Source organism: Rousettus aegyptiacus, unplaced genomic scaffold (genome assembly GCF_014176215.1).
Source record: "Rousettus aegyptiacus isolate mRouAeg1 unplaced genomic scaffold, mRouAeg1.p scaffold_m13_p_8, whole genome shotgun sequence".
Classification (NCBI taxonomy): domain Eukaryota; kingdom Metazoa; phylum Chordata; class Mammalia; order Chiroptera; family Pteropodidae; genus Rousettus; species Rousettus aegyptiacus.
In genome coordinates, this window is record NW_023416311.1 from 30,849,916 (window position 1) to 30,922,004 (window position 72,089).

General features: G+C 35.2%; 1 protein-coding gene, 1 long non-coding RNA gene and 1 pseudogene across 2 annotated transcripts; 2 read left to right on the forward strand and 1 right to left on the reverse strand.

Moving 5' to 3' along the window:
• Positions 1-903: 903 nt before the first annotated feature.
• SLC27A6 (solute carrier family 27 member 6) lies at positions 904-43,199 on the reverse strand. Its single transcript, XM_036225953.1, is given in 15 exon segments — positions 904-4,504; positions 5,646-5,735; positions 6,756-6,954; position 10,526; positions 11,037-11,126; positions 16,803-16,992; positions 27,448-27,452; positions 28,204-28,328; positions 28,399-28,408; positions 28,967-29,055; positions 29,058-29,114; positions 33,431-33,631; positions 42,356-42,506; positions 42,509-42,807; positions 42,810-43,199. Coding segments are annotated over 15 exon segments (1,680 nt in total). The 5' UTR covers positions 42,829-43,199; the 3' UTR covers positions 904-4,350.
• On the forward strand, positions 5,779-25,881 carry LOC118606722. Its single transcript, XR_004952581.1, has 5 exons — positions 5,779-5,894; positions 23,095-23,184; positions 23,419-23,456; positions 23,930-23,984; positions 25,024-25,881. It is a non-coding gene; the product is annotated as an uncharacterized LOC118606722 (long non-coding RNA).
• Positions 43,200-47,499: 4,300 nt separating the features above from the next.
• LOC107517850 lies at positions 47,500-48,198 on the forward strand (annotated as a pseudogene).
• The last annotated feature ends 23,891 nt before the right edge of the window (positions 48,199-72,089 follow it).

The window sequence follows — 72,089 nt, forward strand, 5'->3', positions numbered from 1 at the left end:
TCTCATTTACGGGAATTTATTCAACAGATGCACCTAGATGTTTACAAGAAGAAATATTTACAAGGTCACTAATTTGTGCATTGTCTGTTGTAGCACAATACTGAAAACCATCCAAGAGTGCATTAATCAAGGTCTGCTTATAAAGTGTGATATATGCATGAAAAACTACTACGAAAATGGAAAAGCTCTCTGTATACTAATTTGGGAAGGTCTTCCATGTACATTATTAAATGGAAAACTTCAAGTACAGGATAGTATTTTATATGCTTAAAATGGACACAGAAATAAGACTATGTATTAATATTCACTATATCTTCATAAAGAAACACTGAAAGTTATCACAAGAAGTGAATAAAATAAAAAGTGTTTATCAAGGGTGGGAGACAAAGTTAGAATGGAACCAAGACTTACCAATGTGTATTTTTGTCTTATTTAAGTCAGGATGGTCTAGTTAAAACAAAATATAAATATTTAAATTCTCTCTTGACTCTACATACCCTTCAAAAGTCTTTATTTCTCTGTCCCTGTTTAATGTAAAATTTCATAAAAGAATTATCTCCACTTCTTCATCTACTATTCGCTCTTAAAACTGTCTGAAACTCTTTTGCTGCCTCCCCCACAGTCAAAAATTACTTTTGGCTTATGTCATTAATGACACCAATTTTGATAAACATACAGAACACTTTTTTTTCTAGCCTTATCTTCCTAGAGCAACCAGTATCATTCTATACTATTGACTATTCCTTTGATAGGTCTATGACACTACAGCACTCATTTACCTCCTCCTTTCGCTCATCACTCCTGTTTCCAACTTTACCTGAGCTATAATTATAATTATATGCATGTTTATATATGTGTGTGTATAACTTATCTATGTATATCCATTATCTATATTTATTATTTATTATCTATCTATCATCTATCTATCTATCTATCTATCTATCTATCTATCTATCTATCTATCTATCATCTGTATCTATCTATCCAGAGTTAAAGCAATTTGGCTCAGATGACTGTAAGGGCTAACAAGTCCAAAATCTTTAGGGCAACCTTTTTAGAATAGCTATAATCAACAGGACAAGTAATAACAAATGTTGGAGAGGATGAGGAGAATAAAGAGCCCTCATACACTGCTGGTGGGACTGCTTCTAATTTTCTTTTTAAAAAGGGGGAAATATATGTGTTTTTACAGTCACATCAAATTCTGCAATGAGAGTATTGGGTAGGAGAGGAGAGAAAGGGATGAGAGCAGAGAAGGAGGTTCAACGAGAAATTGAGTCTATGGCCATGCCACCCGGAACATGCCCAATCTTGGCTGATCTCAGAAGCTAAGCAAGGTCAGACCTGGTAGTATTTGGATGGGAAACCATCTCGGCGTACCAGGTACTGTAGGTGTTTAAAAGAGAGAGAGAGAGAGAGAGAGAGAGAGAGAGAGAGAGAGAGAGAGAGAGAGAGAGAGAGAGAGAGAGAGAGAGAGAGAGAGAGAGAAAGAGAAATTGCTTCTTGAATTAGTCCAGAAGGATGAATACAAATGACCATTTACTCATAGAACTTTACATGAATCTATTCATGTCATTTAATATAAAACAAGATTGCTTCTCCAGAATTCGATGTGACTGTAAAAACATATATTTCCCCCTTTTTAAAAAGAAAATTAGAAGCTCCCTATATTTATATGATTTGATGTTCTGCCTTTAAAAAAATATTATACCAGATATATTTTCCCAGGTTAGGTAATTTTTCAAAACAGCATTTTTAATGGTTTCAGGAGATCTCATCTAATTATAATATTTTAATTAACCCCACTCTTATTCTTGAACCTAGGAAAGAACATCAAATATTTTACTACTATAAATAATACTTTGAAGAACATCTTTCTACATAACATTTGTATATCTTCGATTACTTACTAAAGATAAATTTCTGGGAATAAAATTACTAAGTCAAAATATATGTGAATTCTAAGAATCTAATCATCTATTTACCAAATTGTTTTCTAGAGAGGCTATAACAACTCGTGTTTCCATAAGCAGAATGAAAGGACCAAATTAATTTCTTCCCAGCCATACTAAGTAATATCGCACTTAAATTTTTTTTAATTTATTGTTAAGAGAATTCTTTTAAAATTTGTGCTCAACAGAGTTTTTAATAACATAATTGTTTTATTCATTTTGTCAAAAGTAACTTATTCTTTTGCTTATACCAGACCATTAATTCATTTATTAAATAAGTATTTTGACTGCCAACTAAGTGCATTTGCTGACTATAGTGAATATTGTAATAAACATAATGGTCATGGCTCAAGTGCTTTTAGGTGTTTAACAATGCTAAAATATTTTCTAAATTTGTATAAGACTGATTTAGTCTTCTGCGGTAGTCCTATGGCAAAATATTTCTTCTACTTGATAAAAATGAATTGTAAGTTGTCTTAGGGAAAAAATGTTTAAAATATTATTTAATTTGTCAGTTTTCTACTCATTAAAATACATTATTTCTGGAATGAGGTAAGGAGGGGCAGAAAGGAGTTGGGTGTGGGTATCAAATGGCAACATGAAAGATCCTTTTGGTGCTGAAATTGTTCACATGTTGATTGTGGTCATTGATGCATAAAGCTGATAAAAAATGAACAGGACTTAATACCAAAGGGGTTCAGAACAGGCCTTCCCAGAATGTGCCACCTTGGCATGTGAATTATTGTGAGCTGAAGGCAACTGAGAGCCTCTGGGCTCATGAGAAACTTTTACCACTCCCTTAAATAATTTAAATTAGGGGCCTTGCCCATGATGGGTTATCACCAGAAATAACTTTTATGACTTATCTATATGGCAGGGCACATTTCTAATTATTAAACATCACTCTTCTTATTTTCCTGCAAATGACTTTCCTCCTCTCTGAATCCCCAAGGTACCTTATTCATCCTTAGCTCAGAATGCCATATATATACATTACATTTTAACTTTCTGTCTCTGAACCTCTCATGTATGTGGATTCTCAAACCTTATTGGATTTGTGGGGTTTCTTTAAGTAGGCATGTAATTAAATTTAGTTATTTTCTCTTGTTGATCTGTCTCATCTCACTTTAATTATTAGATTACCTGGAAGAACATAGGATAGAGGAAAATTTCTCCCTCCTCCACGATACACACACATGTACACACATACAGACACACATGCGTGCACATACACACACGGAAATGAATACAAGTAAAACAGAAAAGTTTAATAAGATGGGTAGATTGGATCGATGTCAATATCTTGGTTGTAATAGTTTTGAAAAATATCACCATTGGAGAAAACCAAGTAAAGGGTACACAGGATCTCTTTGTACTACTTCTTACAACTGCACGTGAATCCACAATTCTCTAAAAAAAAAAATTCCATTAAAAATGTGTTACTTCTGCTTCATATTTACTTACCTTCAGTATTTCAAAATGATTGCTATGAAAATAATCTGAAACAATGTATGTAAAAGCTCTTAAAAATAAAAAATTGATGTAAATGAAATACACATTTATGACAATTCAGATCATGTGTCCCATTGGCCAAACAGTGATTTGGCCATGAGGATTGGTCAGCAAATTCTTTAAAAAATGAATATGATGCTGTCTATTGCTCTATTAGAAAACTAATAGCAATGTGACAAATGTATCTGGGAAAATTCTATGTGATTGGATGTTAAGAGGTGATGAGTACTAGCTTTGGGAAATTCTATTTGAAGCACAATATAAAATAAATGAATGGCTGAAAAAATGAGCAGGCAAAGTTACCCAGCAGCTGAATAAATTTGTTTACTTTTTTTATGCTTTATCCTAGTAACCTAACAAGAGAGAGGGCTCCTCTCAAAACAAATAAATTCAGAATTCTTCCAAAATATAAAATTTCAGAGGAAGATTGGACAGGATCGGGGCAAAAATTAAAAGCAGAACTGCTTAAAGCCAATTGCCTTTAGGTTCTGCACACATCCTGCAGACATCTTGATGTCGATTTGATGGAACCTAATTTTAGGCACAAAGCACCAAATGTTTTCACAAGACATGTGTAAGATGTGGTTTTGGCTAGCCATTATCTCTAGGACCATTGTTTTTACTCTGAGGTCTTGATTAAAAAGGAAGAGAACAATTCTATAATTAGGACAAAGGTAAAGACATCCTAGCATTTCATCATGCTCCTCTTCTATCATTAGGCTTCAAATGTGACATAAATTGGCATCCCAAAGCTTTTCATTGCTCTTAAAATTTTCTAATATAAATAAAATGCATATATTATCTAAAGGATAAAATATTTTGTAATTAAACCATATCCTGAATTCCTGGTTTTAAATCTGATGGCCAAGTAAAATTACCCAAATTTTTAAAATCCAGACAGTAAAATTACCTGAATTCTTAAAAATAGAGGTCAGGCATAAGCTGGCAGAAATGTTACAACTTGTTCATAGACTTTTTTCAAGCCTGAAGACTTATTTGGTTTTAAAATAATAGAAGCCATTCCTGCTTTTTCTTCATAATCAGAAAAAAAAGTTTAAAATAGAGTCAATTTTACAAGTACTCAGTGAATTTATAAAATAATTCTATTAATTGTATATTAATTGTCGTAAATAAAGACATTAATCTATTGCAGCAATAATAATGTGACGATAGCATAAATGAGTGAGTCTTTTCCTGAGTATATAATTTACTCCTTAGAAATAATTTAGGAACAGGGATGGACAGAGTCTATTTCTAACTGTCTACACAACAAAAATGAAATAGATGAAATGGAAAACACCATAAATGACTCATAATTTACATCCTTCCACCATAATATAAAATATTGAGAGGAAAAATTTACTTAAAGACAAATATATTCCAGAGATATATCCATGTTAAGCAACAATGCAAAAAATAAAAGGCATATTTTTAAGTGAAGAAACTAGAGATGATATTTCTGTAAGACGGCTTATTGCTTACCATGATGCTACCATCTATCGCTCTTTCCAGGGGAACAGAATCTCCTGTAGCATTTTTCCAGCACCCAGGGGCTGGCTATTAGAGTAAACACTCCTTTTCTCTGCTCCCCTATCCACGCTCCCACCTCCCATGTCCCTTGCTTGCACCTTCAAACATTAGTTGGCAAATATTATCACTTGTGGAAAAAAAGACAGTGAAGGGAAATCCTGTGATTTCAAGTTGGTCACTTTTGTTTGCCTTTTTCACCATGTGAGACAATCCTCATATGCATATTTATAATGATAAATGAGGCCAAACACATTTAAAAATATTGAAAAGATTCAACTTAATACAAGCCAGTGTTATTAAATGTTTAAACTAGAACACTTTTCTGTCTAGCGGCATGTATAAATGCTTGTCACAAAGACAAAAATAACAGACTATTGAGAAGCCATAGCTATGGTAGAGCAGTAAGTTACTGACAAGAGTTTTCAGACTTTGCTTAAAGATACACACATACATTAAAATTCAGTGGGTACCCTTCCCCTGATGCAACCATAAAGTTTGTTAGCTTGGTCTAGGGCATTTTTTTGCCAAGATAAGACTAAAATAATTAATATATAAAAACCAAAATGTTGAATTAGTAAGAGCATTGTGAAACTAAAGAAAAGTCGGCACATTCTTTTAGAAAATCCTTCCAAAACCCAAAATACAGTCATCCCTGGCACAGCCACACCACAGACATTTGATTCTTATATGAAATCCAACATTCCAATAACATTAGCAACCTCTGTGGTTGCAACATTCCATCTCAATAAAAACAATTTCCAGTTAGTGCACCTATATTTGGAGAACTAGGTACCGGGTTTTAGCTTTAGTGCCTTGCATTGTCTCTATGCAAGCACGTAGTAAACAGAAACAATGGCAGTTTTCAAAATGAAAGTCATTTTCTAAAGAAGCACTTTGTTGGTAAGTCAACAAAATCATCTATTTTTTAGTTAAAATTACTTTATGTCTCATTGGGATAAATTGCTTACTGTCACTGTTTTTTTATTATGTTACAAAAATAAAATGATAACTATCTCTTAATTTTGTAATAAAATAATTAAGTACAAACATTAGTTATCACTAATGAGAGAGAAATAACTGAAATGAAAGCTATAGCTGGTTTTTACTGTACTGACCTGCTTTAATTTCTAGGGTTTAATGCCTTTGGATCTTTTAGTGTGTATTAGTGCATATTTTATTTTAGTCAATATAATTTTACATAAAGTGAGCCCCTAACATAGCACAGGGAGGTGAGGAAGTGTAATTCGTTTATTCATTGAGGCATTTTTTGAATGTTTACTATCTGTCCTTCGATATTCTATAGTTATTGATTAGTAAAATAATTTCATACGCCTAAAATAATTTTAAGTAATTAAAAAAGAAAATAATAGAGAAAATTTGTCACTTCATTATTTTTATAATTAGGTCAAGAATTAGGCCATATTTGACCAAATTGGTTTTCTGTTTTAACCCTACCATTTAGACTTTCCAACTGTCTGATATTCTAAAAAAAAAAACAAAAAAAAAAAAAAGGAGCTCACTAATTTGGACCAAATGGATTAATGGATTCATTAAAATAATTGTAAAAACTTACATCAAAACTTAACTTATGTTTCATTCTAGAAACAGATGGGCAATGGATTTTTAAAAGGAGGGACATGTCTGGGACAATAAGGCTCAGTCTGTCCCAAAGGTGAAGGACTGATGATGCTTCTGCAGAGCTTTGCTCGGAGCATGGTTCACGATCGTGGAGCAGTCAGTGCAACTGATGATGTTACGTACCTGAAATTGTCTCCAATATGGTCCCCCAAATAAAGGAAGTCCTCCTGATCTTGGACCATTAAATCTCCTGGGTTAAAATAAACATCTCCCTTCTTGAAAACATCACAAAGCAATTTCTTTTCTGTATTCTTCTTATTCCCAGCATATCCAAAGAAGGGATTCTTTGCTCTCACTTGAGAAATGAGGAGTCCAGGTTCTCCTGTGAGGGAAAGTCATTCTTCAATGGTCTGATTAAAATGATTATTATACAGACCATGCATGTACTTGAATTATATCTAACACAGCCAGTGTGGCCTATCTTACTTTCCACAGAACTTCTTGTTATTATATCAGACATAATTTGCTCTAGGTGCTTAGAGCAAAATTAACATATCCTTTCACAGACTGCCACAAACACAAATTACTTTGGAAAATGTAGTAAAAAAGAAATCAAATGTAAAAAAAAAAAAACGGTATATTAAATTTTTCACGTCCTGAGTGGGTAGATTAATGGCCACCTTTCTTTTAGATTATGTAGATTTTATCACTGATAATAATGACAATTACATAAATAACCATAATGATAATCTTAAGAAAGTTATTATAGTAGGAATATTTATTGGGCATTTCCCATGTAGCAAGCCCCATGAACCTTTCGCAACTGCCATCTTGTTTATTCTTCACTGAAATCATTTGAAGTTGATAATTATAATCCCTATTTTACCAGCAAGGAACCAGGGCCCAAAAGAGTAAAGTAGGTTATTAAAGTCCAATAAATAGAAAGCGATAGATCTAGAACTCAAATTCAAGTTTCAATGATTTTGTAACAAGGTTTTTGTACAATATTATCTCTGATCTAATTAATATGCTATTAGAAGTTTAGGAAAATGTTTTTGTCCTCTGGGTGTTAGTCTAGAAATCCTTGGTGGGCAAGAGATGAGACATAAAATTTATTAGTTTTAATTATAGTTAGACACATTATCTGAAGTAATTTTTCAATCTAATTTATTCAAATGAATCTAGATTTTACCTAACAATCTGCAAGGTGAAAAACTTCTAAGAGAAGGGTAGAAGGCAAAGGGAGCAGCAATCACTGCCTTGTAAGATTTTGGAGGATTTCAAGGTTAACAAATGACTTGCTTTGCCTCCTGTGAAGGGAGGCAACATTTATGTGATGAGTTAGATGGAGTTGAATTCCAGCAAGCTGAAAAGCAATTTATGTTATTTAATGCTCTCTAACTTCCATGGCTCCCTGTCCTTCTGCACATTCTGATTTCCAGGGGCACACATCTACTGGCCTAAATGAGCCTGCTCTGTTACAGCAGAGACCACTCATCGTCATCATCATCAACACCATCATTACCATCATCATCATAATCATTGTCATTATTACACTTATTAAGCACCTTTTGGGAGACAAGCCTTCATATTATTTTCATTTATAGGTGAAGAAACTGAGGAATAAAAAGTAATTCACCCCAAATCATACAACTACCAAATGTTGGGTTGAAGTTTTTTAACCAGGTCTACCTGACTCTAAAGCTTCTTCTCCATCACATATTCCATCAGTCTACATTCCCTATATTTCAGAATTTTCCAAGCCTCATCTTTCCCTTAAAATTTATTTTGTTTTCCTTCTTCATGACACAGGTGATGATTTTTTCCCTGCAAAATCAATTACTATAAATGCTTAAAAAGATTGTAGTGCATTCTTATCTATCCTTTATAGGCATAATTTATGCAAGACATAATGCTTTAATGGAAAAATAAAATATTGAGTAACCCATAACAATATTTAGGGACAATCTGCTTTATAAGAAACTCTGAGGTTGCATAAGCAGTTCTAGGAGTCAAGTTCCAATTTCAGATATTATTATAGTTGTAATAAAAGACAACTAGCAAAGTGTGTTAGATAAGGTTTTTTGCAATCTCTTTAGAAATGACATTTTTTAAAGACATTATCTATAGAGTTGAATTAGAGAAAGATGCTTGATAAATGCCCTTAGGCTTGAAATTCAGAGGACTGGGAAATGTTTTTTAATAGATAAGGTTTATATTTTTTCCAATCTTTCAGCTGCCACTAAAAAACAAAACAAAACACAAAAACAGGTGTACAACCTTTATCTCCACTTTTGAAGTAAGGATTGAAAGGAAACTATCTCTGAAATGTAGTTTAAACATATTTTGAGGCAGTAAAAGGTAATTTTGGCTTGATTTATTCAGACTGGGTCTCTAAGCAACTCTAAATGCACACGTCTACATTTAATTTTCTAGATTAATTATATGCATCAGGAAGTTAATTGGGGAACTTGCTTTCATTAAAATTTCTGACCAAAACTTATAAGAAAGTCTACCTTGGTGGAGGAGGGAGAATGAAAGGGAGAAGAGGAAGTTGGTAACAAACCACACGCTAAGCTCTCCACAGGGCTATGCATATATCATCTCATTTAATTGTCGACAATAGTTCAAAAATCCATAGCGTTCCTATGCTCTAATAATGAATTGTCAGAAAAAGAAGTGGAAAAAATAATTCCTTTTGAAACTGCAACAAAAAGAATATAAAAACTAGGAATAAATTTAATGAAACATGAGAAGGATCATGAAAACTATAAAACCCTATTAAAAGAAATTGAAGATACAAAGAAATGGAAAGACATTCTGTGTTCTTGGATTGGAAGAATCAACACAGTTAAAATGACCATATTATCTAAAGCATTATACAGATTTAATGCAATCTCTTTCAAAATCCCATTGACACTTTTTAAAGAAATGGAACAAAAAATCATCAGATTTGTATGGAAGCACAAAAGATCCCCAAAGATCACCAAAGCTAACCCAAGAAAAAAGAACAAGTCTGGAGGCATGACTCTGCCTTACTTCAAATTATACTACAAAGTGACAATAATCAAAACAGCATGGTATTTGCAGAAAAACAGACACATGGACCAGTGGAACAAAACCGAGAGTCCAGAAGTAAACCCATGTTTATATGAACAAAGAATTTTTTACAAAAAAGCCAAAAACATACAGTAGAAAAAGGAAAGCCTTTCCAATAACCAGTGCTGGGAAAACTGGAAAGCCACCTGAAAAAGAATGAAACTAGACTGTTGTCTATCACCACACACCAAAATTAACTCACAGTGGATTAAGGACCTGAATGTAAAACCTGAAACAATAAATTGCATAGAAGAAAACATAGGAACTAAACTCATGGACCTTGGACTTAATGAGGATTTTATGAATTTGACCTCAAAAGCAAGGGAAGTAAGTAAAAGCAAAAATAAATGAATAGGACTACATCAAACTAAAAAGCTTCTGCACAGTAAAAGAAACTGTCAACAAGGTAAAGAGACAACCATCCAAATGGGAAAATATATTTGCAAGCAATGCCTCCAATAAAAGCCTAATATCCAAAATATAGAAAGAGCTCATACAACTCAATATCAACAAAAAAACAAATGATCCAATCACATGATATCACTTATATGTGGGATATAAACCTAAAAGCAACAAATGAACAGGAGAAACAAAGAAACTCATGGACATGGACAATAGCCTAGTGGTTACCAGAGAGTAGGGGGACGTGGGGCGGGGTTGGGAGTAGGTAGGTGGGGTAAAAGGGGTCAAATATGTGGTGACAGAAAGAAATCTAACTATGGGCAGTGAACACAGAATGCAATATATATGCCTTATTGTTAAATTGTACACCTGAAACTTACTGGATTTTGTTAACCAATGTTGTCATAATAAAAATTAATAAAAAATAAAATAAAATAAAATTCAGCATTTACCCTAGAAAAAAATTAGTTGTCAACTTCACAAAATAAATACTATCCCCTCTAGTCTTCATATAAAGAAAACAAGGCTCAGACATTTTGAGTGATCGTCCCAAAGCACTACAGTTTTCTAAGTATGAGAGCCCAGATTTAAATCTAAGTCTGTCTGACTTTCAACTATACCTAGAATATTAAATTAAGTCATCCATTTTTATTTTAATATTTTGGTGCATTGTTATATTTGGACATTGGACATATGTAATTGTCACATACCAGAAGTGGTGCATTAAGAAATATATAAGCTCAGTAGTAACTACTTTTAAATTTTAATAATTTTACCAACTGAGCAACTCACCTGGGGCCTCTAACACCTAATAATTAAACCATTCTACCTGCGTTGAAATTCCAAGTAAGTCACATTACATATTAGAAATAACCATTCTTTCTTTTCTAAATTCAGCAGTAATTTAAAAAGAAATTCAGAAACTTTGTGTGAGGAGACATCTTCAGATACAAGAATCTTAACTTTTTTCGCATTACTACACTAACCCTGTTCATTTCTATAGGGTTCATCTTTCTGGAAATCATATTTTATCAAGTTGAAAGTAAGAAGAAACTGCAAAAATAAAGTAAGATTTAGTTACTTATTTGTGCAGTGACATCTACTGGTGGTAGATTTTATGCTCAATTAAAATAAAGAATTAGAATGTGGATTTATTAAAACAAGTAATCTTACTGACACAAAATTAGATATCTGAACATCAAAATTGAAGGTATTAGTAAATGGTACTCACGTACTGGCATTTACTTTCATTTCTTTTATGTTGCACATTACCTTAACAAAACATTACTAATTTTAATCCTAATGAGTGAATGGGAGTAATTCTTGATAGCAATTGCATACTTTACTAATTATAGGGAAGAAGGCCACTTTCTTGCCTTCTCCTTTTTGCAATAATTCAAAACCTCCCTTGAAATGGAAAATTTTTATAGAACAAAAAGGTAAACTATATGAACACAAGGATTTTGTTGTTTATTTTTAATTTACAATCCCTTGAACAGGGACCAAATGCCTAAAAAGTACTTGCAATTTGACTTACTTTGGCCTCTTCCCCAGGCCTTTCACAGGAAGTGTCCCTAAACTGACGCTCAGTACTTCTGTGCACTATTGTAGTGTGAAATGGCAAATTTATTGGAACATCCTTATCACACTGGAAATCAAATTTGTTGGACATCTCTCCTTGCCCCCAAATATTTCTAGCTGCCTTGCTCCTAAAATGTCCAAATTACCATGTCATGCAGAGTCATACATCCATTAAAATCTGACCCTGGGAGAGAATTACAAATTAGCTCAATTCAATCTCCTCATTTTAGATATAAGAAAATTGAGGTTTTCCTGATGAATTAAATAAGCAATCTTATTAAACTGAACTAAAATGGACATAATAAAATGAAGTGAGAAAAAATAACAAGGAAGGACAAATAGAGAGAGGAAGAGGATGTGGAATGAACTGATGTAGAACAAATAAGTAGGAAAAGATGAATAAAATTAATGAGATAAATGCGATGGTATTACTTATTATCAAAGACTAAACACAAATACTCCTGGTTATAAATCAGTAAAATCAGCATGTAGCTGAAACTACAATTCATTATTTGAATTAAAATATAAATGAGAACAACTAATATTGGTTGAGCATGTACTGTATGCCAGATACTGCTAAAAGTTTAAGAGCAGTATTTGATATAATCGTCAAAACACCCTGTGGGGTAGAAATTAGTATTATCCTATTTTAAGATGAGGGCCTATGAAGAGGTTGCTAAGCAAAATATATTATTATTCTAGACATAAATATTCTTTATTAAAATGAAAACTTGCATCTTGTTGGTTTTTGTCTGTAATTGGGGGAACAGGATATTGGCCACTTGCCTAACAACTGGTAAAAAGAAAAATTCCAGACGTTCCGGAACTGCATTTATCATTTTGGCCAAATAAGAACAGAGTCCTTTTTGTTAGCTGTGTTCACAGCGTCAAGCATATCAAAAACTTTTAATAAATATATATAAAATGCATTTGATGAACATTAGAAATGTATTTAAATTGATAGAAAGGTAGGAAATTGATTAATAAAATAAGTTGTGAAAAATGAAACCATACTATTTTAATAAATGCAATCAATTTAAATTTTTTTCGAATTTAACAAAAGAACATGGAACTGAAGTTAAACTGAAGTGTTTCTTTGGCATAGGAAATATCAGTCCCTGTGGGGAGAAAAGTTAACCTTAACTCAGAATTTAATGAGAGTTTAATTCTGCTTTTGCTCCCAGCTTCTGGGAAATAATCTCTAAACCCTGGTAAAGTCATCACAGATAGGAGTGTATTTATTTGCCTAAGAGCCTTGGGCAACCAGATAGAAACAATATGCTTTAGAGTGGGATCTCTGAGTTACACCAATAATGTGATGTAGTGCAGGGCTTTGGGTCACCTGGCTTGACCTCCTGGGGGTTGTAGATGGAGGTCAGCCAATGGCGCAGGCAACTAGATTTAAATGATCGAACCTCCTGAAAGACTCAAGACACCATGCCTGGGCAAGTTTCCCTAGTTGGCAATACTCCATGTATCTTGTTACATATTGGTTACAAGAAAGTGATACTGTCCTGACTCCACAAGAGAGAACACTGGGAAGCCTTGCATTGGGTGCTCTCCTGGATTCTGCCCTATTGCTTCTTCCCCTGGCTGATTTTAATCTGTATCCTTTAGATGTAATAAACTGTGCAACTCTAAGTACAACTGCTTTCAGTGAGTTTCGTGAGTCCTTCTAGAATTATCGAACCTAAAAATGGTCTAAAGGACTCCCAAACTACAATTGAAGTTAGAAATAGAGCGGTCTTGTGTGAACTGTTTCCTAACTTCACAGTTGGCTAAATTTCCTAGTCTCTAAAAGATGCCCACTTTAAAGACAATAAAAAAAGTTTGTAAAAATGTGAGCAAAATGAGCCTTTTTATTAGATCCCATATTTTATTTTTGCATCTATGGATTTACTCTATGAAATATGAGCAATTCATACTTATGTTCCCTTCTCTCCTCTCACCCAATTTCCATTTTTGCTAGTGTCATAATTATCTTGATATTGTGAGGATTTAAATTTTCATTCTATCTATAAACATAACTCTGAGCTATTCAACCTTCTATAGTTAAACGGATTCAATGAAACCTTTTAACTGAAGGTGATTCCTTTATTGCTAAATTCTGCTTTATCTTCGGGTTGACCAGAAATTCTCATTTGATGAATTTTATAAAGAAGTATTGCATTTCTGTAAATACATGGGTATTATATTCTCTGATTTCTTAAAAATTTGAGAACACTTCTTTGCTGCCTTCGTACTTGAAGAACAACTGAGATCTAATATTCTCAGGTGAAAACATTACTTTCCTTTTTTTCCTCCTGGCATTGAGTGTTTTGTTTTTCTTTTGAGAGTTGCCTGAGATGTTTTCCACTTTCACCTGCACTTTGTACATCCTTTGCCTTTTCTGCATCAGCATCTCCTTATGGTTCTTTAATTTATGTTTAGTAATTTCACCAGGATATATTTTTCTGATGATCATTCTGTGCCATATTTTATTTTCCTGGAACACAACGTACTCTTTTGCCAAAGATTCAAATCGTTATTTAAAGCAAATTTTCTTCTATTAGGTTTCAAATAATTTTTTTATCTCTTTGATTTTTTTTTTCTGCAGGAACACCAATTAAGCATATGTCAGATTATTGTCTATGTCTTCAAAATTTATCTTTTTAGTGTATTTTATATTATTATGTGTATACTTTTTATTGTTCATGTAACTCTTTAGTCCCATCTATCTCACTTCCTAACAATATTTAGTCTTGTTTATTTTTAAGTCCTTTAATGTGGTGTTCATCTCCAAAATATTTTCATTTTTCTTCTTTTTTGAGCTGAGCATGCCAGTTTCCAACTCCTTTTGTTGATTTATTTTCCTTCACCTTTCCTCTTCTTTGAGCTCTTATTTTGAAAGAGAATATTATTGCAATTTTTGGACCTATGGAAAACTGTTTTTCTAAATATTTCCTGTCCATTTTGGAGAACTTATTATTTGGTGTGCGTCCATATTTTTTTTTCAGCTGCCTTTTGTGTAGATACATTTTCTCCCCTTCTGCTGCAGAACCGTGTCCAAAGCTAATGAAAGTTTTAAGTTTTATTTCCTCTAGGGATTTCACGTTTGTTTCTTTCCAATTACTATCCTCAGGTGTAGAAAAGAAGGCAGTCCATAACTTTTACTTGGGTTTGTCTTTCAAATTGTCACCAATTTTTTTTTATATTGTTTGCTTTGGAGGCATTAATGGGACCCGTATTCCTTTAATGTCACACATTTAAATAGTTAAGTAACAGCCCACAAAAAGGATGTTTGGGTCACAGGAACTCTGTGTTGCTGTCTTATCATTTTCCTTCACTTATAACATCCTATTTCCGTTTAGAGGCTGATTCCTCTCTGAGACAACAAATGCTTCCATTAGGTTTAAGTTTTTGAGAGACACACTTATCAAATCTCCCCACATAATTATGAAACAGTTATTGGTCTAAATTTTTCTGATTGCCTGCTATGTAACAAAACAGTATGGGAATAAGATGATCAAAGACAGACTAGAATTCATATGATATTAGGTACATTTTTTTTCATTTCCAAACTGAAAACAAAACCTAAAATTAATTGAAAATCAGAAGTTTTCTAAATAAATTGGAGACAATCATGACTTCATGTATTATTGACATTAGTACATTCTGATAGGGAATTTAAGATATTAGAAAATTATAATGAAAATACAAATAAAAATACAAATATTTATTGTACTCCTGTTGGATGATTACTTTGGAATGACTCAGCTTCACTAAGGAGCTTTTAATATAAATACCAATTTTTAACAGAATCAGTGACATGAATTAAGAAAATTAACGGTAAGGAATGTAAAGTTCAGTAATATCAGCACTTATTTTCCCAAAATTACTTTGGTTCAGAATATGAATGTATTTCTGACATAGCAACAAGACTCTTAAAATTTTAAAGAATGCATTATAAAAACAGTTTATACCTTCTTTAGATTTCAAATCTTAGGGAAATTTTACACCAGCTTTAAATCTATTTCTTCCCTTTTAAAAAATTATATTTTTGTCTCTTTTGGCACTTCTGTTTTTAAAATTTATGCTCTTTATTACTAATTTCCTTCCTTTTATTTTCTTTGAGTTTATTTATTTTTAAATTACCTTATAGAAATGAATATTTAGCTCACTAATTTTCAGCTGTTCTTATCTGAGTCCACAAATTTTGAAATGTAATGTTTTCATTATGATTTAGCTCAAATTATTTTCTAATTTCTGATTTTTTGTTGACTCATGGAAATTTAGATATGTTTTACTTTCAAATATAAAGGAGATGATCTATCTGTCATTTAAAAATGTACTTTTACTTTAATTAAACTGTTGTTAGAGAATTTAAGCCATATTTATTCAATCTTTTGAAATTCGCTTGAAAAGAATACGTGTTCTGCAGTTTTTAGATGCAATGTCCTATATATCTCCATTAGTTCAACTAGTTTGTTTATTGTACTATCAAATACTGAAAGAGCTATAATAAAATATTCTTTGATTCTAAATTTGTTTATTTCCCCGTGAGGATATAGAAATCTTGCTACACAAGTTTTGAGACTGTTTTCTTTATTTTCAGTTTCATTCTTTAACAAATATTGTTGAGCATAAATTCTATTTTCACAATTATTTTCTCCAAGCCAGTTGAAGATATCTGTCCACTATCATTGGTCATCTATGACCGCTATTGAGAGAGAGATCAGCTATATATGTCTTTTACTCCTCGGAAGGTGATTTGGGGCTGCTTTTAAGATTTTAGTGGTATCAATACAGTTTTTAAAGAAATCACATATTAGAAGCTTATAAATAATTTCTCAGCGATATAAAAATAAAAGGTAAGTAGAATTAGTGGATTAAAAATACTCAAGGAAAATGGAGTCAACTATATCAGAATATATGCTTGCTGTTCATACTTAACATCATTAAATTTGGCAAATGAACAAAATAATTAGGTACCATGATCCCCATGAGATAGAGGGAAAACATGGTTCACCTAGAGGCCACTATTTTATTTATAGATGTTCTCAATCTAAAAAAAAGGTGATAATATTTATGATAGTTTATAAGCACAAAGTTAGAAGAGAGGTTGATAGATCTCAAAATATTTCTTCTGTAAGAAAATACTGTACTTACTTTGTAAAAGAAATTTATTCTTCTGACTGCTCCAATTTTCCCAGTGTGATTCATTAAAAAAATGTTTCTTTCAGTAGCTCCATGAAACACACACATCTTAATATTTTCAAATCCATCTAAAAATTCTCTCCACATATCACTCCATAAAACATTTCCAACTGCCAAACACACCTGATGATCTTTTTTCCTTCTTTCTGTTAGAAGAAAAGATTTTACTTGAATTTATTAGTTCTAGTTTCCAATTCTTTCCTTCATTACTATTACTTAAATGGCAAATATCTAAGAAGTAAGCTGCATATGTGCGATAATAGAAAGGATGTAAAAAAAAAATCGTGTAAGTCTGTTGCAGAACCATGTCCAATAGCTGATGAAACTAACACTGGCCCAGAGGAAGAGCTTTTATTTTCCCTTAACTGGGAAAACCTCTTTCTAAACTCCAGACTACTAAAGACTTACTTTGGTAGATATCAGGTAAGGAAGAAAGCATATTTTAGGAGAAAAAGCATTACTTTAAAAAAGTTATAAAATATATTTAGCTTTGTACTCTCAGCTGTATCATTTATTATCTATGTCACTTTGAGCAAAAGGTTGAATATCATTCTGATTCTCAGTTTGTTCATCTGCAAAAACTGATAATAACATCTATCTCACTTATATACTTCACTATACAATTTACTATGAGCCCATTGCTTAGCATATAGTAAACAATAAATTGAGGTACTTTAATCACTGTAGTATTAGGCTTGCAAATATTATGACAACTACTTGTAGCTACCATTTTTGAATGTGTGGTATTTCATATTTTTACTTCTGGTTCATGTTTCGGAATTAAAAGAAAAATATAACTATATTTTATGCTATATTCAATGAGCACTATGTTAAATAAAATGAATTGTACACTGATCAATAATTATAACCTCACCCCCGTTAGAACGGCTATCTTAAAAAAGACAAGAAATAACATATGTTGGAGAAGATATGGAGAAATGGGAGCCCTTGTACTCTGTTGATGGGAATGTAAATTGGTGCAGCTGCTGTGGAAAACAGTATGGAGGGTCCTCAAAAAACTAAATTTGGAACTACCAAATGATCCAGCAATTACACTTCTGGGTATTTATCCAAAGCAATGAAAATGCTAATTTGAAGAGATATTTACACCTCTATGTTCATTGCAGAGACAAAGTATTGATAGCAGGGGGGGACTTTTTATCTTGACAGTACTATTCAATTTTGTTTAACTATAAAAACAATTTGATAAAATAAAAATTAATTTTAAAAAATAAGATAGAGACACCTATCACTGTGGGTACACTGGAAACAACAGCCCGGCTTGCTGATTTCCTTGGGGCCACATCAATCGGGTTTACGGTAAATATTCTATGGATGGAGAGAAAAAAACTCAGATGAGAGCAGCTCTTTCCAGGACAGAGGATTCTTTCCCATCACCAAATATAACCCTGAGCAGTTCTGCCCCTGTTCCGATCTATGGGCAAGTCAGATATTGCCTATGTGGTGGGAACAAGCTCTTGGATTTTCCACTGCCATTTTCCTGTATAAAACACTAGTATTGCACACCTTAGGATTCATTCTGCTTGAACAGAGAACACTCGCTAATATGGTATAATTCTTGATGCTTTTCAGGTCAGAGATGTTTTAAGAAGTATCATTATTTATAAAATGTGTTGGCATACTCCATAAACCAATAAAAAGGTGGTTTATAAACCAAATTCCACAGACTTGAAACTGTGTGGGCTATAGCTAAACATGCTTACTAAATGGTCCAAAATGATTTATTTGATATAGAATATCAAATTATCAAAACTAGGATAGGGCTTTTGTCAAGAAATATAAAGTTCATTTATTCAACTCTTAAGATGTTTTTATTCTATTTTCCTCCCATTAAAAAAGTCCAAAAAGTCTTTTAAGGGTATATACTTTTAAGGGTATGAGAGAAAAATCGACTGACTTATTATTTAGTGTTATGGGGAAAAAGAGAATGTATATTTCTTCTGATGTTAAAATGCATGCACAGGATAGAAAAATCAAAAAAGAAATAAGAATAATCTGTAATCCTACCACACCAACATTATTATTTTTATATATCCACATATATACATAAAATGTTATAATCACATTGTAAGTAGAGCTACATACTATTCTATTTTATTAATATAATACATTCTGGGCCTTGTTCTGCATTATTAGCTCTTATCCTTTAAAACTATGATTATATAATTTTCATATAATTGTATCACAATAATTTATTTACTCTCATAATTATTTACTATCACCTATTTTTGGATAGCCATACTGTAAATATTCACCCTTATAAATAATACTGAGTGAATATTTTGTTTATAAATCATTGCATCTCATTAGGATAGATTCCTGGAAGAAGCCACCAGTTGTAAATATTTTTATAACTTTGTTATCAAATTGCCACATAAAAAGGATCTCTTAATTACACCATACTCATTTATATGGATTATCTATTGCTGCTTTTGCAATGCAGAGGTAGAATTAAGTAGTTATGACGGAGACAGTATAATCCACAAAGCCTAAAATAGTGACTAATCTGGTGCTTTACAGAAAAAGCCTACTGACTCTTGTCCTAAATCATAAATAAAGTCAAAAAAGCAACAACTTCTTAATATGAACACAAGTCAAGCACCATCTGGTTAACTGGACAATACACTGGTGCTACAAATATTGGTTCATTAAGCTTTCTCATCCAGATTCCCACATATGTTCATTTTATGTTTCTTTATTGAGAAGGGCTTTATATCAAATAACTGTGAGTTGGTTTTATTTGTAAAGTGGGTAAATAGCTTCTTATGCACGTTAAGCATATTGGTAGGTGGGCAACCTATTGGTCTAATAAGCCTTTTTTAAAAAGGCTACCCAGCTAGTGATGTTGTGAAGCTTTCTTGTGACCTTGGAAGATGACTGGAAGCCAAAGAAAGGCATCAAACAGAGCCTGATATAAAAACATCATAAACTTGGCTCCAACTGGCATGACAGACTAGGAGATTGGCAGGGGTCAAGGGTGAAGTTTTCTAGATGAAAGATAATAAGGGAGAGAAATCAGGTTATGGTCAAGGAAATGGAAAAGGAGAATGAGCAGAATAACAAATGTGAAGAAGAAAAAGTCATCGTAATTGACAAAGAGAGCATTAAAAGTGACCCTGGAATATATGGAATTTGAGAGGAGAGTCTAAGGGTTGTTAATTATATTCGGTTTTATATGTTTTAATTTTGAAATTGCTATAAAACTAGCAGTGCATCATCTAAAATACAACCAAATCTTCATAATGTCCACCTATAATCTAAAAAATTGCCTCCTCTGTCATTAAGTTTCCTCAAGCCTTCTTTAGAATAAATTCCTATTCCTTTTACTTCTTCCTGAGCCATGAGGGTACCTAAAAGTCACTGGATATCTAAGCTGTGCTGGGAATGGAACGAGGAGAGCATGCATAAATAGGAGTATAATTAAATTAATGAAAGAATACATAACACCTACATATATACATACACAAGAGAAAGACAGAGTGTCAGAGATGGGAGACAGAGAGAGACCAATAGATGTAGAGAGTCAGAGAGAGTGCATGAGACACAGAGACAGATAGAAAGCAGCTAAGACAGAGAGTGAAAGTGAGAGAGACCTACAGAGAAAGAAAGCAAAGAGATGATACATAGGGAGAGAGGGAGGAAGAGAGAGAGAGCAAGATAAAGAGCAAGATAGCTAGGTGTGTGTGTGTGTGTGTGTGTGTGTGTGTGAGAGAGAGAGAGAGAGAGAGAGAGAGAGAGAGAGAGAGAGAGAGAGAGAGAATTAGAACAACAGAGAGAAAGGGACAGAGAATGAAATAAAGATAATACATAGAAATGTGGACACAGAGTGACATATCCAGAGACAGAGAGAAACCCCACACTATGAGAGAAATACAGAGAAATGCAGAGACACTCACACACACTCATATAGGGATGTGAAGTGAGACATATTTACAGAGACAGAGAAAGACTCATACCCTGAGAGCGAGATACAGAGACAAAGACACATGTACACAGAAAAATTGTCTCTGTCTCTTTCTCACACACACACATGCACATGTACACACACAGAAAGAAGGGGTGGGGAAAGATGAACTAGATGCAGAGGGACAGACTTGAAGAAAGAGAGTTGCACACATAGAGACACCCAAATACGAAGACACAGCTGTACACAGAAACACAGGTACTGAGATACATGCAAATACAGATGTACAAACAGAAACTGAGGCAGAGAGACCAAGAACAGGGCAAATACAGAAATTCAGAGTACAGGACAGGAACAAAAATCATGTTTGTAGCTAAATCAGGAGAAGCAAAGGGACTGAATATGTTTAAGCCCCAGGTCAGGTTGCTGTTTATCTCATTTCAATCATCCTGATAACCCTATAAAATAAGAAGTGTTATTCTTATTTTGCATACTGGGATAATGAAATTCAGGTTCAGGGTCACATGCAAAGTAGAGACACAATTTGAACGCGTTAAAATTTACGTGTTATGTTGGCAGGGACTGTTGCCTGTTCTGTTCTCTGCTGTGCTCCATTGCCTAGGACAATGCCTGGTGCACAGAGATGTCCACAACAGATGTGGGAAAGGAAGAATGAAAGGGAGATAGGGAGGGAAGGAAGGAAGGAAGGAAGGAAGGAAGGAAGGAAGGAAGGAAGGAAGGAAGGAAGGAGGGAGGGAGGGAGGGAGGGAGGGAGGGAGGGAGGAAAGGAAGGAAGGAAGAAAGGAGGGAAGGAAGGAAGGAAAAAAGGGGAGGAAAAGGAAAAGGAGCTCAAAACCTCCTTAAAAGCCCATGCTCTATTTTTCCAAGACTTTCCCCATGATTTCAGTAATAGGAAGCAATCAAAACACAAGTTTCTAATTCAATAGTTGGTGCTTAAACATTTACACACTTGGGCGCATGTGTAGAGTAAGCTATTTTACAATATATAGAAAGTATTCATTTTATCTTCAGCCATTTAAAATTCCATTTGTAATTTAAAAGAGAATTTGATGAATGGGTCAGAGCTTTTAATACACAGACCCCAAGATCTTAAATTTCAGCAGACCAGCTTCCCTATAGCTTTCAGTGCCATGCAGCAAATTGATGTGACCGTACCAGTAGTTACATGGATTTGAACCAAGGCTCTTGTTTCTTCAAAATGTTCTTTGGGACCTGTTTTTCCATTAGTGTTTATTGAGCTGCTTATATGTGAGGCAATGACCGAACTACAGTTACCTCCTACTGGGTTATAGATTTATTTATTCAGTTGCTGAAATAGTAGGCCTCTGACAATGCCCTCCTAAAAACAAAGTCTCGTTCTTCCAGAACATGTGCTTATTCCTATTCAGAGAATCTATAACACACCCAGGCTGAATAGCCTCTTTATATGTCTATGAAAAATGAAACTCTGGAGGTTCTGTTTAAATACAGGTAATTTTGTATCAACCTTGATTTCTTAGGAAACAAAGACTATACTGTTTGTTAGTAGATGGAGAGACAGAAAGGAAACATAAATTCATAGTGAAAAGGAAGGGGCAAAAAATTGCTACCTTCACCCTGGAGAACTAGCTGCTTAATGCCCCAAACAAAATTATGATCTAATTCCTAAAGGATCATCTAAAATATATAACAACATGCATTAGGGATTATAATCCTTCCATCTTGATTTTATGTAATATAAAACCTCTTTTTCCTAAGACCTACTGGTAATTACACATGCACGTGTGTCACACCAATACACCCCATACCAATAACTATACATTCCAACAGTTTGCTTCCTTTGCAGACAATCTAATCTATATTCACAAAAATATAGATAAGAAGCCAGCTGGATATTACAGAACAGGTCAAAGTAACATTAAATGCAAATAAGATATCAGAGAATCCCGAGAAGAAAAACAGGATAGCAGACTTATATTGAAGCAGGAAAGAAATGGTAGTAGGAGAGGGTGGGGGCCTCTTTAGAAGAGGACCAGACAGGACGTAAAATGAGAAGCTTGCAAGGCTGAGGCAGTGTGGGCTCCAGCAATCCCCCCAAAATCTTTGTAATGTTGCCTTTCCAGTTTGGGTTTGAGCGCGCATGGTTTCAGTTCGAGCACCATTTTAAGGCACAAATAATAGTTTGAAAAGACTCTCTGTGTTACAGCAAAAAGTAACCACATTGTAGACTTACTTCAAACTCATTTTCTAGATGTAATAGTAACAGGGATTGTAATTTATAGACCACTTATTCTGAATAGATGCTTTCTATCCTGGCAGCACATGGGAGAACTGAAAAGTGGAAGGAAAGCAATGCTTCAGACCAGAGACGTTTCAAAGTTGCTTTGTAAAGAAAAGCCGGCTCCACAGGTTTGTAAGACTTGCCTCTAACCTGAAAGACTTGGTGTTAGCTCACCTAGAAAAGGTCTGTGTCAACATAAAGAAAAGGGCCGATTAGCAAGATCATTTCTGTTGTAAGCTGGATGTAGCAATTGCCTAACTGCCTCTATGCAAGGATGCAAACCTTTGATTTATCCTACTCCCTCACTGGGCTCTGTCCTCCCCAGGAACTCTGACCTTCTGATAATTGAGTTTCCCTTGCAGGTCTGGGACTAGGAAAGGATTGTCCTGCTCATGAGAATGTAAGTATCCCAGCAACTGGGCTTGTAATATTTGTTACTTGATTAAAAAATATTTTTTTTATTGTGCACCTACTATGTGTCAGACACCATTCTAGGTACTGAGGATATAACTAGAGATAAAAAAAGGTTAATGCCCTGCTTTCCTGGAATGTATAGTGTACTGGGAGTAATGTAAGGGTAATATGTAGTAAGGTAAAATGTTTAAGCAAAGCCGTGAAGAAGGCTAGGAGACACTGTGATAGTCTGACTCCATTCTTTATGTTGGATTGCAGACAGCTTTCAAGTGCCACCAGTCCCCTTTCTTCTTCTGTCCCAAATAAGGGAAAGATAATCAGAAAGCCCAGGACTCCTTCCTCTGGCACCAACAGAAGTTCAAAGCACACGAGTAGCCTCACATGCACAAGACCCCTCACCCCAATGCTGCCCCTTATCACAATAAAAGCTGAATTGGTCTCTTCCCTTGCTCTTTCAAGGCATTTTTGGACATGCTTAAGACCCTGCCCTGCTTTGCCCAGAAAGCCCCATTAGGTGAGTAATAAACCTGTTCATGTACATGTGGCATCATCAGTCTCAACATCTGAAGCAAATGGGGTATGAGGTCCATCTGAGTTGTTTAGGTGAACATACCAGACATCCGTGGGGATTGTGGCCAGCAAAGGCCTTTCCTAGGAGGGGATTTAAATGGGTTAGGCATGAGCCATGCAGATTTCTGGAGGAATATTCAGTGGGTGAAAACTGAGAATCCTGGTGCATTAGAGGAAAAGCAGAGGCCAGTGAGGCTAGAGTGGAGGGAATACTGAGCTGAGTGTGAGCAGGGTTAGGAATGAGGGTGAAGGGAGGTCCCAGCAGGGGAGCAGATCCTATAGAGCTCTGTAGTTCATGCTAGGGGAATTTGGATTTTCTTCCAAGTAAATCATCAGAGGAATCTGAGTAGCGAAGTAACATAATGGGCTTACACATTAGTAGAACCATTTCAACTGCTACCCCAGAGTAAAATTTAAGAGGGAAAAAATAGAGTTAAGGAGAAGCTTTTGTTAAAACTTTAGGCAAGAAGTAGTGCTGACTTAGATGAGACCATCACTAGGTGGTAAAATGAAGTTTGATTCTGGATATATTTGAAGGTCGGATTGCCGGGATTTGCTCATGGAATAGACAGGGCGTGTGAGAGAAAGAAATTTCTAGGGAGCTTCCAGAACTTTTGTGACTGGAAGAGTGGAGTTATTAACTGAGAAGTTCAGGATGTGGCAAGGAGTTGCATTTTGATGGAGGAGGGTGTAAAAAGTTAGGCTTTGGCTATTTTTGAGATAAGATGTGAACTAGATTCTAAGTGGAGAGGTCAAGCGGGGATCTAGCCATATAAACTAGAGACATTTGGGTGGTGGGTGTGTAAATGTTTTCTGCCAGGGAAAAGCCGAGGCATTTTTATGCAACTACCTATAAACACTCATCTCAGACTGTGATTTCTGCTTGCAGGTAAATCTCTTTAGGAAAATATTACTTATCTTGAGATTGATGATAAATCTGGATTTATTTAGAGAATATGTGGTTTTGCTTTCTTTTACTTCAGGATTTATTTTAAATAAATGTCTATGGGGGCTTCAAACCATGGCTTATGAGACACTGAATTTGAATTCCTGAAGGTGCGGATCATGTCACTTGTTCATTCTCTGGCTCTGCCTGCAGCCAGTGCTGTGCTGGCTGCATAGCAGATACTATTCCTCCCCTGTGGGAGAAGTTCACTGAAAGCAAGGAATGCTGGATGGCCAAAAGCAAGATCTCCTCAAAGGGATAAGATGTCATAACAGAATGACTTTCTTTTTTCCCAATCTTTAATACCAAGAACTGCTTGTACTTGTTCTGTGTGAAATCAACAAAGGAGATTAGGTAATACAATGCATCTTTGCTCAGAAAAATGATTACTTTTTTTGTTTTTTGGACAAAGCTATATTTATTTCTCTCTTGCCTCCTCAATTTGCCTGCAGATAAGTGCTTAGAGATTATTTTGAAAACACTATCTTTTCTTCAAAGAACTTAAGCTAAGAATTAAAATATTTAATTAACTAAAAGTAATCAGGAATTCTTTTTCAATTATCAGTTCCCTCAGATTCTCTCATTTCCCCTAAACTGGTGCTTTACAATTTCAATGAGATGAAAGGGATATTTCAGTTCACAAAAAATTTAAAGGAAAACACCTTGAAAAGAGATTTGAAATAAATCTAACTAACTATTAATACTTTTCTTATGGGAAAAAATAGCTCAAGTGGATAAGATAAAACATTATGTGCCAAGAGATGAATAAGTAAGACTCAGGGAGACATTTAAAAGGAGAAAAACAGCAAGAACGCTATCCCTCTCTGCCAGTCATCTTAACGATTAAAATTAAATTATTCATCAGTCATTAAAAATATACTTATTTCTATTTTATAAATTGTAGTAGTTTATAAATTATAGTCTAGTTTGTAAATTATTTTCAATTTAAAATTATAAATAAAATTAATCTTTTCCCCATTCTTTAAAAAAAAAAGACAAGACATTCTTTATTAAAACAAAATACTGTGCAGAAGCCCAAGAGAATTGGGTTTCATCTACCATATTTAAAGAGTGGGCCATGAAGACTGGCCTGTTTTCCCCGTTTCCCACCCTACAGGGACTTTCGAAGAAGCTTGAGGGAGCATCTAGTTCTCCATGAAGCACAACTGGAAGACCACTATTTTTAATGTCACCCAGTATTGAGAAGAGACTGTGCACTAGGCATACCCCATACTGTTGAGAGTTTAAATCATGTCAACCACTTTGAAAAGCAATCTGGAAATAAACCATGAAAATCGCTAAATATCCATGTCTTTTGACTACCTTCGCTTCTGAGACTCTATATTGGCTATATTGCATGATGATAATAATTTCAGCATTATTTAAGATGATGAAACTTTAAAAAAATATGTGTATGTATTTAACTATTCAATAAATACTTACTGAGCAAATAACCTTGCAAAGCTAATGTTTTTATGAAAGAATGAGAGGAAATAGGAATGGCTGGGGGCACAGTTTAGAAAAGCCATGAAGATGTTCACCAGGTAGTGTCTACTCTGTCTTTTATAGAAGGTTGCTTTTATTTGACTGAAGGACACTAATTCCTTAAATTAACTTAGTCCAGATATCACATTGCCAAAGAATACAATGAAAAATAGATGAGACAATATGTCAGGTTGTGGCATAATTGTTCTATTGGAACTCTTCAGATAAGATCACAACCCTGATAACAATAAAGTCTTCCTGAAGAGAATAAAGGTGAAAAAAGAAACTAAAAAAACTAACATTTTTCTGGGACTCCCTATAATAGCTATGGATCTAGGAAATCTAGAGCCATCTGAAGCTCTCTCGACCAAACAAAAAGAATAGGTTAGCTTCTGCCATAAAGAGGTGACTCGAGAGCTAGACAAGAGGTCTCTCCCTGGCAAACTCCAAGCTTGAAATGAATAAAAGCATTTTGTAAATACGATTATCCAGTTTCACATTCTCTTCTGTGTTTATTTCCCCTGTATAATCCTATATCTTTAATAAAGTTTTATTTAAATGTCTCCAGCCTAGTCTTAGCAGTGCCATGAGTAAAGGAAGGATTGCATGTCCTTATTTTAAATAACCAGAGGAAAGATCCATGCTCATCATCCGTGCCTGAAGCTGGAGTAATGATGGCAATGGTGATGAGTGAGAGATGCTCTAGCCTAGAAATGGTGTTTCTCAAGGGCCCAGGGCAGTCCTTCAGGTTCTGCTGCCCAATCCACATAAGGAAGCATTCTCTATCACCATTCTTCAAGGCGCTTGTGTTAATTTGATTACTTCTTCGAAGTCTCGAGAATGTTTAGAAAATCAGACAGTTAAAAAATAAGCATCTTGAAATATAAATGAGACCAGGAAAAGAAAAATAACTTCTGAGGGCAAAATAGCAAACACACTAATGAAGATAAACTTTAGGCTGTTAGGCTGTTGCAACTCTCTCTGCCTATTTATTTTCAGAAGGGGGCAATTTATCAAAAGTATGTGGAAATGACTGCTTTAGGTGGGGAGACAAGTACAAATCAAAGCAAGATACCTTTTACATTTAAAGCAAAACCAAAAAAAGACATTCTAATGTAATGACTTACTCAACAGAAAAAAAAAAAAACAATCCAGAAAAAAAAGTAGAATCAGTGTTGTTAGTGTTTGTAGAACAGCACTTTAAAAGATTTTTTAAAACAATACAATATATATATGCCTTACTACTAAATTGTACACCTGAAACTTACTGGATTTTGTTAACCAATGTCACCATTATAATAAAAAATAAAAATAAATAAAAATAAAAAAGAAGAACAAAAAGCATTATAAAATAGAAGCATGAAAAAAAGATTATTTAATTCAACCTTGGAATAATGGCTCTCTGTAAATACAGCGTGCATCTAATTTTACAATCAGTTGCATGCCGTGTATACAGAAATTTTAATCAGTCTAAACAGGAAATGGACTGGATTGCAGGTCTGTCCGTTCTTGACACAATATAAAGCACATTAGTACATTCCTGGATAGCAGTCCTTTTATTTTCTCTGACCTGTTTTATATTTATTTTATCTTAGGGTATTGCATACATCTTTTAAGTCAGCCAAACTATGTTTTAGAAGACGGTGGAGTATAAACAAACAAAAATTACTTTTTCTCTCAATACTTTTTCTTTCTGAAATTACTTTTTCTCTGCGAGAATGATTACTCTTACCTTAGGTTGTTTGCAGAGGTAGCGATAAAGTTCTCCAATGTACTGAAACAAAGACACATTATGCTTTTTGCAGTCATTCCAAAATTTGCTTGCTGAGAATTTCTTCTTTAACACACAAGTAGCTCCTATGAGAAAAGGCAAAAAGAGACACTAGGGAAAAATTCAGCATGTTTGTAAATGGAATCTACTGTGTACCAAGTTCTACCTACTGAGTAATTGGGTGTCTGGGGTATACTGTTTGTAAAGATAGCCTCGGCAATTCTTATTATGTACTTATCTTTGCTTTGTAAATTTGCCATTCCTCCCATCAAGAAATGAGATCTATCTCCTAGCCCCTCAGATTTTGAATTTGGATTGGCTTGTTTTGATCAACAAAATGCAGGTGAAATGATCTATGTGACTTTCAAGGTTAAGCCTTAAGAGTTATGCAGCTTCCACATTTACCTTCTTGGAAGCCTCCTACCACCATGTAAGGAGGCAGGGGCAGACAATTAAAGGATGAGCAACCACGTGGAGAAAGCAGACCAGTCAACAGCCAGCTCCAACCACATGGTCAAATTCCCAGGGCAATGCTTTTTCCACTTCAGGAACACACTGAGTAAGTCATAAAACTGTATCCTTTTAACCGACATCATATAATTATGTAACATGCACACAATCACTCTAAATTCTATTGGTAGAGTTTTAAACTTTAAAAACACAAGTTCTAATTATTAGGCATTTTGAAAACTTATACAGAAAATGAAAACTTATCTAACTCAACACACCCACCAATTCCAAGATGAGATCCTGAACTATGATACAAAGGAAGGGTTATATAAATGATGTCATCAGCAGTACAACCAAAACCCTCAGAACAACAGAAGCCTTTAAAGCCTTGATTTGACTCATCACAGCTGCTTTTGGTAGACCTGAAGAAAAAAGAAAAGAAAAGAAATGAAAAGAAACGAAGAGAAAAGAAGAGAACAGAAGAGAACAGAAGAGAAAAGAAAAGATATTCATATGTAATGGAAATCAAGTCTGTGTTGGTAGCAATTGGCTCCCAGGCACAGTACAGCAAACAGTTACCCACTACTTATAGGCTTGAATAGCCTCTCCCGGACATTCTTGAGGCTACCTAATCAAGGCCAATAAGCAGAAGCAGAACTAGAATTTGGCAGATTGAACGCATATGCAGACCCTTAAGGCAAAAAGAATGGAATTGGCGATGACAGCAACAGCATTGGGAAAAGCAGATGGATGATGTGCGGACTGACACAGCAGACCCGAGGAGCTGAAACCTGAAGTAAAGCTTTGAAGGAAGCTGATTTGCCTCCACAGAACCGAGAAAGTCACAGAAATTTGATTGACAGGTACTTCATAGAGTAAAATATAAATATGGAACTATAAACAGGGAGTTTTAAAGAAGGTCTGTTTAAAAAGCATTACTTCAAGGTCATAGAAAAGGGAATCTATATAATTCTCACCCCTTGTTCATCAGGGTATCACGTAATCTCCTAGGTCAAAGAGACATGAATAGTGTGAAAACTGACCTTAATCATTTTTTTACTCAGAGACCCTCTGAGTTTGTTCTGGGGTCCTAGAATATAATACTTGGGCAAAAGGACTTGGCAGTAGTAAGAGTGGCTAGGAAATGTTCAATATCACCCAAGGTGCTCCCTTATAACCTGCCAAAAGGGCCTATGAGCACACTCTGCCACCATCATTCAACCTTTCAAAGCCTCACGTCTCTACATCACTTCCTAACATGTACCAATGCTTTCTTCATTATCTACATAAGATTTTTCCATGTGTGAGAGTCAAATGATTTTTCTATTAGTTGGCATACTAATATAAATTCATACTAATGTAAACTAAAATAAACTATAATATCACCATTATAATCATTTAATTTAGCTCTGGGTTTTGAGTTGTAAACATCGGTTTATACTAGAGAGAAAGAGAGAGAGAGAGAGAGAGAGAGAGAAATGCTTTTTATTAAAAAAAGTCAATGAAATCCTTATTGATGATGAATGTGATTTTGTTACACTCTTTGATAACTTTATATCCATAAAGCATGACATTGTCTGTATGCCTAATTCTGTATGTTGCTCTGCTCTGCTCTCAACGAGACCTCATGTTGTTGAGGACTTTAAGCTGAAAGAATGCATTTATGAAACTTTCCCTGTATAGTAAGATCATTTTCAAACCACTTTTTTGGAGGAATATCAAGAAATGCTTTTTCATTGCGTGTTTTAAATGTAAAAAATAAAGTAAAACAAAATTACAGCCCCAGATTGCTTCCCCTAAACCGATAGAAAGCCCAAGATTTATCGTTTGGAAAAGGTGACTGGAAACACCAGGAAAGGGAGAGATCGTACAAATAGGGGGAATAAGAGAAAGTCTGCATACTCCTCCAGCTCCCTTTTAACAGTTGAGTAATATTACCCTTCAAGATTCTTGTCTGAGGGATCTGAATGGTCCACAAGTAAAAACTGAAAGACACTGACAGTAATAAATCCCCCAACAAAGTGTTTTGGACAATGAAACCAACCAATCCACAAGTCCTGCTCAGGCACGCAGAGTTTCTAGTCAGGTTTTGGTTTGTTTGTTTCATGTGCGTGTGTTCTGGTGTCTGCACTTTAAATATTAACTGTCAGCCAAAGGTCACCAGATAGATACCTGAGGAAATCCTCTAGGCTACAGGCTAGACATCAATACAAAACAAAAAAACAAATGAATAAACAAACAAAAAACCCCAAAAGTATGTTGAAGAAAATAAAGACAAGGTAGAGAGGAGAACACAAGAGTTCCAAGATACATCTCTCAGAAAGTCAATCAAAAGATAAGAAAAGGAAAATGAGATAGAAAAAATTAGAAAATTAATAACTCAGTCGAGGAGAGCCAATCTTCAAAAAGTTATATTTCCAAAGATAAAAGAATAAACAAATAAGCTAAGATAATAGAAGAAGGGAATGAGGAGAAAGAACAGAAATAAAGAAGAGAAGGGAATGTAAAATTAAAAATTTTTTTCCAAATATCTAGAATTGTAAGACATGAGTTTCTGGACTAAAAAGCCCTACGATTTCCCAGCAAAAATGGATGAATAAGGCCAGTGCCAGTAAAAATCATCATGATGTTATAGACTACTGAAAACTCAGAAAAGATTCTAACCCACCCCCAAAGAAAGAAAAACAATACTAGCTTGTATATAAAGGATAAGAAATCAGAAAGAAAAAGATTTCTCAATACGAGTACTGAAAATCAGAAGATAACAGAGCAATGTCTTCAAACCCCTGCACAAAAATCATGTCTAACCTAGAATTCTATATGAATAGGTGTAAGGGTAGAAAAAAGACATTTCAGATATGTGAGGTCTTAAATTTACTCCCTAACTACACTATCAAACAGCTAATGAAAGCAAGGTGATGACAAAATGAAAAGTAAACCAAGGAAACAAAATTAGAACCTAGAAATTAGGGGATCAGAAAAAAAAAAAAAAAAGAGTAAAGGGAATTCCCGGAAAGATGGTGAAGAAGGAACCCAAGGCCATAAGACAACAACTGGTCAAAACTGAAATAGAGAGAGGAATGCTCTTGGAAAAAGGTGGCCAAAAACATAGACCTGACAAAATATAGATTATTTTTTCAATATCCAAGATAAGTTTTTTTGACAAAGGGGTGAGTATAAACCAGTTGTATGTGTAGAAAACTAAACAAGTAAGCAAACTAAAATGATGATTAATTCCAGGTTGGAGAGAGTTTTATGTGAAAGATAAATATATTTTTGTTATATTACAGAGCTCAGTTAGAAATAGTGTCTACTAAGTATCAACCAACAGAGCCAAATTTATGATGAAACAATATTAGTGTGATACTGGGGAGAGAAAGTGTCTGCAGGAGAGAGAAAGAAAGACGTGGAAGGGGGCGGTCGTGATGAAAGAAGACAAAATCCTCATCTTCCATTGTGGAAAAAGGAGAGATCTGAAATTACTAAATGTAGTTGGTTTGGGGAAGGAGAAATAGAGCGGTAAGCAGGGTGCTTTTCTCTAAGAGTTCTAAAATTATTAGAATTTTTATCTCCCTTGGTGCATAACTTTAACACAAATATGTGTCTGTGGTGCAAATGTATAGAACACTGGTTTTAATCTCTCAAAGAACAAAAACTCATAATAGTCTGCTCTGGCCTGTTCTCTTTGGGGTGAAGATTGTTTTGAAGACCAGAGTCACTTTCTATTTTTCACAAGAAAACATATAAAGACAAACTGGTTACGTACCACCTACTGGAAATTTTCAAAGTTTATCATTTCTAAAATTTTATTGTCTCTTTCAAAGTCCTAAGTCAGACTAAATTTATGCTGTCGACTTGATACATGTTAGTACTTTTAGGAAAGAGGCCATTGTTAGCCTCAAAATAGAAAAAAAAAAAAAAAGGAGAGAAGGAAGGGGAAAAGAAAAGAAGAAAATTTTATGAACGCAATAGTAGTTTTGCTTATACTACAACTTGTGCACAAGAAATTTTATAACAGAATACTTTTAATATGTCTTATTTAAAATTCCAGTCATCTTCGAATTACAAAAAAGCTTATTCATCCTACCATAACTATCAGTCAGTTTTTCCCAAGAATAATTTAAATTTAGCATTTCTTTTGAATTCTTAGGGAGTTTCATTATTTGCATGTGTGTGTGTGTGCATGTTGTTATTGTTTACCTAACAAAGAGAAAGTTTAGCTAACTTGAGTCTATTCTGTATTTTCTCCTAAACCTGCAGTTTCTTCGAGACTTCCTGCTTGTTTCATGTTCCAGTCACCCTAAGGAAAATCAGAAGAGACGGCTATAGTTGCTTAAATTGCAGCTATAATTAGATTGCATTTAGGATTTAATATTTTACACAAGAATATAGAAAACTTTTAAAGTAGGGTAATGGATTTTTTAATTTGGCAGGATAATTAGAAACTATTTAAACAAATCTCTTTATTTTATATATCAGGACTCTAAGGAACAGGGAAGCCAGCAAAGATCTTGCCAAAAAACTGGCCAAATTTCATACTCTGAGCCACTAGGCCAGGTCAAAGTCTTCAGATATTCCAGTGCTCTTAATACTACTAACCTTGAATCAACAGGCAAGTGAACATGGTGACTTACCAAGTTAAAGTTAAACCAAGTTAAAGTTCATGTCACTACTCATGGGAGAATGTTGCCTACCACTGTTGCTTTCTTTTTAAATTTGAAGAAGAAATGGATCATACCTGTTGTTCCAGAGGTAAAAATATAAAGATAAGAATTGAGGCTTGAGGTGACATGGTGGCTGCATGGCCCTGGCTTGTCAGATGCTGTGCTCAGTTTTCCTTTGAGTGAAATTACACCTCGTAGAACAGAATCTTTCATCCCCTAAACACTGATATCTTCTGGGAGGCTGGGTAGAATTTCTTCTATAGTTTTAAGCAAATCTAAAAACCAAAAGATTAGGCATAGGTAAACAAAACATAAATCTCAAACCATTTGCCTTGAGTTTTCTTTTGTATGTTGGAATGGGTATAAAATGTAAATGCAATGCTGCTTTTCATGTTGGATAAGTAACATCAAAGCCATTTCATAATTCTGTTTCAACAGGACCAACTGAAAGAGAAATCTGGGTATCACTTGATTTAACCAATACAAATAGGCCAATTCATATAGAATTTTGGGAATTCCATTATCCAGACTAAGTTTTTTCCCAATTTTTAAAGACAACTATTTTTATACTCTGCTTTAAATCTAAATTCAGGATACTGTACTAAACATTGTCCTTGAAATACAGCTCAGTAGCTCATTATTCTAAAAAGCCATCTGTCTGTCACTGTCACTGTTTAGTTCTACTATAATGCAATACATTTGGGAGAATCCCCTAAGCACTCTGGAATCATAAGATCATTATATCTTAGAGACCAGTTCAGAGCCAAAGTAAAGTGAGGAGACCTAGAGATGCCACTGGCCTTTTAAAGTTAACACGAGAAATGCCAAAGATTGCTAGCAACCATCGGAAGCTACAAGGAGTCAAGAAAAGATTCTTCCTTAGATCCTTGAGATGAGCATGGCCCAACAGACATTTTATTTTGGATTTCTAGCCCTCATAACTGTGAGGGAATAAATTTCTGTTGTTTTAAGCTACCTAATTTGTGCTACTTCATTCTAGCAGCTCTAGGAAATTAATACAGCAAAATCACAAGTAGCTGGATGGTAATATGTTTTTATTCTAATCCAAGTCTAACTTTAAAATTTACACATTACCTTAGAAAATAAATCAATAATTAAAAAATAATGTTATTAAATATAAAATATACCCTGGTCAGAATGCTCAAGTACATATAAATATGGACCTTTCCACCTAAACAATGATATTTTTTTCTAAGTTTTTAACAAAACTTTACAAATAACCATAAGATATAGTCTGCTTTGAAGCCGAATCCAGGGTGCTGCATTAAACATTTTCCTAGAAACATGCATCAGTATCTGGTTATTTCAAAAAGCTATATGTCAGCCACTGTTTAGTTCTACTATAAAACAATGCACTTGAGAAAAACTCATGATTTACTTCCTCAAAATGTATAATTCAGATTGATCACAAAGAGGCAGCAAGAAAATGTATCAAATGGGACTAGGCAGTTCACAATTAAAACTTGCAAGAAAACGAAGGAAACAGAAAATGATAAGGAATTGATATGTCATGGGTGGTAGGCAGATAGGGACTTGACATTTTTTAAATTAACTTTAATTTCTATAACAAATCCAAATAAAGCAAACAGTGAGAGTCCAGAGAAAATATCTAGTTCTACTGCGCATACACAGCAAGCTGCCGTATACAGATCGCTTTGGTAAAAAGAAAAAGTGAAAAATCACGAGGAATGCTGGGGGGAGGACAAGTCATAAATAAATGAAAATGCAAGACAAGCAAATGATCTAGACTTTCTACTTCCTTTTAACTTTTAGTACTAGATTTTGTTTTAAAGACTATTTGGAACTTGCATGTCAAGTACAAGTCTCTGAACTGACTGCTTTCATTACTTTTATTTCGAATCTCTCATCTGGAATTGTAAATCAACAGCATAATCTTTTATATGTTCTTAGTGATATGTATGTCTAGGTTGGCAAAACAAGAGCAAAGAAAGTTAACTGTAATTAATTGTGGCCCCAAATCTTTGTTGGAATTGTAGAGTCTAAGGAAACAGTGAGTGTTTACAAAGAGTGTTGACTTTTACAAGAAAAAAAAATGAGCGCATTATTAAGAGTCAGAGGAGATATAATTTAATTTCCTTCATACATTAAAATTAAATTGATTTAGCTGAGACATTTAGAATTTTAAAGTAGAATTTCATCTAACAAAAGTTATTCAATAGTAGTAGAAAATGTGGGCAAGGATAGTGAAAATTTAAATTTAAAAAGTAAAAAGTCATGTAGAGCATAAAGAATCATTATTTACTTATCACTGTCAATCTTTCTTAATAAGGTGAAAAGTTTTAGAGTCATCTTGATATATTAAGTCTCGACATAAACTAGCACTTGCTTAAATACTTCAAGGAAACTTGGCTGTGTTTCCTGAAGATTTAGCGACATGTACTGTCATTGAAATATAAAACTGTCAGTGCCTCAAAAGAATGATGTGTGGCTGACTGTACCTGGCACACACGCTATAGGGGCTGGATAGATATTTGGTTGTAGAATTGAGCTCTGCCTATGGGATCCACTGAAGATGTAGGTCTTGACAGTAAACTACCACAAGAAAATGAGACAGTTGAATATTCTATAACCCTTAATAGAGTCTACATTATAGGAGAAAGCGTGATCTCTCTCGAAAGCAATAAATTCTTCCAAAAAATACATTTTGTTTCTTGCACATGAAAGGCACCGAGTAAGGTGGGGTTGCAAGCACAAAAACAGGTAAATTATTCTCTCTCCTTCAATCCTTTAGCACTTTTTGTATGAATTTTCTTGTTTCTACACTATCATTATATCTCTTAAAATTTCTGAGACTGTAAAATTAATGACTAAAAATTTAATATATCCCTCTAATATGCCATTAATGTGAATTATATAATTCATAGTGCATTAAAAACTCTTTAAATTATCTTACTCTACATAAAACAAGCTAATATTTTCAATGGTATTGCTTATAGCTCTTAACACACTGGCAAACATTTAAACTTTAAACTTTTATGTGTTAATAAAATGGATATAATACTCAGCTACAAATGGTCAACTTGAGTTTTCCATACTACAAAGCCATATTCACACAGAATCCAAAGTGGAATTATAAATCTCATCACATGCTTATAACTACCATCCTACAGCTCTATGGATTTTTCATAGAATACATGGGCAGGTTATATTTTTTAAGAAAACTGACACATAAGTAAGCAATGTCCTAAAGCAATTCATGTCATAATATAGATACCAGTACTTCATATGAGGCCAGAAACTCATTTTATCATGAAAAATGTGTCGGCTGTTTTACAAATATTAATAATCATTATAATCTAAGAAGTGCATGGGAGCACTAGTTTTTTTAATTGTGATTACGTATTCTTCCTTGAAACAATTTTTCTAACTACCCTGAATATATGCACATAAGTTTGTAAGGGGCTTTATGTGTTTTCGCTCTCAGCTGTTTCCACATCTTTTTAAGGATAGGCAAAATCGTGCAAGAAAATAAAAAGTAGAACTCTTCATTTGATATTATTTCCAACACATGTCCTATTGCCAATGCATATACATTACTCAAATGGGACCACAATAGCATGATGTATCTGGTTTACTATTTTTCAGTAAGTAAACTATATATTTTTTAAAAAGGCAATTCCAAGATGGTGTTTTTGCAAGATTCAGACACCATCAAGGCTACTTGCCATATGCCTTCTTGGTTATAAATGGAACAATCCTCTTTCTGGCTAGAGAAGAGCTAACCATCTAGCTCCTAACTTGTGTCTAACAGCATTTCAGCCCTGGCCTCTGAGGGTTGGAAGGTATAAATGACTATATCGTTACTGGGGGAGGACAGAACAACTGCTTAAAACCAGTTTCCTCCGGTCATATGACATATGCCTGGATCTCCCTCTACATAGCCCTCTGCCCATAGCAAATCCCAAACGAAGAGACTCGGGTAGAGACTGACCTCTTACCTGCATATGTGCCTCTGGCACCATGTAATAAAAAATAATTAAGGTAACCGTTTACTGAACATAAAATATGGTCCAAACGTTCTGTTGTGTCTTTTACATTTAAGTCACTCAGGGCCCAATAATGTTCATTGATCATCTGCTTTGTGTTAGCAGTCAGTTAATGACAGAGTTAGGATTCAAGCCCATGTTCACTTGACTCCAAGATATGAATTTTCCCATTCAGCTATGCCACTTGTCTGAGGAGGCAACCTCCCTTTAAATGTTTTTGCTCCCGCCAGTATTAAGCATCATTCTCTCACAGGAAACACATGCAGATATTGTAAATAAGACCCCAGGGTCAGAGTCTCCATAATGACTAAAGGATATGCCAGGCATCATCAGTGCTTAGGACACTGCCTTTTCCACCTAATGAACCATGAAGCCACTTAAACTTCTTATCAAAATCAGTTTATTCTTTTAGAATGGAGGTAATCTTTGATTTGGCTGAGTCTAAAAGGAAAAAAAAAAGGCAAAACAACTATTTATTCTACTAATGTAAGTAAAAATATAAATATTCTCTGAAAATTAAAATAGATATATGCCAGGATATCATAGTACATGGATAAAATAAAAGTTCAAATTAACCATGTATCTTATCTATCTGAATACATATTGCTTTCTATAAAACTTAAAGGGTCTTTATTTTCCCTCTAACTTTTCCTCTTGGTCTTTAAAAAGCAGACGCCTTTATGGTTGGAAGTCATCAGGAGAATTACAATGGCATGTTTGTTAACTGGATGGAACGTTTGCCCTGTGTAGACTGAATGGAAGTTCATGAAAACTAACAGGGCAAGGCTGCATCCATTATTGTATAGACCTAACGAAGGACTTTTACTTCTTGTTAACAGACATCAAAAACCTTTCTAAACATGTCGAGACACAAAATGCTACTGAATCTAAAGTAAAAGAGTTCGGAGTAATATGAACATATTTTTAAGATATATATTTATAATTATAATGATTTAATATGTGGTATATTGACAAAGGAGAGCAAAAATATGTACATACAAATAAATCTGAAATTTTGTGGATGTCTAATGTGTCTAAAACACTCTATCTCTGGAGTGTCATGATTCTAGCACTTAGCAACATTGATATAAATAACACAATAAAGAAATTTCATTGATATAGCTACTCTCGAAATCAGTTACCAAGTGCACAGCAGAGGGAAAATTTATTAGCAAAACTTTGTAAGTAAATACAGTTACTTTATTTAATAATGCCCATAGGTACCTCATAGTTTTTTATTAGGTCATTTATTCATTCATTTGTCCTGGTAGTAAGTAGTTATTGAACATCTCCTTTGCACTAAATTCTGAGAATTTATCAGTGAATGAAACAAACTTCCTCAGCTCAAAGAACTTATATCTGCGTTCTTGGCCTACTCCTCAAAGGCACATAAAAAGCTGTTTGTGAATTGGCTAATAAAACTTTACCATTCCATTGGGTTTCCGTGCATAGCCATAGAGCACCTGAGATAGGACAGCTTAGTGTAAAAGACTCTGAAAGAAAGTAGATGGAGAGATGGAAGGTGAAAGACAGGGAAAGAAAAGGAGCAGAATAAGGAAAGGGTAGAGAAAAGAAAAAGATGGAGATGAGGGAATAAAAAAAATAGCAGGAAGGTGGAAAAAGACAAAAGTGCATCCAACAAGCTTTAAAATTTAGCATCAGAAAGTGTGCACTACATCCCCACACTGCCTCTCCTAGATGTTTGAGCTAGAGGAGATTACTTGCCCACTTCAACCATGCTGTCCTCATCTTTTACACAAGGCTACGTTGAGGATCACATAAAGTAATATGTATAAAAACACTTTGATTTTTATAAAGTACTTTAAAAATGGAAGGTATCATCATCATCATCATCATCATCATCATCATCATCATGTCTCAATATGTCAAAGGATATAATTACATAAACTTTCTAAAATGGTATATAAGCATCACTACATTTTCTGTTTGTTCTAAGTAAAGAGAAAAGAATATATAGGTAGACGACAATCTTGGCAGCAGGCACTATTAGCAATATCAGAGTTGAAATATTGGTGGTGGGGGTGGGGAGAGTAGGTCGAATCTAAGACTAATTTTCAGTAAGTGCTAACATTTTCCAGGGAAATTTGGGATGCCACGTGACATACCTTCTAAACCAAACTGCACAGATATAAAACTTCTTTGCAAGTATTTTTGAGTGTTCAGACTATGAGAGCAAGGAATATTAATTTTATAACTATTTTAATTTTTCTAGTTATCTGCTATAAAAAGCCTGGGGTCTTAATATTGGGAACTTTTACTTTACTGTATTTATATAACTGGAATGAATTTTTTTTCAGTTATATCATAAGGGGATAGACAGCCACAGAAACTGTGCTGGACTGGATAGTACAGCACAGTCTTACACCAGAGACCAGGTTTTGAGTCTTTGCTCTAGAATCTACTAAGTCATGTCACTTTAGACACCTAGTGACTTTCTTTCCCTCTCAGTCTCCAAAATATAGCTCTGTATCTGCCTTTCAGGGTCACTGAGGGTGCCTTTTACACCATTAGCCTTAAGTAAATGGCCACTGTTGGGATGTTTGTTAATGACAGTAACAGCAAAAATAGCATTTGCCTGGGTAGGCTTAGCTGATAATTTTCCTTTGGCTTCTTCCAGGAGACGGGATTATCAGACACCTGCCATGACTGAAACTTAACTTATCACCATGGACATTATCTGGACTGACTATAAAACCTTTTGAAACTGGTTCCATATAACTTCTGAAAAAAAAAAAAAAGATTTGTTAAAACATGCCAAAGTAAAGCGTTCAAGGTCCTATTCCAAAAAAACTCCTTACTAGCCTTCTTATGTCTAACACCAAACTAGGTTGTAGCAGCAAAATTCAAATGAGATCCCTTATTAAAAGCCTCAGATGCCTCATAACAATAATAGCAATTATTCAATTCTTCAAGGATCTAGTTAGTACATACCAGGTACTCGGCTAGCCACTTTACAAAAGCTATGTTATTATTTAATTTTCAGAATTACACTGTGAAGTAGATGGTATTATCACCATTTTACAACTAAGTAAAGTGAGCCTAGGGCAGCTGATCTAATGTTTGATCACAGTTAAGAAATGGCAGACCATAAATGAAATCCATGTCTGTCTGGCTTATCTCTGCCTAAATCATTTGACTGATCTTTCCAACTCCATATACTCTCCCTGGGAACAAAATAATTTAACAGTACACATCCATCAGAAACATCTAATTATTATCTAAGACCTCTGAAATTTAAAATTCTAAAGACTATAGGTATATATTGTTCATTGATTAGAATCAAGATGCCAAGAATATAGTTTTGGGGTAAGAGCTTCAAATACAGAAAAATGACTGTGATGTAGGTTATATCTTATAAAAAAACTAATAATTAATCAAAATAGAATTGTCCCATGTTTGAAAAACATGTGATTTATATATTTTGGAGGTATGTTAAAAAGAACTGTTAGTAATATTTAAGGTCAATTTCTCCAGCTACGTACTTACCCAGCAAATAGACTAAATAGTTTTGGCTTACAACTCTAGTATCTCAAAGTAGCTTTTACATATAAAAATGACTTACTGTTAAAAACAAAAACAAGGAAACTACGATATTAGTTATTGGAAAGCAATAGAAAAGCAGACACAAGTAAAACTGCAAAATTAACTGGTCCTAATTAATAAACAACTCAGTCAACAGCAAAGTTTGAATACTCCATTTTGAGAGGTAACTGGCCCTGAGCATGTTACGAGGCCCTCAGGGGACCGGTTATGGGATGGTTCTCAGGTCGACCTCAACATCGTGGCCATGGAAATCTTTTCAGGGATACTGTGGCTCCATTAGTTTTCCTTTCTAAAGGTAATTTATGGCTTTATCAATTTTTAGCACAATTCGAGTTTTAGATTTGCATCAGATACTGCAAACTAAATCCATATGAGCAATAATATGGGAAATGGAATAAAATGTGAGAGTATTTCCAGAGATGAATTGTGACATAGTTTCATACTGTGAATACATTATCATTTGCCCCTGAACAAGTAGTAAACATTGTTTTACCATGTTGTCAAAATTCTATGTGACTCTTTTTCCTACTATTACTACAGTTCAGAGAATAAGTATCATTTTTCATACTTCAATTTAGTTTTGTAATGCAACGCATCTTCCTAGGTTCCTCGTTAATTAGGCATTCAACCAAAGATTTTTCTTCTTAGTTCGGTGTCAACATGTGTATCCAAAGACTAACTTGGATACTCATATTGTGTATGTGGGGAAAGAAGGTTAGAATTTACTGAAAGAAAGAAATGATGCACAGATGGGGGCAGGTGAAGAGAGAGAAAGAGGACTCAGGTCTGCCAAGAACCTGCCCACTGGCTGGGAAGTGGGAGCCCAACCTTGCTAGGCAATTCCTAGTATGCAGGCAGTGTAGAATTAGAGCAAACATGAAGACAGGAATCCATGCACTTCAGATTAAACATATTTGTTTCGCAAATGTAATCAACCTTGATAGTGTTACTATTAGAGGCAAGTAGGTATTTAGCAATTAGGTCAGGATAACTTTCCTACTCATCAAACAATTTTGTCAGCTCTGTAAAATTTAGAACTGAGTTCTGTGTGTGTGTGTGTGTGTGTGTGTGTGTGTGTGTGTGTTCTCGCACTCAATGAGCTATCAATGGCAGTAAAACTGCCCCCTTCCCAAAATAGTTAGAAGCAGAGATTTCATAAAAGTTTTCTAATTCTGCCTTGATATTTACTAATCTACAACAGAGTAAGCAATTGAAGTGGGAGAGGGGTATTAAAATGCCAGTCACAGAACTGTAAAATTATAGAGTTGCAAAATTATTTTGTAACGTGCACACTTTCTTCATCACACACCCGAAGTATTAGTTGTGCACTGTTCTAACAAAAAAGGAAAGGCGGTTTGACAGGCAGTACTGACATCCTGCAGAAGTGGACTACACTCGATACTCTACCTGCGCCTACCACGAGGGCCCTGGGCTCACAGCTGCGGAAGCAATGCAGGAGGGAGTGGGAGTGAATGTTGGAGCTGAGGAAGGCCACCAGTTTGGCCGGGCCGAACCACACGTGGATGAAGTCGGGTTCATTGGCCATTAGCAGGGCCACGGGGTGTCCCCTTTTTTCAGTGTGGAATGGTTCAGGAAGACATGGGCCACTCTGCTACTCCTTTTGTCCACATCCTCATGGGTGTTGATGTCTCCTTCGTAGATGATGAAAGGGTTCTTGGGTTGCTTCTTGGCATGGCTCAGAAATTCATCCAGGACAGTTGTCACCTTCCCTTTCCCAAGGTACAGCCCTGTCTGGATTCTATAGCGTGTCAGCTTCATCAGGTGCCAGAAGTCCTTCCAGAAGTAAGGGAACAGGAGTTTCAGCACGAAGTGCAGTGAGATCATTCCAGCCCCGAGTCTGATATCCATGACAGAAGCATGGGGGCCACAGGTCCAGAAGGCCGCTCCGATCTCAGCTTTGACGTTTTCCTCTATCCGGAAGCGGCAACTTGCAGGCTGAATTGGCGCCTGGGGAAGCTGAGGTGGTTACAGCAGAGCTATCAGAGGGATCCCCGCCCAGCAGCGCCGCCCTCGCTGCGCTCCTCGCTGTGCTCAGCGCTTGGCTCTGACACACCGGTGCCGAGAACTGCTCCTAGGTGACCACTGCGCCCACCCGAGGAGCTGCCTCCTGTCTCGGTCTCAGTTCCCCTCCGAGCGTCCTTGCGACTGCTTTATCTCTACTCTGGTCTGCGGCGAGGGGGGTTGCCCGCCTACCTCTCTCCTCCAGGCTCCAGGCCAACCGCAGCTCCGACTGCCAGGTGGCTGGAACAGCTCGGGTTCCGCCTCACTGGCTCCTCCCTTGGCGCTCATCTCGCCACCCACCCCAGCTCTTGTGCCAAGACTGGGGCCTCTCGCGGGGAAATGGACAGTCCCTTGGGGGGAAAGCCAGGCGTGCCAGAAGGCATGGCATGGGTCGAGGAAAACCAGGGTGCTAGCACTGGGTCAGAGTTGTGTATTTATTAAATCAGTAAAGAATCGAGGGAACTAAACAAAGAAAGCAAAGCTGCAGAGAGAGGAAGAGAGCGCTAGCGAGCTTTGAATTGGAATTGTTTGTATATAAAACACCACAAAATTGGTTCTACGTAAAGGAGTTCTGAAAACTTATATTAATAGGTTGGTACTGACATTTATATTAGCATTCTATGCTTGGAGTGCCGAGATAGTGCTTTTCACAAAATTTCTAAAAATATTGATTGATACTGGAGCTTAAGTCCATATCTACATCCATATATTTTTTAAAAAGTATGCAATATTGACTATTCTCTGTCCTTAAAAACAACAAAACTTTTTTCCAGTTAGATCATTTAAAAACTTATTCGAACTTCAAACTAAGGATTCTAAAGGAGGCCAAGAGAAGTAGAGAGGAAACAGGTAGTAGCAAAGAATAACAATAACATTTTATAAGATGATGAAATTTTACTGAAAATAAAAAACCGAGAGGCATTTAATTACACATTCTTTTTCTTTGCAGACACTATCATCCCAGCTCTCTGCTTTTAAGAAGAGTGTATAAATGGTTAACTGCACATACTAAAACGATTAAACACTGCCTCACGTTATCAGGCTTCTGCTTCTTCTGCCTTATGTTCTGCAGATGGATTCTAGCTAACTTCAGATTTCCTAAGAAAGAAAACACTGGTAACTCCAAAGATAGACTCTGGTTTAGTAATCTGAAAAGGGTTACTCGAAGTCACAGTGAAAAGCCCGGAAGACAGGCTCTTAAAACCCTTTCGTGTAGATGAATAAAACACTTTTTCTAAATTTACTCTGAATTTACTCTGTTCAATTTGGAAGCATCTTTTCAGTTAAAAGAAAAAGCATTAGGATCAAATAGTTTACAACTGGGAAAATTAGTCTACAACTTGAAAGGTATCTTTGAAATTCTCTTCTTTTCACTCCTAGCCTTAGTCTGATTCAGTAACCTCCTAGAAAACAACTTTTGGATTTCCAATATAAGTAAAATCTGTCCTCTAGTGGAAGAAAGTAAGTAAAGAAACAAGATTTCTATCTTTTTATTTTGTTAAATTAGAAACATTAAGCACACATTAAAATAATTACTATTTACTGTCATCAGTGTTTCATAAAGGGCGGATTTATTTCAACAGGAAGAGCATACCATGATAATAAAAGACCATATTTCAAAATAATAAAATTAACTTCATAAAAAATCATTGTGGTAAACTTATTTATTTTATCATGGGCCTGCTGACACCATTCTAAGGAATTAGAATTAAATTTTTAGTAACTACTGATGTGTCGAGAATTATACTTGGCACCACAAATGTGAGACAATTTGACTTATTGGAAGAACTTCAAGCCTATGTTGCCAAAATTTATATTGGCCAACACCAATTTCATGCCTGAACTCTTACAATGAAAGAAAGAATCAATGAAAACTTGGGATTGGATGTGTTGTGTGCATTCCTACATTGGCTCATGTATCTGTTCCTATTTTTTTTTCAGCAATGACATTCATTTCAAATAGTTTCAAAAACAATGAAGTAAAATAGATATAATTATTAATTATAATTTTAAATATTGCAAAATAGGAGAAAGACAATAAGTTGCAAGTGAGTAAATTTATCATTTAACTAAAATAAAGAGAAATAAACAAATGCAATAGTCTAGACATTTATTAAAGTTACTTTCGATCAGGGACAATGAAATATTTCTCAGATTTCCCTGTTGGAAATAAGGAAATTTTAAGGGTTTTTTAAAAAACATTATTTGAAAATAAATATTGTGACAATGCAAATCGACACAAAAAGAAAATTTTTCCTTTGCTCTCTTCTACCTTTTTCCCATTTCTGATTTGAGTTTCTTCTTGAACCCACTCCCAATCCCTCACCTACTCCCTCAGTTCTATTGAAGATGAATTACTTAGTGAGTAGAAGACTGAACGAATAGCGTCATATGATGGACACTAACTCATCTTATGCCCGTAGGATTTTAGCACTGTTACTTGAGTATTCTGACTTTGTGTAGACAAATTATTTGTGTCCAGAGGAATTATGATGAAATTCTATGGTAATCATGTTTTGGATTATTGGAGGTTTCGGTGAGAAGGAAGAGGTTCATAAAGAACCCAAATGATGCTATGTTGGTACCGAAACACAACAATGGGTGTTTCAATGGGCCAAGAAGCTCTGAGTACTTAGACTGCACCTGGCACTTGGAGAAGGGGACAGGGGTGGAATGGACATGTGAAGGAGATGAATGGCTCCGGAAAGAATGTTAATTAAGTCATCTCTCATGACAGAAGCTTATGTCTGGCACTATACCTGTGCCCTGGCATAATACTAGTGGACTATAAGCAATATTAAACATATAGAATCTAGGCTTCAGGATGACCTGGTGATGCCCACTTGACATAATGATCCGCACCGTGCAAAATATATTCATCTATCAGATGAACCGAAGAAATTTTCTGTACCTGTTCTTGATACCCAAACACTCTTGGGGTCTGGCTGCAGTGGACCTGCATGTTGATTTTCACACTCATATTAGCCATGGTTTCCTAAGTCAACCTCTTGATATGACTCATCCTCAGATATCCACACTCAGTCTTTACGCTCTGTGGCTTCCAAAATCAAATGATATAAAACTACAGAATTCTAGTGAGAAGTGATGTCAGAAGCATGGAGGAGGGAGAGATATCCCTAGATCTCTCCCCTTGAAAACAACAATAAGCCAAAACCCAATAACTGCCCTCTCCCCCCCACCCTCACTCCCCAAAAATCACACAACCTAAACACAAGCACGTCAGAGCAAGGGATATATGCATAAGAGCTACCATAGGTCAGAACCCCGGGTGTTGGGTGGTAGACTGGGAGAAACAAAGCAGCTTCCTCTAGCATCCAGAGCTCCAAGCAGGAGGAGGGGGAGGGGAGAAGGTGCAGCAGATTCTCTGAATGGCTCTGCCTAAGAGAGCTGCAAGCTCCACACGGTGGCAGTGCCCAGGCATCAGAGCAGAAAATAGAGAAGTGAGGATGCCAGAGAAGTTGGGATGGCAGAGAAGCAACAGTTGATTATTACCAACTGCCGTTGCAAAATGCGAGGTCAAGCCACAGCTGCCATCTGCCAACCCAGAGGTCACCTCCCTCAATATTCTCCAGGATTGCACACCTCAAAGCCCCAGTGGAATCTGAGCAAACACTCCTGAAACTGTTGCTAACACTGGCAGGGACTGAGACTGAGGGTAGCGAGTGTGATTGAATATTTATAAGAAAAAAAGATATTATTAATTAAGAGGCTTAGACACCACCTACTGGAAACCAAAAGAAAAACGCCATCTTAGCAACAGGTTAAAGAGAGACCTTTATATAATAAATCTTCTTTATGGAAAAAAAAGCAGAATATATTTCCATTAATGCCCAGGTGGAGAAATAGTCCATTAAACATCATGAATAACCATCGTGTCAAGGAAGCTCAGAAAGAAAGAGAAAAACCTTCCGAAAATAAGCTTAAAGCCATAGAAATACACGACTTAAATGACAGAGGATTTAGGATGGTACTTTTGAAAAAAATCCAGTGAGATACAAAATAATTCATATCAACAATTTCAGAAATCGAAAAAAAAACCCACAAACAGATCACAGAATGAGTTCTTTAGTAAGGAGATTGAAATCCTCAGAAAGAACCAAATAGAACTTTTGGAGATGAAGAACACACCGAAGGAGATGAAAACTGAAACAGCCAGCTTCGTAAATAGAGCCGACTAAATGGAGGAAAAGATCAGTGATATCAAAGACAGAAATCTAGAAATAAATCAGAAGGAAGAAGAGAGAAACTGAAGAATAAAAATAATGAAAGAGAAATACAAGAACTAGCTAATACCATCAGGAAAGGAAACATAAGAATAATGGGTATTATCCAAGGCGAGGAAAAGGAGCAGGGACTAGAAAGCATTTTCAGACAAACAGTGGATGAGAATTTCCCAAATCTAAGGAATGAGCTGGAGCTTGAAATTCAAGAAGTCAACGGAACACCCAATTATCCTAACCCAGAAAGGCCTTCTCCATGACACATTGTATTCAAATGATCAAAAATCAATGGCAAAGAGCTCTTTTCTGGATTTTGTGGCGGGAGGCATCATTAGCCTTACAGTCTCTCGCAACACCCTCCATGAGTTGGTGTGGGAAGTCCTTCATGGGAACCAGCGCAAGTGCTGGAAGTTTTTGGAGATGGCGGAGCTTCAGATCAGTTTGAAGAACTTTGACTCTCTCAGAAGGACAAACACTTCTTGAGAACCGTCAGGCTTAAATCCACTCCCTGCCCAAAGTTCTCTGTATGTGTTCTGGGGGACCAGCAGCACTGTGACAAGGCTAAGGCTATGGATATTCCCCACATGGATATTGAGGCACTGAAAAAATTAAACAAGAATAAGAAACTGGTCAAGAAGCTGGCCAACAAGTGTGATGCCATTTTGGCTTCAGAGTCTCTGATCAAGCAGATCCCACGAATCCCGGGCCAAGGCCTGAATAAGGCAGTCAAGTTACCTTCCTTGCTGACCCACAATGAGAACATGGTGGCCAAAGTCGATGAAGTGAAATCCACAATCAAGTTCCAGATGAAGAAGGTGCTGTGTCTGGCAGTGGCTGCTGGCCACGTGGAGAGGACAGATGATGAGCTTGTGTACAACAACCACTTAGCTATTAATTTTTTTGGTGTCATTTCTCAAAAAAAGCTGGCAGAACATCCGGGCTTTATACATCAAGAGCAGCATAGGCAAGCTCTGGCACCTGTACTAAGGCACAGCTTAATAAACCAGACTGCTACCAAAAACAAACAAACAAACAAACAAACAAACTAACTAACAAACAAATAAATGAGAAAGAAAGAATTCTCAGGGCAGCCAGGGAAAAGAAGATGGTAACCTAAAAGGAAAATCCATTAGATTATCCTCAGACTTCTCAGCAAACTTTTAAATGAAAGGAACTACCAGAAAGGATAATGTATTCAGCAAAATTCTCCTTTAGATATGAAGGAGAAATAAAGAAATTTACAGACATACAAAAATTGAGGGAATTCTCCACTATAAGACCTGCATTACAGGAAATAGTGAAAGGAGTCAGGTTACCTAAAATACAATGACAAAAGATAGATATATGAGTAAGGCAACTAGCAGGTAGACAGAAGCAGAGGAGTGCAACCCTTAATAAGAACAGGGCATTATAAACTTAAACAATAGGAAGATATTTGCTATTGCAAGATAGTAATGAACATTCAGCATTCATAGGGACAAACTGAGACAACAATAACAGAAAAGGGGAGGATTCAAAGATTCAAATTCACAAAGGGGAATGGAGATACGGCACATGCAGAAGAAAATGGACTACTATTTATATAAATCCTCTACATGCTCATAATGGTAACCACACACCAAAGATTCAAAACTGAAGTATATAACATAAAAAAGAAGGACCAGAGGGAAAATCCACAAAAGCCAACCAAAATAAAGAAAACAAAAACAAAAAATCAAGGAAGCAATGGAAACACCGAGCTACCAGAAAGCAAAAGATAAAATGGCTATAGGAAAATCTCATATTTCAATAATCACTCTAAATGTAAATGGACTAAACTCACCAATAAAAAGGCACAGAGTTGCAGAATGGATCAAAAAACAAAACCCAACCATATACTCCCTCCAGAAGACACATCTCAGTTCCAAAGACAAATATAGACTCAAAGTGAAAGGGTGGAAAATGATACTTCAAGCAAATGGCATTCAGAGAAAAGTGGGAGGAGTGGTACTAATATCAGATGAAATAGACTTCAAAAAGATAAAGAAAGATATTGAGGGACACTTCACAATGATAAAGGGAATCATGCACCAAGAAGATATAACACTTATTAATATATATGCTCCCAATCAGGGAGCCCCAAAATATATAAAGCAATTACTAACAGAACTAAAGGGAGAAACAGACCAAAACACTATCATAGTAGGGGACCTAAATATCCCACAGTCAGATATGAACGGATCATCCAAACAGAAAATCAATAAGGAAATAACCTCCTTAAATGACCAACTGAACATTATTGACATTTACAGAGCCTTTCATCCCCAAACAACTGCTTATACATTCTTCATGGAACATTCTCAAGGAATGACCACATACTGGACACAGAGATACCCTCAACAAATATAAGAGGGTTGAAATCATACCAACTATATTCTCTGATCATATGCTTTGAAACTAGAGATCAACTGCAGAAAGAAAGCACAAATATATGTAAACAACATGCTATTGAAAAATAACTGGGTCAGAGAAGAAATAAAAGAGATCAAGAGATATATAGAAACAAATGATAATGATAGTACAACATATCAAAACTTTTGGGACATGTCAAAAGCAGTCATAAGAGGAAAGTTCATGTCATTATAGACCTATCTCCGAAAATAAGAACAAGCCCAAATAAATAACCTAACACTTCATTTTAAAAAACGAGAAAAAAGAAGAACAAATGAAGCCTAAAGTCAGCAGAAGGAAAGAAATAATCAAAATTAGAGCAGAAATAAAAGAAATTGAAAACAAATAAAAATAGAAAAAATAAATGGAACAAAGAGCTGGTTCTTTGAGGTTAATGAGATTGATAAACCCTTGGCTAGATTCACTAAAGAAAAATGAAAAAGAACACAAACAAACAAAATCAGGGATGAAAGAGGGGAAATTATGACTGACATTGCAGAAATACAAAGGATCATATAAGAATACTATGAAAAAGTATATAACACCAAATTTAATAACCTAGAAGAAATGGACTAGTACTAAGAAAAAGACAACCTTCCTAGACTGAATCAAGAAGAACTGGAAAATCTAAATAGACTGATCAGTAGCATGGAAATTACAACAATCATCAAAAACCTACCAACAAGTAAAAGTCCAGGACCAGATGGCTTCACCAGTGCATTCTACCAAACATTCAAAGAAGATTTAATACCTATTCTTTTCAAACTCTTCCAAAAAATTGAAGAGGAGGCGGTACTTCCCAACACATTTTATGAGGCCAGTGTTACTCTGATACCAAAATCTGGCAAAGATAACACAAAAAAGAAAACTACAGACCAATATCTCTCATGAGCAGGGATGCAAAAATCCTAAATAAGATACTAGTGAACCGAATATAGCACCATATTAAAAAGATTATACACCACAATCAAGTGGGCTTCATCCCAAAGGCACAGGGATGATTCAACATACACAAATTGATTAATGTGATACACCACATAAACAAATTAAAAAAAAAAAAGAATCATATGATCATATCAATAGATGCAGAAAAAGCCTTTGACAAGATACAGCATCCATTTACAATCAAAACACTTAACAAAGTTGGTACAGAAGGAAAGTACCTTAACATAATAAAGGCCATATATGACAAAACCTTAGCCAACATTATACTTAATGTCAAAGAACTAAAAACCTTCCCTCTGATTTCAGGAACAAGGCAAAGCTCTCCACTATTGCCACTGTTATTCGATATAATATTGGAGGTCCTAGCTAGCGCAATCAGACAAGAGAAAGATGTGAAAGGAAACGAAAAGTCAAATTGTCACTATTTGTAGATGACATATTCTCTATATAGAAAACCCTAAAGACTGCACAAGAACGCCACTAGAAACAATAAGCAAAAACAGTAAAATCTTTGGATACAAAATCAATGTTCAAAAATCCATAGTGTTCTGTACTCTAATAATGAAGTGTTAGAAAAGGAAGTGGAAAAATTAATTCCTTTTGCAATCGCAATAAAAAGAATAAAATACCTAGGAATAAATTTAATGAAGCAAGTGAAGCACCTATATAATGAAAACTATAAGACTTTATTAAAAGAAATTGAAGAAGATATAAAGAAATGGAAAGATATTCTGTGTTCTTGGACTGGAAGAATCAACATAGTTAAAATGACCATATTACCTAAAGCATTATACAGATTTAATGTAATCCCCATCAAAATCCCATTTTTTTAAAGAAATAGAACAAAAAATCCTCAGATTTATATGGAAGCACAAAAGACCCCAAATTGCCAAAGCCATCCTGAGAAAAAAGAACAAAGCTGATCACTCTGCCCAACTTCAAATTATACTACAAAGTGACAGTAATCAAAACAGTATGGCAATGGCAGAAAAACAGACATACGGACCATTGGAACCGAATTAAGAGTCCAGAAGTAAACCGATATTTATATGAGCAAATAATTTTTGACAAAAAAGCTAAAAACATACAGCGGAGAAAGGAAAGCCTCTTCAATAAATGGTTCTAGGAAAACTGAAAAGCCACTTGCCAAAGAATGAAGCTAGACTATTGTCTGTCACCACACACCAAAATTAACTCAAAATAGATTAAGGACCTGAATATAAGACCAGAATCAATAAAACACATAGAAGAAAACATAGGAACTAAACTCAAGGCCATTGGACTTAAAGAGGACTTTATGAATTTAACCTCAAAAGCAAGGGAAGTAAAAGCAAGAATAAATGAATGGTACTCCATCAAACTAAAAGCTTCTGCTTAGCAAAATAAATTGTCAATAAGGTAAAGAAAGAACCATTTGAATGGGAAATATATTTACAAGTAACACCTCCGGTAAGGGCTTAATCTCCAAAATCTACAAAGAACTCATACAACTCAATAACGCAAAAACCTAAATGATTCAATCAAAAAATGGGCAGAGCTTCTAAACAGACACTTCTCTCTAGAGGACATACAAATAGCCAACAAATATATGAAAAGATGCTCAACATCGCTAGCTATTGGGGAAATACAAATAAAAACAACAATGAGATACCATCTCACACCTGTTAGAATAGCTATAACCAACAGAACAAGTAATAACAAATTTTGGAGAGGATGTGGAGAAAAAGTAACCCTCATACACTGCTGGAGGGACTGCAAATTGGTACAGCCACTATGGAAAACAGTATGGAGGTTCCTCAAAAAACTATGATTTACCATAGGATCCAGCAATCCCTCTGCTGGGTGTAGTATTCCATTGAATGACTATATCCACATTTATTTATCCAATTTGTCTATTGTTGGACATTTGGGTTGTTCACGGTTTTTGACCATTATGAATTAAATTGCTCTGAACATTGTTATATAAATCCTTTCATAGATATATACATTCATTTCTCTTGGTTTTATAACTAGAATGATATTTCTGGGTCATAGGATAAGTATGGGTCTAACTTGAATAGAACTGGTCTGTTTCCCCAAGTAGTTATGATATTTTGCATCCCTGCCAAGTATGTGCTCAAGCATTTTGTCCATATTTAATTCTCTGTTTACTATGATTTATAGAGGTTTTTAAAAATATATTCTGGATATAAGTCCTTTGTCAGATATGGTCAATTTGCCTTTTTATTTTATTAATGGTGTTTTTTGCTAAAGTGAAGTTTTAATTTTGATGATGTAAAATTTATTTATTTATTTTATTGTTGTTATTTAAGTCAATAGTCTGTGTTAAGAAATTGATGCCGACAAAAAAGAAACAGCTCTATCCAAATATTCTGCTTGTGCTTCTAATTAGTAAAGGTCATTACCTCTTGAATTCGGGCAGCATGCTAGGGCTTTGACACTGAATCACTTTCTCTTTAACTATATTGCAAACGAGAAACAAACTTACACTATGCAGATTTAAACAAAAAGGGAACAGCCAGAAAGACTGGGGAATCGGTCACAGGCAAATCAAGCATCTAAGGAAGCTAGGTACAATGACTGCAACTAATATATGTATTACCTCAGCTCACCCTTACATTATTTATGTAAGATAGGTATTTTTCAAAGTGATTAAATAATTTTCCGAAGTTTATAGAACTAGAAAGCAACCAGGCCTGGATATGGACTCAAGTTCAGACTGACTCCCAAAATCCCTGCTAGTTTTATTACAGTCCACTGCTTCTCTGCTGGCCTATGGCCACATTGTACAACTAATTAACTTACATGTTTCTGGACAGCACAAATTAGAAAACTGGAAATAAACACTATAATCTAAATTGGACATGGAAAATGGCCCTTACTCCCCAAATCATTGCCATTGTAAGTTTACCATTTTAAGTTAGAAATCTAAGATGTGAAAGACTAATACTCTTCTCCAATTTTCTCTACTAAATGGACTTGAATTATTCATGAATTTCTCTGTCGTCAGAGTCATAAAACTGTGTCCAATGTGACATATGCTTTTAGAATTTTTACTTTGTTAAATGAAATTATTGTAGTATAAGATGATCTAACACCGAGGACAGATTTTTATTTTATTTCCAACTACCAAGTTACACATTCAGATGTGATAATGCTCTACATAGTATGGGTCACACAGAATTTTCCTTCATGAATATGAGGTTGTATATGGCTTTACCATATGTTAGATGCCCATGAAAATGGAAATGCATCTGCTCTATGGATCTTCCGTAAAAATTACTAGTGAGTGTTTGTTGATGTGGTTAATGAGGGTGACACATTCATTTGCATTTAAGCATAATTTAGGTTACTCCAGAAATGATTTTCTTTTACTTTTCTTAAAAGTTGGTAGGGATGGGGAATAAGATTCTAAAATTCTGCCTCATGAAGTGAGTAAGTTCATAATAGGGGAGATCTGGAGCTGAGACAAATTATAAGGAAGTTAATTTTTGGTTGTAGTTTGGTATAAAAATAGTGTATTAGTAAGTATGAAGATTGTATGATGACCAGAATACACTGCTAACATGTAATTTAAAATCATTAAGAATAGAAATATGCGTGATGCTTGAAACATTGTTCAAATAAAATCCTGGTCCCTGTTTTTACGACATCACCTAAATATTAATGGGACTCATCTAAATATTAACATTGCTATATGTCAAGAACACCTTTCAATTTACTCCATCAAATAGTTTTGTGTTATGAGGCAAATAGAAATTTAGCCCCAAGCTTTAAAAGAACCATTCTATTCATATTTCATGAATGGCTAAGCATTTATAGATTTTAAATAAAACATACAAAGATTTTTTTCTGTCAGCGAAAATATTTTGAATTCATCTTATGAATGACACAGGGCTTTTTGATTTAGGTTGGACATGGGTCATTTTCTAGTTACCTAATTTCTCTTCTTCCTGACTAGTGCTTATTTCTACATACTGTAAACAATTTCTAATTATATATAATAGCAAATATAAAAATTATTTATTTTTTGCCATTCATTCAATGCCATTTCCCACAATAATTTTTTTTGTATGTGAAAATTTAAAAATGGACATTTTTGTTTAAAAAAATTCATAATTTTTTCATTTATACTATGAACCAAAATCTAATTATGAGAAAACAAATAACTATCACAAGCTGGGGAAAAGGTAAAAGCAGAAGGACAAGCAAAATATGAGAACACTTCTAGAGGTTTGTTAAAAGGAAAACTCAAGTCAGAAAACCAACCTAGAAAGAAATACAATTTTCTGAGGCACTGATAAATGAGGGGCTTCTTCTAGCTAAACAACTGGCGTTTTGTTAAAATGGGAGGACATAAAATTAGAATTGTGCTGTGTTTCCTCCTTTTTGCCAGTCAACTAGATGTTTGTATAACAGTTCTAAATAAAAACTTTTACAAAATGGATGCATTGAATATATATTAGTATTACCATGCATTCAGCTTTATACATGATGATTTACTGATTGTGAAGGGGTAAATTTGGCCATTTATCAACCAGGGGCCAATAAGTATTAAAGAATGGCACATTCTATCTTGAAGCCTTTTGACCTCATCTCTACAATCCTCGTTTCAAAATCTGAGGGTAACTCTGAGACATACAAAGTCACAGTATTCTGAGAGAATCCTCAAATTCTCCTTCATTATCAGGGACAAGAGTTCTCCACAGGAAAGTAATGAATAAGAAACTAAGTAGTCTGTTTATCACAGCCACACACAGACTAAGTAAAAATTCATCCTGAGAATGAAAGACTCACATTTTCTGCAACAGAGTCATTGTATCTCTAATTTTAAGACCCTGAAAGCCAGTAAAGAAAGTCAGCATGATACTGTGAGTTTTGTCTAAAACCTAATGATTGAAATGAAAACATATTTTACGGTTTTTATGAAGCCCTCGAAACAAACTGTGCATCTAATATTAGGCCTCGTACTTTATTTCCTTTCTACTGTTTATTTTTTAAAAACATTGTTCGATTATATCCCATGTAAGAATGTTATATATAACATTTTCAGGAGGAAAGAGAGCTCATCAAGTAGGCCTGACATTGGGAACTAGAAAAAGGCCTGAAACTTAGGAGGAATTTCTTGAATTGTTTAGTTCAGTTAAAACATCAGAGGTTTATAGATCCTCAATGTATATATTCATAATCAATATATATTCATGACATCGCTTCCACTAAACAAATTTTAACAATTTGAAATATTCTATAATGTTTGCCAAATAACCCTGACTACCTGTTATAGAATGAGTGTTCGTATCTCCCCAAAATTCATAAGTTGAAATCCTAACCTTCAATATGATGGTGTTAGGAAGTGGGGCCTTTGGAAGGTAATGAGGTCATGAGGTTGGAACCCTTGTTAATGAGATTAGTGACCTTACAGAAAGAGACAAGAGAGAGCTTGCTTCCTCTCTCTTTCCCTTCTTATACAATAAGAAGACAGCCACCTATAAATCAGGAAGAGGGCCTCTACTGAGAACTCAGCATTGCTGGCACTCTGATCTTGAACTTCCAACCTCCAGAACTATGAGAAGAATGTTTATTGTTTAAACTATCCAGTCTATGATATTTTTGTCATAGCAGCCCAACTATAACAGTGCCCCAAGTTTATCAGTTTTTCCTAGAGAATATTATCATGAATGATAGAATCATATGGTAAGGGGTCCTTAAGATTTTCTAGTATCTTCTCCTTTATTTTCAGAATGATTTTTATCTCCATGCCAGATGCTAATATGATTTTTTTTTTTTGGTTTATCTGGTTGTAAAAGTGATAAACTATGAAATTCTTATGAAGTCTGAAAAAGTATTTCATTCAGTTGATAATTTTAAATAAATTTTAAACCATGTTAAATGTCAAGCAATAATGATAATTACCATCTATTGATCTTAGGCTCTAAAGGGCAGGTAAGAAAGGTAATAGTGGTTCTTATCCATCTCAAGAGCTGGATGGGACAAGACTTTATGAGTATGTTATAAGTTTCTTCCTAAGTTGAGTCATGATAAGGAAAGGGATACCACTTCTAAAGAATTATACTTGCTTTCAGTTAAAGGGCTCCTGATTTCCTTCCTCTAAATGGAGCCTAGAGAAACGACAGAAGCAAGAGTCTACCTGGGGAGACTGAAGACTGTCATGAGCTGGTATGAGGAATGAGCGAGGAGGTAGTGTTATGGGGGCAGGAATGGCTGGAGGCTAAAGTGAAAGGATAGTCTGGAGGAAAGCTATACATTTTGTTCTTAATTTTTACCACATTGCCTGCCTCATGACTAAAGATATTCACAGCAACTGCCAGATGTTGGGGATAGTGGGTTTACAAGGACTATAGACCCCTCCCCCCAACCCTCTCAGAGTTATGAAGAGACACATACAGGATGTTCACTGCAGCCTCACGCAAGCATAGAAATGACTGATTGTCATTGGCAGTGTAGTAGCACCCTGTGGGGGAATTAGGCAGCAGTTAGTGTTTGCTTTTTACCAAAACATAAAGCCTCATGTTAAAAAAAAAAAAAAAAAAGAACAGAAAATGGCTGGAAAAAAACTGTGGACATATCCATAAACCCTAAAGTCGCAGAATATAAGAAGTGGTATAGTTCAACTACCATGTTAAGTATGACCACGTGAAACATTTCTGTGCACTTTTAGGAAAAATAACTTTATCAAGCAGGTTAAATTAGCTAAAGAAATGAGTTAAATCAGAGTTGTTAGTATAAATTATTAATACCAACAATTTTGGTGCTTCTCCTGTTCCCCATTTTCTCATATCCATCAATCCACCTTTGAAATCATGGCCTATGATTGTCAATCTTTCCCCATGTACAATAATGTGTTTATAAGGTTATCTTACTTGTCATGTAACTCAGTATAGTTGTTCTGAATCTGCTTGAGCTCATAACTGAACTTGGTAAGTCAAGAGTTTTAAAAGACAGACATAGAACTTGGGATTTTTTTTTTAACTTTTTAAAAATTAAGTTTATTGGAGTGACATTGGTTAATACAATTATATAATTTCCAAGTGTGCATTATGATTTGGCATCTATATATTCTATTGTGTGTTTACCACCCAAAGTCCAGTTTCCTTCAGCTACCATATATTTGATCCACTTTTACCCACTTCACCCTTCCCTGCTCCCCTACATTTGACCCCCTTTACCGTGTTTACCTCCACCTCCCTCCCCTATTCCCTACCCTCTGGTAACCACTAGTCTATATGTTGTGGTGCGTTCAAATCTAAGACCCACAGAGCCAACTGAGATTAATTACGAGCCTTTATTAGCTGGCCAGTAACTGACCCTCCCCACTAGGGAGTCAACTCCGAGCCTCCAAAGGAGGCAGCTTATAAAGCCTGAAACTACGTCCTGGTTGGCCTTGATCAAGCAAGCAAGCAGATTACAAAAGCAAAAGTTAGCTGTTAGCATCTGGGACAAAGAAATATGGTTTCTGGTGGATAGCTTTGTTATCTATACTCTGGAGGCAATATTGTTTTATTTTTCTTCTTGGAAGCCTTGGAGCTATTTACTCCTAGGGAGCTGGCACCTGGAGATATCACTCTCTGCCCTGTCCTTGGGGCTGACTTACTGAGGAATTGATACCAATAACCATAACAACATATTTTCTAAAGTAGTAACGGCCAGAATAAAGAGGGGAGATGTGAACAAGGAAGATATTATTGAAATGCATTTTTACACTGTTACATATAGTTCATGTCCACGAGTCTCTGTTTGGTGCTTTTAGGTTTATATCCCACATGTAAGTGATACCATGTGATTTTCAGCTTTTTCTGTCTGGCTTATTTCGCTTAGCATGATTATCTCAAGGTCCATCTATGTTGTCGCAAATGACAGTATCTCATCTCTTCTTATGGATGAGTGATATTCCATTGTATATATGTACCACCGCTTCTTTAGCCAATCATCTATCGTAGGACACTTCAGTCGCTTCCATGGCCACTGTGAATAGTGCTGCTATGAACATCGTTGTAAAAATATCTTTTTGGATATGGGTTTTCAAGTCTTTGGGGTAAATACCCAGTAGAGGGATTGCTGAATCATATGGTAGATTAATTCTTAGTTTTTTGAGAAAGCTTCATGCTGTTTTCTATAGTGGCTGTACCAATTTGCAGTCCCACTAGTAGTGTATGAGGATTACTTTGTCTCTGCAACCTCTCCAACATTTGTTATTATTTGTTCTGTTGATTATAGCCATTCTAATAAGTGTGAGATGATATCTCATTGTGGTTTTGATTTGCATTTCCCTAATAGCTAGCAATGTTGGGCATCTTTTCAAATATTTGTTGGCCATCTGTATGTCTTCTAGGGAGAACTCTCTGTTAGGTCCTCTGCCCATATTTTTATTGAATTATTTTGTTGTTGTTGTTATTGAGGTGTATGAGTTCTTTGTATATTTTGGATATTAGGCCCTTATCAGAGGTGTTGCTTACAAATATATTTTCCCATTTGGATGGAACCTGGGATCTATAACACCATAATTAATGTTTTGTTTTCTAAAGAATGTCTAATAATTAAGTCCATTGGTCTTCTGAGAGAGATTATTATTCTTACACCCAATACTGGCAGACTTCAGACCTAAAGTACGTTAGATAAAATGTACTTTAGTTTTTGGTTTGGTAGACTATAAAAGAAACACATATAACAAATCTTTGCTAAGTGAGAAAAGCAATATTAAAAGAGATACTATATAATTTAAAAATTTTATTAACTGGAATTTTTAGGGAATTATGAAGACAACACCAACTTTCAAGTGTTTGAAAGAAGTTCTAGGGACAAAAGCGTTTAATCCAGATATCATCTCTATTATTTGGAAATTCATTTTTCTTTTATTTAGAAATCCATCTTTCCCTCAACAAAGGAAACCTATGAGAAGACAATTTATGAGCAGGTCCCTTTAAAATTGTTATAATGATATTTTTTCAACTCACATGGGAATAATTCTGAGAATTTGAAGAATCACTCTGATTTTAATAGCTATCTGGCAGTTTTATAATCAGCATTCCAGTACCTCACATCCTTTTCTTTTTTATTTCTTACCAAGAAGTACCATTTTTAATTGAATAATGAGCCTCAAATTATGCAAATAATCAGGTTTAATGAATACATTTTATACCAAGAAGGCAATGGTAAGTCTAAGGATTGTATAAAATATTCTTATTAAAAATAAGTATATTAATTTCATTGAAATATATCATTATGAGCTACTTTAATAAATAAACAGGTATGTCCTTTTAAAAAATTTTCCTTTTTAATAGTCAAGGTAAATAGTAGACAGAACTAGTTATTGTATAGACCCAAGAGTCAAAGAATGGTCAGAACCTACACTTTAAAAAAGTGTCTGTGCTAGAGACATCTCATGTAGGTCTAGGAAACACCTGTGTATGCTTTGACTAACATTAAGAAAAACCTAAATATGCACAGCCCTAGTTGTAGAGGTTTGATTGGTTGAGTCAGGCAGGACATGGTTTTAGCAACGTATTATATATAATACGTTAGATTGGAGCAGAGATATATATACATACAAAAAACATCTCTCTGCTCCAATCTAATTCCTATTCTGCAGCTATATTAATGTTTTTAGAACATCAATTCTAAGTCATTTTTTTCCTCAAAAAATGCTCAGCTATCCTCCATATCTTGTAAAATAGCTCTTAAATTCCCCTTCCTGGCTACCATACTCTCTAATATATACCTCTCCCCACAACTATTCAACCATATCTCCCAAATTGCCCATTTCTAACTTTAAGCCTTACCTTGGATTTTTCATGCCATTTGCCCTTTTCAAATTGTCAGCTGTATAGTTTGAGCCCAATTTCTTTTAAAAATCTCTCAATCTTTAGTACTTTTATATCTGAATTCTTGTATCATTTATTTTCTCATCTGCTTATTTTAGCATCTAATTATGTACTTCTGTATCTTGTTAATTATTATCTCAAAGTTTAATCATGTTTCTATAATTTGGTATTTAAATAATAATTACTGCTGTATAAGAGACCTTACTCTTTTTCAGCTATCAAAGTGTTTTGCTCATATCAGACCCTTTTTGTCTACTGAATGAATGAGAGTTGAGAGAGAAAGTTCAAGTACAGTGATCTAGCAAAATCAAAAGTGACATTACATTAGGTCTCTTGGTTACATAAATCCTATAAATATACAAAATATAATAGCAACGGATTTCTCATCTGTGGCAATGTCAGGCAATGCATACCAGCAGGAAATGACTTGGATATGTGGTCAAGACACATCTTCAGTACTTCAACAGAGATTTTGACAGCATTCTAAAAATGAGAGTATCTTGGATCTGGCTGATATTGGTGAAGATGGAGAAAAGCAGTCAGAGTTTAGATACATTAAGACAGTAGAGCTGACAGTGTATTCTGTTGAATTAAAGGTTAAGATGTGAGAGAAAGAAGGAGGCAAGGACAAACCCAAGGTTTTAGACCTGAACCATAAAAAAGACAGAATTGCCAGGAGTTCAGTTTCAGGCATGTTAGGTTTGAGAAGCCTGTGAGACCTTCAAATAGAGATACCGAGTGGGCACTGAGGTCTGGCGTGGAGGGAGGAAGTCCTGGTTGGAGATATAAATTTGGAGTCATCGACATGGTTTGACTTTTTATATTTGTGTTGGAATATGAGTAAAAATGATTTTATATTTACTTCATATTGACTAAATAGAAACCTCCGACCCCCAAAGTTTGAATAACGGCACCAGGTCCCTCACCTGTAGGGCAGAACAAGAATGAGAACTTCTGTCTCTCTAGTATTAGATTAGAACTCTTTCATTTGCAACACTTCTCTTGTTTAAATACAGCCACCATCTTGCTAAAATTATTAGTTCCAGTCTCCATGACTGTACGTTCAGCACATGTTTATTAAATACTTATGTTATATTCTAGGGGCTGGAGATATAACAATAAACAAAATTGACAAGATCCTGTTTGCTATGGAGTTTACATATTATTAAGGGAGAACACAAATGAATGAACAAGTAGATGTATGGTAGAATGGTTAATGATAAATGTAGATTTTAATGATAAATCAAGATAAAGGGTGAAAGGAATAGCAAGGGGTAGCAGGAGCGTTATCATGTCATTATTTTTACAGGATAGTTACAAAAAGTGTCATTGAACTGAACTGAGCAAAGACCAATGGAATGAGAGAGCCATATAGAATATCTGGGAACAATTTTTCAGAGGGAACGGCAATTTGAGATGCTTTCCTCTCTAAGTCTATAAATCAGAAGAGAGGCCAAATAAGAATTCTGAGTAAGGATATATTTCCTCCCACTGGCCTAAATGTAAATAAATTTTTCACCAGGTAGCTTAATTTATAAAAGGGCAAATTTAGATCTGATACCATGGCATGAAAAATATATGTTGTTCTTGAACTTAAGAACATGAACAATAAAATAAATAATGGTGTAAACTGCTTACATTTTAGAAAGTGGAAGTTAGCCTTTGAATCATCTTTACATGTCCAAAAACCAAAGGATAAATTAACTATACGCTAATACAAATAATATTGTAAATATGCACCCTTGCATGCGCTGCCATCTTGTGGCACAGTGGAAAAATGTTATGAAATTACTACATTAACGACTACATTTATGCTACTATTGGTTCTCTTAGTTGACCAAATGTGACTCCTGGGAGATAAAAGAATGCTTTATAACTGATCTTTGAGATGAAATACCTTCAAATTAAATTAGCATTGAATAAAAAAACTATGAAAGTGAAATTTATAAAAAAACTGTGATTTTATTAGTTTGCATAAAAAAACATTTAATTGTGGGACTGGCTAACACAGGTCACCCTGCCCTGGTGATTCCCTGAGACTCTACTTTTCCCAGTTTGTGGGCCACCCAAGGCCCCTCTAGTGGCTTTTCCATACAAATGGCCTATCTTGGCTCATGCTACAGATTTCCTAAAATCTCTCAAAGGTTCACACAACCCAAATAAGCAGCAGCTGGCTTTGGCATGCCCTGTACTTCTTGCTGGGCAGCCCAAGCCCGGTGCTAGCAGGAGCTGGCTTGGGTTTGCAGCGTGGCTGCTTGAGGCACCACCAAACCCAGTGTGGGTGGTGCCTATATGCAGATTGCTTGGTGACTCTTGCTAGGTGTTTCCAGGTAGGTTATGGGATGCAGTTGAATTTGTCCTGTGGCAGGGCCCCTCCTGATGGCCAGGAGGCACACCTGATGGCAAAATTCAACTCGAGCTGGAGCACCACCTGGGGCTACATCTGAGGATAACACACTCAAAAGGTGAACTAAGCAGCCACCAGAGTCCAGCTAAAGCGAATCCTGCCCTGATTGTCAGCCTCTGCACAACAACTCCTTCACTATAGTCACTGGTCCGTCCTCACAACCAATTAGCCTGAGGGTCAATCTCTCCCACCGATGTGCAAACAGTAACCGAGGCTCAACTACAAGAGGGCACAGACAACCCACACAAGGGACACACCTGGAGCACCCAGCTCCGGTGACCAGGGAAAACTGTGCCACTGGGCCCCGAAAGGACACCTACTACATAAGGCCAGTCTGAGACTGGGAGACTTAGGGGCCCTACTGAATACACGGTAGTAAATACAAAGAGGCAGCCAAAATGGGGAGACAAAGAAATATGTACCAAATTAAAGAACAGAACAAAGCCTTAGAAAAAGAACTAAAAAAAATTGAGAAAAGCAATCTATTGACGAAGAGTTCAAAACACTGGTTATAAGGATGCTCAATGAACTTAGAGGAAGAATAGATGAACTCAGTGAGAACTTTAACAAAGAGATAGAAAACATAAAAATAGAGATAGAAAACAAAAAAGAACCAGTCAGAATGAAGAAACAATAACTGAAATGAGGAATAGATTAGAAGGAATCAACAGATTAGATGAAGCAGAGGATCAAAATAGAAATTTAGAAGATAATGTAGCAGAAAACACCCAATTAGAACAGCAACGAGAAAAAAGAATTCAAAAAAATGAAGCTACTTTAAGAGGCCTCTGGGACAACATCAACTATACCAACAATAACATCATAGGGGCACCAGAAGGAGAACAGAGTGAGCAAGAAATTGAAAACCTATTTGAAGAAATAATGATGAAAAACTTCCCTAACCTCGTAAAAGAAAGAGACACACAAGCCCAAGAAGCCCAGAGAGTCCCGAACAATATGAACCAAGAAGGCTCACACCCAAAACACATCAGAATTAAAATGCTAAAGGTTAAAGACAAAGAGAGAATCTTAAAGCAGCAAAGAAAAGCAGTTAGTTACCTATAAGGGAGCTCCCATAGGTATGTCAACTAACTTCTCAAAGGAAACTTTGCCGGCCAAAAGGGATTGTCATGAAATATTCAGAGTGATGAAAAGTAAGAACCTACAACCAAGATTACTCCACCCAGCAAAACTATCATTTAGAATTGAAGGACAAAGAGCTTCCCAGACAAGAAAAAGTTAAAGGTGTCCATCAACATCAAACCAGTATCACAAGAAATGTTAGAGGGACTTCTAGAAGGAGAAGGAGAAGGAGGAGGAGAAAAAGAATATAAAAAATATAAATAATAAAGTGGCAATAACTACATATCTATCGATAATTGCTTCACATATAAAAGGATTAATGCTCCAACCAAAAGATATGAACACTGAATGGATAAGAAAATGAGACCCTTACGTATGCTGCCTAAAAAAGACTCACTTCAGATCAAAAGACACATATAGACTGAAAATAAAAAGATAGAAAAAGAGATTTTATGAAAAAGGAAATAAACAAATGAACAAAAAGTTGGAGTAGAATTCCTTATACTAGACAAAGTAGACTTTAAAACAAAGGTTATAGCAAGAGACAAAGAGGGACCCAGTAATCCCACTTTTGAATATTTATCTGAGGAAATCCAAATACTACTTTGAAGGGACATGTGCATCCACATGTCCATTGCAGTAATATTTACAATAGACAAGATAAGGAGGCAACCTGGGTATCCATCAATGTATGAATGGATAAAGAAGAGGTAATATGTATATACAATGGAATATTACTCATCCATAAAAAAAATTAATTTTGCCATCTGCAACAACATAGACCTCAAGGGAATTGTGCTGAGTGGAGTAAGACAGAGAAAGACAAATGCTATATGATTTCACTTACACTTGGAATCTAAAGAACAAAATTAATGAACCAAACAGAAACAAACACATGGATACAGAAAACATTGAGGGTTGTCAGATGGGAGGGGGGATAGGAGGACAGGTGAAAAGGGAAAAGAATTAAGAGGTACAAATTGGTAGTTACAAAATAGTCACAGGGGTGTAAAGTATAATATAAAGAATATAGTCGATAACATTTATAACTATGTATGGTGTCAGATGGGTACTAGACTATTTATTATATGCCAACTGTAATTGAAATTTTTTTAAAATATTAAAAAACAATTAATTATATTGTAAAATTACTTTGTCATACATAAAATTTCTTTTCAATACACAATACACAATTTTAAGATTGATTTCATTATTCTGTAATCCTCAAATCGACCCCTTTTCATATTGAGCAGATCCTGTCTTTCAATTCTTGATGAATTACTTTCTACATATGCTAGAAATGGACAATTTTATATTAAATGATAATTTTAATTCTTTCCCATGTCCATGAATTTTGTACTTTTTAGCTGTAAGTGACTTCAGCAGACCGATTGCCTGGGTATTTTTCAGCACTGTGCTGAGAGGAACAGGACTCCTGGGGTGGGAGAGCTGCCCAAGGAGGTGAATTAACGTGTCATTGAAAGTAACTCTCAGTCACCTGGAAAGTTAAAGGGTATAGGACATCACCAATGGTACGCTATTGTGACTTCATTCACCTTGAGAGCAAAAGTGTTTGAGAGATCACTCTGTTGTAACACTGGGCCACAGGTTTGACCTTTGCCTCTATCTGGGGCTACTCATCCATACTGTGTACTGTGGCCCTGCTCCCATCTGATTCCAGATCCATTACTTTTATCTTATAATGGATTGTGGCATGGTGGTCTCACAGACCTAGCTCACCTCCCCTATTAGATAATATTTTTATATCGTCAAGATGTATGGCATTTACATTTAGTTGTATAGCATAACTCCCACACTTGTTTAACCTCGGTTCCAGGTTTAAACAAATTCAATGCTTATGGCAGAGACAGCTAGGGATCTTCCTACATCTATCCTCCACCTTGTTCATCGTTGTAACAGGAATCTCAATTTTTACTTGTATATTTGGTTGCCCAGAATGAAAATACATTTCCTAGCCTCCTGACTGAGTTCTAGCCTATGAGAAGGAAGCAGAAGTGCTGAGTGACTACTTCCAGAAAACTTAAGACAGCTAGTATACTACATATTAATTTTAAAAAATCAATTTCAAGAAGTAGCTTGTATGTTAGAGGACTCTAGACACACTATAAGGTAGGAAATAAACCCCATAAAATTTCAGGAGCACATTACACCAGTTAAGATTTAGAAGCCCAATAGTATGGGGTGTGCCCAGACATTCCCTCCCCAATAAAAGACAAATTGCTACTACCTGAAGCCTGGTCCCCTTGCGGGACAACTCTGAAGGACCATACAAACTCCATAAACTCTGCACAAGGTTGCACGAGATTTCTGTTGCATTATCCCTGTCTGCCTGATCCTGGTTTGCCTACTTCCTTATAGGTGGAAGAAGAGGAGCACGCCCCTAATGCCCCCTAAATAAACTCCTGCACACATAGTTCTGTTTCTGAGCGCTTTTTCAAAGAACCCAACCTAAGGCACCTTTCAGTGTCCACCCCATCTTCAGTCTGACCTATCCGATTTACACATTATTCTGAACCCCACAGGGTCTGACATTAAGTGTATATTTAATGCCGAATTTGAACATCCTGTTATCCATGTAGGTGTAGTACAGACAGTTATACACAATGCACGACATGATCCTATACACACAAAAGCAGATTTTTAAAATACTGAACAAAAGCCACAAAATGTATACAGAATTATCTCTAGTTTGTAGATCACTTTTATTGTTCTCTTTTTACTGATATTTTTCTAAAAGGAAATTTATTATTTTTATAACAAATTTTTAATAAAGCAAAAAAACCTGTCATATCTAATAATCATGATAACAATATCTACCAAATATACTAAATAAATCAGATAAATTTGTAATACAAACCCTATTCGTAGTGACTGATAAGCACATAAATTATTTCCAGTTTATGTCTTTCTCTACATTCCATGTAGAGTAGTGAGATAAATTTTGTAGCTCTGTTTGGGAAAATTTCAACACTCAAAAAGGAAAAAAACCAAGGAGCTATTTCTGTAATTTCTGTCAGATGTTTCTGCTATAATCTGTTTCAAGTCAAGTAAAAGATAAACATAATAAAAGTGTGTAATGACAACCACATTATAACACATTTGCTTGGTATTGTTCAGATTAATCAGCATGAGTAACTTTCGAGTCTTATTAGAAGGGGATTTCTGGTGGTATTATTATTAGGAATTCCAGAATGAATTGCTGGTTCGCTTTTTCTAACGTTTGAGATCCTGGCTTTTAACCTTAATTCTCCTGAAGTATAGTTCATTTAGTTGGGTCTTTCTTCTTTTTTATTATAGTCTCATCCTTGTTTGCTTTCCAATTTTTGCTGCGTTTCTTTCTAAAAATCTCGTAATTCTTTATAGGTTTAAATGTAATGCTTATTTGGAGAGGGTGCATCTCTTTCTCTGGAGCTATTAGCTACATAGAGTTAGACCAATTGTTTCTCAATGCGGAAAACACTGGCTTTTTCCACCACTTATTTTTGAGGCCCGTCATTTTTTTCATATAGGGATAATTATAAATTAAAGCCACGGTGGAAATGCATACAACTTGCTGTGTGTGTGTGTTTAACTTGTTTGATAAGTCTTGAGGACTTCATGTGTCTGGCACACAAATGGCTCCAACTCTTAAGACAATATATTGGTTCTTCCAGATCTGTAAGTCTATCTTTATTAATGCCACATTTTAAAAATATGTCTTTTTTCCTCTAACATTATAAAAGGCTTAACATTTTCAAGATAAATAAAACATTTTTAAATAAAACATTAACTAATCTTAACATCGTGTGGTCGATTATTAAATCATATTACCATAGCTGAATGCTCTGAAATATTAAAAATGAAGGAAACAAAATGTTAAATGGGCTTGACACTTATGTATCAATATTAACTTAGTTTAACAGTTTTCCTATGATCATAAGCATGCCTGTACATACTCTTTAATGGGCACTCAGTGTGTGGGGGTGGTCAACTTCCTTATGAAAACACCTCCCTTTCTTGTTTGAACATGAGCATCTTCTCAGTATATTCTTGGCTATTAAAGGGTTGTTGTTTTGGGTTTATATTTTTACTCCATAGCAATTAGCAGAGCGTCAGTGTCTTGTGCATAGATGGTGCAATTTTATTTGTCTGATTGATAGGCAAAAGATTAATATTGTGATGAAACTGACTATAGGAATCAGTGTTGCCAGCTTAGAATAAGGAGAAACAGATGATACTATTTGCTTTAGTGGCAAGCGAATGGCTGGAAACATGTATTCCAATGTTATGCCGAGCCCACTGTGACCATATGTGGCTTATTAAAGATGGCCTCGAGTTTTTTTTGACACTTATTCCATTGAAGCTGGGCACAACATCTCTTTGAATCCAGGCTAGCCTTGACTGCTGTGACCAGTGGAACATTGTCAGGAATGACACTATATTAGTTCCAAGTCTAGTCTAAAGAGGATTGACAACTTTCACCTTTGTTTCTAAGAATCCTAGGCCACATGTAAGAAGTCTGACTACCCTGAGGGACAGAACAAACACATGGAGGAACCCTGAAAATACAATGGAAAGGGAAAGAGTGACAATCTATCCTTTCAGCTGTCTCTGCTGAGACAACAGACATGTGAATGAACTCATCTCAGACCCTTCCAAACCAGACCAGCTGTCGGCCGAATACCACCAACTAACCCAGTTGGTACCATAGGAAACAGAAAAATCACCCAGTTCAACTCTGCCTGAATTTCTGACTCACAAAATCATAAGATGTAATAAGAGTTGTTACAAGCCAATTTTGGGGGTAGTTTGATACATAACAATTAATAACCAGAACACTCTATATGTTACTTTGCACGGGACAGTCCTAGTTTCTGCCGGTTGTCCAGGCGTCCTGTCACGATTTACATTTGTTATGGATTTTTTATTTTCCACAAAGTATTATTAATAGTTGTGTTAACATAAGCCAAGATGGGTTTAGGAGTCTATCCTTGTCTCACCCAGAAGAGTGTGAGAACTATGTGGAATAAATAATTTCAATCTGAAACTTAATTTCTACTGAAAGACAATTAACATAACTTTTTTCTCTTTTCCTCTGACTGAAAGAAACTAACATTTCCCCTTTCCAGATCGGCCTGTAGGGTGCTTGCTAACAAAGTGATGCTCCTGGGACATAAGCTACAGGAGATAGCCATCTTCTTCTGATCTCAGATAGTGTTGGAGGGAGGAACATTCCACTTCGCAAACCAGTCAGTGGTGCCTTGGTTCTGCCTTGGTCTCACAGAGGGACAAATCTGTCAGGCCACCAGTGCTGCATGGAAGACTGTTCATGGCAGATGGGAGTGAGGGACCTTGGGGGAAACATGGGAAAGTATAGGTTAAGTGTAGGCAATAGAACTGGAGCCACCCTATTTTAGAGTGAATAGAGAGTAGTCTTACTCTTGATATAGTGGAATCATCATTATTGTATCATGTAAATTTATAATATTTATTTAGTGTTTCACAAACTTTAAAATTTTGCAATAAATATTCAGAAGAAATGAGTTAAAAATAAAAGTATATGTTTAAAGAAAATAAAATATTGAATTTTCATTTCTCAGGAAAGTAAATGATAAAAAAGTGATTTGTACAAAATGTTCAGCATTCACCCTGATATCTGTACTGTATCACTAACTCATGAAAACTAGATGTAAATCTGTTAAAGAAGATCAGCATCTACCTCAAAAATTAATTATTTTAAGAAGACTATGCCTGAAGAAAACAATTTAGTATCTGTAATTGCAGAAAATATGTTTGCACATCAACCTATGAAGCATGAATTTTATCTACCTCAAAGGACTAATTTTCTAACTTAAATGTGTCCATTTTTAATTCCAAGATTTCTTGTTCACATATGAAAGTGATGCCATAGCTGTTAATGCATCCTCTATGAGCAAAAAAATAAATAAATAAATAAATAACTTGATAAACAGTTAAATAATGCTGTTTGTTCATCAGTGTCATCAGGTAGTTCAAACAGAAAATCAGTTAAATTCATATCAATAATAATTCAAGTATTTTTCTTCCAGTTATTGGCATCAAAGACAAGCATTTAGTTCCTTTTGCAAGAGTAAAACAGCTGACAGTGTGGATCCTATTATAAAATTTGTTTGAAAGTTCAACACTGAAAATAAAATAATTTATTTTGTGGTAAAAATATGGAGACAAGTTTAGAATAAACAGAGTTTTATGATTAAGAAAAATAGTCTTTAAAAAATTCCACTTGGAATTGGTGGTGGTGAACATATAATTCATAAATGAATTCAAACAAACTTCATTTTCTACTGATTTAAACAAAAGGTTGATTGTTTAAATTTATGATTTATAATATTATTACATATACGTAGTTGAAGTAGCAGGTCCAAATATTTTTTAGATGAAGCTGATTTTTAATATTTTAAAAATCGCTTCAGCATAGCGGCAGGCCTTTGCTAACTGAATACTAACTGAAAAGTAAGATGAATATTTAAATATTTGAAGAGCTACCCTGTATTTCAACCTATGATCTACAACAGCCTGAAATTAGTCCTTTAAAGTTTAGAAGAATTTTCACTTTTTCTTATTTATTTATTTATCTTTAAAAATTTTTTCCTTTAAAAACTTAACTTTATTTTTTAGAGCAGTTTTAGGTTTACAGAAAAATTAAGCAGAAAGTGCAGAGTCCCTATATAGCCCCTCTACCACCTTCCTACCCCTGTATAGTTTCCCTTATTGTTAATGTCTTGCGATAGTGTGATACATTACAATTGATGAATCAATATTGATACATTATTATTAACTAAAGTTTATAACTTATATTAAGATTTATTCTTTGTGTCATTCTCCAGTTCTATGGCTTAAAATTTTTTTTTAAATTTAGTTTCAAGTATACAGTACATTGGTTAGACATCTATATAGTTCATAAAATGATCCCCCCAATTGTATCTTCCCTCCCCTGACCCTCCAACTAGCCAACGTATTAATGCTAACTGCATTCCCTATGCTGTGCTCTCCATCCCTGTGACCATCCGTCAGCTACTAATTTGTATTTCTTTAGCCCTTTATTCCATTCTCCCAGCCCCCCAAACTCCCCTTCCCTCTGTCTGACACCAAATTGTCCACTCTATTTTGATAAGTTTGTTCTTTTTATTCCTTAGATTCCGCATATAAATGAAATCATATAGTGTTTATCTTTCTCCATCTGACTTAAATACCTTCTAGGTTCATCAAAGCAATATCTTTTTCCATCCCCATCCTTTTCATATGTAGGAGTCTTGTTTTCTTATCCTTTCAGCCACTCTATCTATTAGTTGGAGCACTTAATTCTTTTCCATTTAAGGTATTTATTGATAGGAATGTAGTTGTTACCATTCTTTATTCCTGTGTTTGATACATGTTTTTTCTTCTTAAAGAAGTCCCTCCAACATATCCTGTAATACTGGCTTGGTGGTAATAAATTCCCTTAGCTTCTTTTTGTCTGGGAAGCTCTATATCTGTTCCTTAGCTCTAAATGATAGCTTTGCTGGATAAAGTATCCTTGGTTGTAGATACTAGGTCTTCATCCTGTCGAATATTTTTTGCCAAGCCCTTCTGTCTTGCATAGTTTCTTTTGAGAAATTGGCTGCCAGTCTTATGGGTGTTCCCTTGTAGGTAACTATCTGCTTTTCTCTTGCAGCTTTTAATATTCTTTCTTTGTATTTCACTTTTGGCATTTTAATTATGATGTGTCTTGGTGTGGGCCTCTTTGGATTCCTGATTTTTGGAATTCTCTGAGCTACCTGGGATTTTATGTCTATTTCCTTCACTGGGTTAGGGAACTTTTCCATCATTATTTCTTCTAACAGCTGTTCAACATCTTGATTTTTTTTCAGTTATGCCAATCAGATCCTTAATAGGGTCCAAATATGTTCCTTAAATTATTTTTATAGTTTTGGCATCTTTTTTCTTGCCATTCTGATTGAGTGTCCTGATTATCTTTTCTGTCCTCTAGATAGGGCATTTGATCTTCTTCTTTATTCACTTTATTTATTCCTTTGTTTAGTACATTTAATATACCTCTCATCTCAGATAATGTGTTCTTCATTTCGGACTGGTTTCATTTTATAATTTCCATTTTCATTTTCATGTTTTTTATCTCTTTGTTGAAGTTCTCACTG